The following is a 69664-nucleotide window of genomic DNA, read 5'->3' as shown; positions in this document are numbered from 1 at the left end:
CACAACTCTGCCTTCGCCATGCATGAGCTTGTATACTTTGTATATATGTTTAGCTTTCCATCACATTGATAAAAATTAATCTTGGCTGCAAACATCTTTTTTGCAAAATCCAATCTGGTCTTTCAATATTCTTACTGCTTATGGATGATTCTTAGAACTGCTCTTAGAACAGTGATTTTTTTTAAAATAGCACTCACAATGATTTATCAACTTCTGTTGTTTTCCTTGGCCAAACTGTTTGATCTCTTTATGTTTATATCATTTGCACAGGATAATAGGAGACAATCTAGAATTCTCAATATTGTAATATATGAATTTGAACAAATTGCCTATTGTTTTTTTTTTTTTTTTGCAGACTGCATCTAGTCATTTATTGTTAGGTAATATTAGAGATTTATTTTTATGTTGTTTTTGATTAAATGAAAAATTGTTCTGTCAGATAATATTATTTGCTATTTCATGTTCACTTTGATCCTGAATCCTGTAAAGTAATTTAACTCATTGGATATCTAACTCTTTTAAATATTGCATATTTTAATCACACATAGCTATAAAATTATTAGTCCACTTTATCATATATCATGGGGGTGATCTTAATAACCTTAACCTTGGCATGGTTAGTGATATCTCCCTGTTAATTTTATCACACATCAGTCTCTAAATTTTGCAGAAATTGGAGTGTAAAAACAAGATACAGTACAGTACAGCCAGTGACAAGCAGTTCTACAGGTGAAACAGCTTATGTGGGATGTAATAGAATAATGACCAGACTGATTGAAGCTAAGAGAAAGACTACAGTAATTTACACCACAGTACAGTACATCACTATTTACATTATGTAGTGAGCAGAAATGCACATCAGACTTTGGGGAAGATGGGCTACAACAGCTGATGACCTCATTTGATTCCACTTGTGTCAGCCAAGAACAGGAATCTGAGGCTTCAGTGGACACAGGCTTAATGTAACCTGGCAATTCATGATAGCAAAATGTTGCATAGTCCGTTTAATCTATGACAGCATGAATTCATGTTCTAACATGCCAACAGTTGTAATTGTTTAAGCAAGGACGATAATCTCAAAGGAGTATTTTATACACTTCTAAGTGGGAGCAACTGAATATGCTGAGTATGCTGTGTTTTGGTCCTAAAAGGAGGTGGTAATATGTTCATTAAGATAAGCCATGAAGGGGAGATCGTCTGACAGTCTAGATATTGCTGAAGGCAGTTATAAGTAATATAACACAAAGGTAGAAATGCAAGCCCAGACTGCAAAACCCAAACACCAGGTTGAGAGAACATTTGTGTTAAGCTTACCTCTAATTTACTTGAGCCACCCAGCTATAAAGGACATGTGCTTACCTACCAAGATTCACTGGTGTAAAGTGAGGAAGAACTGTTCCTGTTTTCAAACACCTGCTTTCTTGTTATTTGAAGAGGCCCTTTCTGGGTATCTTAATCATGTTCACAAAAGAGTTGCTGATGCAGTTTGTCAAATGTTAAAAAGTATGGACAAGGTTTAAGAATATAAAGAACAGGAATGTGATCATTTCAATACTTAAGCACAACCCAATCAGAAACTGCATTGCAAAATAAGCTAATTTTCACACATAAACAAACACATGCAAAAAGAAGAGATTTGGCATTGGCAAACAAAATGGAGAGATGGAATTTTGAAAATGTATGACTGTGTTGAGAAGAGCAAAGGAAAAGGCAGAAATTATCAAAAAAAAAGTTGAGGAAGGAGAAAAGAGCATTCGTGAAGAAATATGAAAAAAGAAATGGTCAGGCAAAGTAGCAAAAGAGAGCTAAATAAATGAGAAATATGGAGGGAAAAGGAAGAGAAGAAAAATAAGAGTGTGTACAAGAAAGGTGTGGTAGATGAGAGTGATAAGAGGGAGAAGAGAGAGTGAGGAGAGAGAGATCAAGAGGTAGGGTGAGTGAGAACATAAAGCAAATGGAAAGAAAGAGCAAGGGTAACACAGAGGGGGGAGGGAGACAGGAGGAAGAGATAAAGAAAAGAGCCACAAGAGAGTCAAACTGTAGAATAAGACCCTTCTATCTGCCTCCTATTCTGTATGAATAGAAACATTAAAGCAAATTTCAGACACAATGTTTATAATGTATGTGTAAAACAGCTATATACACAACCATAATCCCAAATTCACTGAATTAAACACACACTTTTTTGCCCTATCAAATTCATGGAGTATTAACCCTGTCACATGAAAAGCAAAGTTCCTGCTTCATAATTTTGAATAATATGTCATAAATTAAAAAAATGTGTTGTCCAGTTCTTTGTATTAGATTGTATCCTGGCTTTTATTACAGCCACATAAAGGATAAAATGATAAAATATTGGTTCACTCTATCTCTGATTTCAGTGAAATGCTACAGGTTTATATTGGTAGAATGAGTGCCACTCTAATTACATTCTGAGGGCCTATGCTGTGGTTGAGAGGCCTGTTAACACTAGGTGTCTCTATAGTGCCTGACTGCTCTAATCCCAATATGCAGGTCTCCATATAGGTTACAATGACCCACTATCCCCATCCATGTGACTTTCCTGTTCTTTGTATTTATCCTTCACTTTAACAAATTTCCAGAAATACTTTTTCGTATTTTTCTGAGTGCCATTCTTTTAAAGCAAACCTCTCTCTCTCTCTCTCTCTCTCTCTCTCTCTCTCTCTCTCTCTCTCTCTCTCTTCTTTTGTACCTTCTTGTTTCCATGGTTACCCCTTTTGCTGCACCGTACACTATCTCTCCGTCCGTTTCCCTTTTCGTCTCCCTCACTCTGTTCTTATCTTTTCTCATTTTGCTTTCATCTCTGCCTCCCTTCCTCCTGCTTTATCCTACACCCTCCTCACTCTGGCTTTTATCTCTTTTCACTTTCATCTGTCTTTCACCTTTCTCTCCCCTTCAAGCCTGCCATTCCATCATGCTGAGCTTTTTCTGTTTTTCACTCTCTCTCTATCCTCTGTGAAAGAAAAGAGAGAAAGTTTCATCTGTTGCTTTATTAATTCTGCATTTTTAATACTTTTCTGCCCACTGTTTACTACTTTTATTGCCGCTTATTTTATATAAAGAGTGGCCTTGCACACTGATTTTATGGCTGTTGGTTCTCAAACTTCCATGCTAACTCAGTGTATTTGAATAAGCTTATAGAATATCACCTCCAAAACAATACACATTTTGGATTTATTGTGATGAGCATGTAAGCATTTATTTTGCTCCACATGCTCTTGCTGCTCTTAATTTTCTAAGTGGCCCTCACCAGTGCCATTGCATGGAAGATCTTAATTTCAATCTTTAAGGGTTCTTCAGTTGTTCCATTGGACATTAAAGGTCATAGTATACACACAAACTAATTCAGATATTCCCTACCATCATACATACTGTATGTTTTAACACATGCTTTGGTAATACACCATAATGAGGCATACCAAAACTGGACAAAGGCATTCTGTAGTGAAACACATTTCTGTCATAAGTACTGTAGCCACAATGTGTGCAGTGCATAATTTAGGCATATTTATGTCTAAAATGCATATTTATTATAACACAAGCAGTGGTGTTGCCACTGTCCAAAACCTCTTCTCAAAGGGTGCTTAGAGTGACTAAAATGTGTTATTTGTTGATGTAGGTAAGCTTGTACAGAGAGGAGAAAGTCCCTGTAGCCGAGACTAGCTGCAAGTAGGAGGAAGTTTTGTAGTCTGACTGAAACCAACCTCTCTTTCTCTCCCCTTCTCCTTCCCCTTTCCATTTAAGTACTTCAACTATTGAGAAAAGAGAATAAAGAAAAACTGAATAGAGGAAGAGAAGAAACTGAGGTCCCAGTGAGAAGAGGGTTGGGTGAAAAACAATGCAAATAGGAATAATAAGCAGCAGGAAAGAGAGAAAGTAAGAGAATGGGGAAAAGGCAGCAAAGGAGATGCCAGAAAATAAAGTGAAAAAGAAAACAAGAAAAAAAAGAATATGAAAAAAATAGAGCATGAGCTCCCCTTTCTCAATAGGCAAAGTAGATGTTAGAAGCTAATTAAATGACTTTCTAATGATCACACACACACACACACACACACACACACACACACACACACACACACACACACACGTATATACATGTATATACGTGTGTGTGTGTGTGTGTGTGTGTGTGTGTGTGTGTGTGTGTGTGTGTGTGTGTGTGTGTGTGTGTGTGTGAGATCATTAGAAAGTCATTTAATTAGCCTAGATAGATAGACTCGACCATAAGAAAGAGACGGAAAAAATGGCCTGCATGGCAGAGTTCCAAGACGAAAGCCGCTGCTGAGCAAAAAGAACATAGAGGCTTGTATCAGTCTTGCCAGAAAACATCTTGATGATCCCCAAGACTTTTGGGAAAATGCTCTGTGGACTGACGAGACAAAAGTTGAACTTTTTGGAAGGTGTGTGTCCCATTACATCTGGTGTAAAAGTAACACAGCATTTCAGAAAAGAACATCATACCAACAGTAAAATATGGTGTTGGTAGTGTGATGGTCTGGGACTGTTTTGCTGCTTGAGCTGTTTTGTGATGAATGGAAACATGAATTCTGCTGTCTACCGAAAAATCCTGAAGGACAATGTCCATCTGTTCGTGACCTCAAGCTGAAGCTGAACGTTTATACATTTAAAAACTGCATGTTGTGTTTACTTGTGTTATCTTTGATCTTTGATTAATATTTAAATTTGTTTTTACGATCTGAAACATTACAGTGTGACAAATATGATTGTTTTTTAAACCAGGACAACACCTTTTCACACCATATATATATATATATATATATATATATATATATATATATATATATATATATATATATATATATATATATAATATTATTTATACTTATAATTCATTTTTTGCTTGAAAGTAAAAGAATGATATTATTGTTGGCTACAGTGCTGCTTGCTTGCAAAAAAAATAAAAAATAAAAAAATAAAAATAAAAAAGAAATTAACCAAAAACCAGTACAATTATAATAATAGTCATATCCCCTCAGACGAAAAAGGGGTGGCTTCCCTTCCAGAGAGAATACAGTATACCAGTATTACGGTGTACTATGATTAAAAAAAAAAGATAGATAGATACTTTATTAATCACAGAGGAAATTCAAGCATACAGCAGCAAACATACAGAGAAATAAGGTTCCAAAATAAACACAGTAACCTATATATATATAAGTTGGTATGTTTCCACTCTGCCATACATGACAGATTTTGTACAGTTTACATTTACATTTTAATTTACAGCATTTGGCAGACGCCCTTATCGAGAGTGACATACAAACGTGCTTAAGTCTCTATTATTGGATACATTAACTCTGGCTCACTAGGTCATATATTTAAGATACCATGAGTCTAAAACACTGTTCCAAGGAAGGAAGTGCTAGTTGAAGTGTTTCGTGAATAAGTAGGTCTTCAACCGTTGTTTGAAAATACCCCTAGGGGAAGTTGGTGACAGAACAGAAAAGAGTCTTATAGTATACTTACCTCTTACCTTGAGAGATGGTGGAACCAGTAGTGCTGGTAGCTCTGAGGGTGCTAGGTGCAGTGCAAGGAGTGATGAAGGCTTTGAGGTAAGCGGGAGCTGGTCAATTTTTGGCTTTGTAGGCAAGCGTCAGTGTTTTGAATCTGATGTGTGCAGCTAACTTTTTTAACAGAATTGTAAATGTGTACATACAATTTCTTCTATACTGCATATGGCATCCTGTTACACTGTGGAGATTATGTCACTAAAACAAATTCCTCGCATGTGTAAACATGCCTGACAATAAAGCTGATTCTGATTCTGATTCTAACGGAAGCCAGTGGAGGGATCGCAGCAGCGGGGTGATATGCGAGAACCTAGGCATGTGCAAGCTGCAAGCCGTGCAGCTGCATTTTGGATCATTTGCAGAGGACAAATTGTGGTCATTGGTAGGCCTCCCAGCAGTCCATCGCAGTAGTCCAGTCTTGAAATGTCAAGATATTGAACAAGCACCTGAGCAGCCTGTGTGTACAAAAATGGCCGAATACTTCAAATGTTGTAGATAAGGAACCAACATGAGTGTGTCACATTAGCAACATGAGAGGAAAAGGAAAGTTGATTGTCCATGGTTACCACAAGGTTGTGAGCTGTGACTGAAGGGGAGATAACTTCGTTTTCCAGGGATATTGCAAGATCATGAATCACCTGGGATGATCAGCAGTTCAGCTTTGCTAGGATTGAGCTTTAAATGATGAGCCATCATCCATGATGATATGTGTGCCAGACATGCTGAGATCCAATCAGAAGCTGTGGTATCTGAGGGTGGAAAGAGAATGGCCAAAGGGACAAAAGAGTTGCTCAGTCTTATAGTGGATCATGACAGAGACAGCAGTCTCCCAGCTGAACACACTTCTCTGCCTGGTGACCATACTACGCAGAGGCTGGTGGGTGTTGGTCAGGATGGAGAGCAGTCTGTTAAGTGTCCTTTTCTCTGCTACTGTCACCAGTGAGTCCAGCTCTGTTAAAAACCACAAATCCTGCCCTCCTCACCAGTCTGTCCAGTTGTGCTAGATCTCTCTTTTGTCAGCTGGGGAGCACAGCACAGCATATAAAAGGACACTAGTGCCCACAGACAGATGTGTAGTTTTTTACAAATGTTGAAGCATGCAAGCCTCTTAAGAAAGTATATACAGCTCTATCCTTGTGTACAAAGGTCCATAAAGACAAGGTGTGCCAAGGGTGGTGTGGAAAAACTCAAATGAGCTGCACATAGCCCTGACCATTATCAAAATTGAGATTATTCTGAACACTCACTGTATGCAAGGCCTTTTCTGACAACAGAGCCTGGGTTCACTAATATTTTTGTGGCTGAATTTTCAATTTCCTACATCCACATTACAAAACACACAAAGTTTAATAGTTGTTATCAACCAACTGGTGTTAGAAAAGTTCTTCATCCTTGGAAACAGAAGTGGCTCATCACCATAGATTTTGGCTGCGAGAAAACGTTGGGTACTGGAAAAATGAGACACTTTTTTCCCTCAGCATTTGTATAGAAAAGTTCAATAACCTATTCTCCCTCATAATTTTCACAATAGATCTTAAAACGAAAATGTGCTTTACATCATAATCAAACTGTTTGCCCCATTAACTGTCCTACTTCCAGTGGGTATCATTTGGTTATAAATGTGGGATTATAAATTTTCTTTTTTTTTCTTTTTTTTCCTTTTCTTTTTTTTTTCCTTTTTTCATTTTTCATCAGGAATACCTCAAACTGAGGTATTGTTTTATTTTGAATCTAATTTTTCATCTCTAAAAACATTTGTTGTGGATGTATTTTAATTAAGTTTGCTAGTATGAAAATGAGAGCAATGTGTTCAAGAGTATTGTCCACCTGCATTTCTTTCATCTTCCTGGATTTTGTCAGTGGAAATAGTTGAATTTGGACATTTGGACAGAAATGTTTTGGTTTTTTTTTACTCTAGATGTCTGTATTTTCATTATCAAATAATACAAAATAATAACAATATAAAATAAACAATAGAACTAAAAAGCATAAAATAATAATAATAATAATAATAATAATAATAATAATAATAATAATAATAATAATAATAAAAACGCAATAAATACAATAACACACACTAAAAAGAACTCCTAACAGGTAACTCTCATACTGCGTTGTATGCTGCACCATACAAATATGTTTTTAAATGTGATTTAAAAACAGCAAGTGAAGGAGCCTGCCTAATGTACAAAGGCAAATTATTCCAGAGTTTGGGGGCCGCTACTGCAAAGGCATGGGCACTTCTGCTCTTTAATCTTGCATTGGGGGATACTAAAAGCAGTTGCCCAGCAGACCTAAGTGCTCTGGATGGAGCATATGGCTTTAATAGCTCTGAAAGATACTTAGGACCAATATTATTTCATGATTTGAAAACTAAAAGTAAAATCTTGAAATCAATTCTAAAATGAACGAGCAACCAATGAAGGGAAGCCAATATAGGTGTAATGTGTTCTCGTTTGCGTGTCCCCGTTAATAAACGTGCAGCTGCATTTTGTACCCTTTGCAAGCGTGTTAGAGATGCCTCACCAATGCTTACATAGAGACTATTACAATAGTCCAGGCAGGATGATATAAAAGCATGATGACCCTCTCAAAATCAGTAAAAGATACAAATGACTTGACTTTAGATAGTTGCCTTAACTAAAAAAAACATGATTTAACTACCAAATTAATCTGTTTTTCTAGTTTAAAGTCACCGTCCACCTCGCCCTCATGCCCGTCCCGTGGTTCTAACCGAGGAGAGCAAAGCCATGTCAAGGTCATGGTTCGCCGGCCGTCTACGCACGGCCTGCTGATCCTGCGGCCTCCCACCGGAGCTCTACATGCCCCACTCCTTCCGCATCAGAGCTGCGACAACCACAGCCTCGGTCACCACGATACCCACCTTAAAAAGACGATGGTCCTCCGCAGCATACGAACGTTACGTCCATCCGGGAACCATGGACATATTAAACGACCAAAAAGCCATGGACCTCCTCTGATCACGTCTGCCTTCCTAATGTGTGTTCCCTTCCCTCTCTCTCTCCTCTCCTGCTTGCCTTCGCTCTCATTCACGCCCCCGACATGCTTACCAGCTCCCAGCCCCTGCCGTCCCTACCGTAGAGGCGGTTAATTAATAAATAAATAAATAAATAAATAAATAAATAAATAAATAAATAAGACTTTAGATGCACGTGCTTGGCTGGGCAGCCGCCGGAGCAAAGCTGCCATCCGTGGGTATAATAAATAAATAAATAAATAAATAAATAAATTAGGCAAACACTCCACCTGCCGTCTCCACTATAGCTTAGTGGGTATGCAACATGCGTTGTCATATCACGCGACAGGGGCGTATGTGTTATAGCAACAAGCTTGTCGCAATTATGCTGCAAAGCCAGCCCAAGGTGACGCATCCTCCATGTCTCCACTACCCCAACTCTCGTAGTCTATCACGCGGCAGGGCACCTAGTCTCCCTCTTCCCATGACCCACGCCTAGCTCCGACCCAGCCTCGCACATTACATGCTGCTTCGCTCAGCCGAGACGCCCCGATTGCGTTTTGCGGTCTTACGGCGCCACGCATCTGTTATGTCCCCTCTGGCTTATGGTTCGTTTCGGGGGTCTATTCATTCCCCAGCGCTGCCTCCCCGCCCCGTCCATGCAATCGCCACTGCTGCGATTCAACACCCTCCTCCATCCCCGACTCCTCCGGATAGAACGGCGCCAGCGCCGATCGAATCCTTCACTTATTCACTCTCTCCCCCCCTCCCTTCGTCTTCATTAAAAAAAAAACATAATAAGCTAGTTGCGCATCGCATAATCTTGGTTCTGATTCTGCCTGAAGGAGGGTCTATTCATTCCCCAGCGCTGTCTCCCAGCCCCGTCCATGCATGTGCCGTCCATGCATAGACCGGCATGCGGGAAAAAATTCTCCCAGAACAGAACCATCCCACCAACACTAACTGTATGCTCGCAATAACCTTCATTGACGAAGTGGTCCTGACTGAAATGCATTGTTTTAAGATTCTGAATGTTTAACTTTTGTAGACAAATCCTAAATCCTAAAGAATTTGCAGCTTTTTTGGCCATTAGATGTCACACATTATGAGAAGCTTAGGATTAATGATTGAATAAGTTTTGATTCACAGAAAATAAGGAACAGTTTAGTAAACTCCTAAAACTGTATGGCAAATGAATGATTACAAGCTCTCATTGCAGAATGCTAATGGAGATCAAAGGTCTTGAAACCATTCAAACAAGTATGAAAAATTTTAAGTATTCTCTTTCACAAATATGCATTCACTTTTATACAAATTTTGCCTACAGGAGAATTATCATGTCATCTTTCATTGACTCATTCCAATTCTATTGTATGGGGTCATTCACAAAGACTCCAATGATCTTCTCAGCTGTCCTCGCTATCTGCTGCTGGGTTATATAATCTGAGATCGGTGCAATTTCCAAACCAGACAGTGATGCAGCTGCTCAGGATGCTCTCAGTGGTCCCTCCGTAAAACATAGTCAGGATGCATGAAGAGAGATGTGCTTTCCTCAGACTTTGTAGGATGTAGAGACACTGCTAGGCTTTCTTGGTGTTGGAGCTGGTGTGGAGTGTCCAGGTGAAGTTCTCCACCAGATGAACACCAAGGAATTTGGTACTCTTGACAATCTCTACAGAAGGTCTGTCTTCGTTCAGCGGAGAGTGGCCATACTGTGCTCTCCTGAAGTCTTATCAACGTTCTGAGACAGGTTGTTGGCTCCACACCAGGCAGTAAGCTGTTGCAACTCCTCTCTATATGCTGACTCATCGTTCTTGCTGATGAGACCACAGCTTCTGGTTAAAATTAAATTCATCCATCCATCCATCCATCCATCCATCCATCCATCCATCCATCCATCCATCCATCCATTCATCTTCTTATCTGGGGCCGGATCGCAGGGGCAGCAGACTAAGCAGGGATGCCCAGACTTCCCTCTCTCCAGACACTCCCTCCAGCTCTTCCGGGGGAATACCAAGGTGTTCCCAGGACAGCCAAGAGACATAGTCCCTCCAGCGTGTCCTAGGTCATCCCCGGGGCCTCTTCCCGGTTGGACATGCCTGGAACACCTCCCCGGGGAGGCGTCCAGGAGGCATCCGAAACAGATGCCTGAGCCACCTCAGCTTACTCCTCTTGATGTGGAGGAGCAGCGGCTCTACTCTGAGTTCCTCCCGAGTGACTGAGCTCCTCACCCTATCTCTAAGGGAGCGCCCAGCCACCCTACAGAGGAAACTCATTTCGGCCACCTGTATCCGGGATCTTGTCCTTTCGGTCATGACCCAAAGCTCATGACCATAGGTGAGGGTAGGAACTTGCGGCTCAGCTCTTTCTTCACCACAACAGACCGGTATATCGACCGCATCACTGCAGAAGATACACCGATCCGCCTGTCAATCTCCCGCTCCATCCTTCCCTCACTTGTGAACAAGACCCCAAGATACTTAAACTCCTCCACTTGAGGCAGGAGCTCTCCGCCAACCTGAAGGGGACAAACCACTCTTTTCCAGCTGAGAACCATGGCCACAGACTTGGAGGTGCTGATTCTCATCCTTGCCGCTTCACACTCGGCTGCAAATCGTCCCAGTGCACACTGAAGTTCCTGATTTGAGGAAGCCAACAGGACAACATCATCTGCAAAAAGCAGAGATGAAATCCTGTGGTCCCCAAAATGGACTCCCTCCGACCCCCGACTGCGCCTAGAAATCCTGTCCATATAAATAATGAACAGGACCGGTGACAAAGGGCAGCCCTGTCGGAGTCCATCATGCACTGGGAACAAGTCTGACTTACTGCTGGCTATGCGAACCAAACTCCTGCTCCGGTCATATAGGGACCGGACAGCCCTTAGCAGAGGGCCCTGGACCCCATACTCCCAGAGCACCCCCCACAGGTCACCACGAGGGACACAGTCGAATGCCTTCTCCAAATACACAAAGCACATGTGGACTGGTTGGGCAAACTCCTATGAACCCTCCAGCAACCTAGCGAGGGTATAAAGATGGTCCAGTGTTCCACGACCAGGACGAAACCCGCATTGTTCCTCCTGAATCCGAGGTTCAACTATCGGCCGAATTCTCCTCTCCAGTACCCTGGCATAGACTTTTCCGGGGAGGCTGAGGAGTGTGATCCCCCTGTAGTGTGTGATCACCTTCTGGTCCCCCTTCTTAAACAAAGGGACCACCACCCCAGTCTGCCAGTCCAGAGGCACTGTCCCCAGCAGCCACGCGATGTTGCAGAGGCGTGTCAACCAAGACAGCCCCACAACATCCAGAGACTTGAGGTACTCGGGGCGGATCTCATCCACCCCCGGTGCCTTGCCACCGAGGAGCTTCTCAACTACCTCAGTGACCTCAGCTTGGGGGATCGACGAGTCCACAACCGAACCCTCAGCCTCTGCTTCCTCAGTGGAAGACATGTCAGTGGGGTTGAGGAGATCCTCGAAGTACTCCTTCCACCGTCCGAGAATGTCCCCAGTCGAAATCAGCAGATTCCCACTCCCACTGTAAAATGTGTGTGCAGGGCACTGCTTCCCCCTCCTGAGGCGCTGGACGGTTTGCCAGAATTTCTTCAAGGCCAACCGATAGTCCTTCTCCATAGCCTCACCGAACTCTTCCAAGACCCGAGTTTTCGCCTCTGCAACCACCCTGGCTGAAGCTCGCTTGGCCCTCCAGTACCTATCAGCTGCCTCCAGAGTCCCCCGAGCCAACCAGGCTCAATAGGACTCCTTCTTCAGCTTGACAGCATCCCTTACTTCCAGGGTCCACCACCTGGTACGGGGATTGCCGCCACGACAGGCACCGGAGACCTTACGACCACATCTCCAAGCAGCCGTTTCGACAATGGAAGTGGAGAACATGGTCCACTCTGACTCAATGTCTCCAACCTCCCTCGGGATCTAGCTGAAGCTCTGCCGGAGGTGGGAGTTGAAGATCTCTCTGACCGGAGACTCTGCCAAACGTTCCCAGGAGACCCTCACAGTACGTTTGGGTCTGCCAAGTCTGTCCAACTTCCTCCCCTGCCATCGGATCCAACTCACCACCAGGTGGTGATCAGTTGACAGCCCCGCCTCTCCCTTTACCCGAGTGTCCAAGACATACGGCCAGAGGTCAGATGAAACAACCACAAAGTCGATCATCGACCTCCGACCTAGGGTGTCCTGGTGTCATGTGTACTGATGGACACCCTTATGCTTTAACATGGTGTTCATTATGGACAAACTGTGACTAGCACAGAAGTCCAAAAACAGAGGAGGGGGAGCCGTTCCTCCCAATCACGCCCCTCCAGGTGTCACTGTCGATGCCCACGTGAGCGTTGAAGTCCCCCAGTAGAACGATGGAGTCCCTGGTCGGAGCACTTTCCAGCACCCCTCCCAGAGACGCCAAGAAGGTCGGGTACTCTACACTGCCATTTGGCCCATAAGCACAAATAACTGTGAGAGACCTATCCCCGACCTGAAGGCGCAGGGAAACGACCCTCTCGCAGTGTTGTAATGTAACAAAGTACAAATACTTTGTTACTGTACTTAAGTAGAAATTTCACGTATCTGTACTTTACTTTGCTATTTAAATTTATGTCAACTTTCACTTCTACTCCACTACATTTCCTATATAAAATGTATAATGTACATACGCACGCTCTACGGAGGAGCACAGGCGCACGCAGCATGCACGCGCAGTCAGAGCTGGAGGCATTTATCTATAACGTTTATCGGCTGAAAGCTGCAAAGACGGCAACCAAAAGCAGTGAAATTTCACTATTCTTATTACCAGAGTTGTAGCACAAACAAAATATTAATGCAAACAATCCATACAATACTAAATAAAAATAACATTTATTGATTTGGTCTTTGTCTTGTGAATATGTTTTATTAATGACTGTATTCATTGGACAGACTGTTCATAGAGAATGCACACATACATGAACTAATTTGATTCAAGACTGGCATCATTACCTCATGCATAAAATGTTGGTGTCCACTTTTGCCATTTAATAATACCATAACCTTTGGCTTACTATGTAGTCATATAATATATAATATAAAACTCTTCTTGTTTTAAATTCTCACTGAGGGCTAAAACCCCTAAAGATGAAATCCTAGAACTGCCCCTGCTCTTATGCCTACCGAAAGTCACTGAAATTTTACTTTTTACTTTTACTTCAAATACTTAAGTACATTTAATATCAGAAAATGACTTTTGATATTTAAGTACAGTAAATATCGGATACTTTAAGACTTTTACTTGAGTAATATTCTAAAAGGTGACTTTCAGTTCTACCAAAGTATTTTTCTAGTACGATACTTGTACTTTTACTCAAGTATTACTTTCTAATACTTTATACAACACTGCCCTCTCGTTCACTGGGGTGAACTCCAACACATGGTGACTGAGCTGGGGGGCTATGAGCAAGCCCACACCAGCCCACCTCCTCTCACCACGGGCAACTCCAGAGTAGTAGAGAGTCCAGCCTCTCTCGAGGAGTTGGGTTCCAGAGCCCAAGCTGTGCGTTGAGGTGAGCCCAACTATCTCTAGTCGGTATTTCTCAGCCTCCCGCACCAGCTCAGGCTCCTTCCCCCCCAGCGAGGTGACATACCATGTTCCTAGAGCCAGATTACGTGTCCGGGGATTGGGTTGCCGAGGCCCTTGCCTTCGACTGCCACCCAATCCACAATGCACCGGCCCCTTACGGTTGCTCCTGCAGGTGGTGGGCCCACGGGAGATCGGCCCCACGTCGCTCCTTCGGGCTGAGCCCGGCCGGCCCCATGGGGTAAGACCACCAGGCACTCGCATGCGAACCCCAACCCCAGGCCTGACTCCAGGGTGGTGCCCCGGTTGCGCCATACCGGGTGACGTCACGGACCTTGATTTTGAATTCATCATGAGGGGCTTTTTGAACCGCACTTTGTCTGGCCTGTCACCCAGGACATGTTTGCCTTGGGAGACCTTACCAGGGGCAGAAAGTCCCAGACAACATAGCTCCTAGGATCATTCAGGCATGCAAACCCCTCCATCACAATAAGTTGGCGGTTCAAGGAGGGAAAATTTAATTAATTCAATTCAAGTATATTTGTATAGCGCTTTTTACAATTAACATTGTCTCAAAGCGGCTTTACAAAAGATAAACACAGAACAAAGGTTAATATAAAGAATAATATAAAGATTAATAGAATACAAAATTGAACATTAATATTAGATATATTTAAATGTGTATGTATTTATACCCAATGAGCAAGTCTGAGGTGACTCAGGCAACAGTGGCAAGGAAGAAACCTTAAGAGGAACCAGACTCAAAGGGGAACCCATCCTCATATAGGTGACAGTGGAGGCTGTTTCCTGGTATAAACTCTGAATGGCCTTCGGGAAGAAGCTTCTCCTCATTCTCTCTGTATTTGCGTTCAAGGAGCGGAAGCATTTCCCTGAATGCAACAAAGAAAAGAGTCTATTGTTGGGATGGCTGAAATCCTTTGCAATCTTCCTGGCCCCGGATGTGACAGGACCAAGACAGGTCCTGTGTGATGTGAACACCAGGTACCAGAAACTGTTCACTCTCTCCACTGGAGTCCCGTTGATGTTAAGCGGTTGGTATGACCGCTTCTGCTTTGTGCTGAAGTTCACTATCAACTCCTTAGTCTTGCTGATGTTCAGGAGAAGATTGTCCTCCTGGCACCATATCTCCAGGTTTTTAGTCTCCTGTAGGTAAGCCGTCTCTTCGTTTTTGGAGATCAGGCCCACCACAGCAGTGTCATCACCACAGCAAACTTGATGATGGTGGTGGAGTTGGAAGTGGCCACACAGTCATATGTGTACAGTGAGTACAGCAGGTACTTGAAGTCTCTGACCAGTCTTTCAAAGCACTTCATCACTACTGCGGTCATTGCTACAGAGCGGTAATAATTCAGGCAGGCGGGCTGGGGTTTCTTTGGGACAGGAACAATGGTGGACTGTTTGAAGCATGACTGTTTAAAGGGACAACAGACTGTTCCAGTGAGAGGTTGAATATCTCAATGAACAATGGTGCTAGCTGGTCAGCGAAGGCTTTCAGAACCCGACCTGGTCCTGTTGTCTGGTCCTGCTGCATTCCTGGTGTTTAATCTCTTGAATGCCCACCTCACGTCATGCTCCGAGATGGTGAACGTGTTTACCTTTCCAACTCTCTAAGTGTGCTTAGCTGCAGCCTCGAAGCGAGCATAAAAGTTTACGTCTGCCAGGGAAGTGTCCGCATTCCCTATTCTAGAAGCTGGTGATCTATAGTCTGTGATGTTCCTTAGTCCCTGCCACAGGCTCCTAGAGGCGGGTGTAGCTGGTTAACCAGTATGATCTTGCTGGAATGAGCTTAATGGGAACAACCTTTATTTTTGCTTGTGTATGTTTCTATGTAACACATTAATATAAGATTAAAACACAATATATTGGAATATATTTAATTATAAGTGTGTTATTTCGTTTGCTCCCTCTTTTGAATAAAGAAATAACAAAGCTTAAAAAGCTTTGAATAACAAAGAATAAAAACATTTAACAATCATTTGTTAGGGATTAAAGTGTCTCCACAAATTAAATATAGCAATACCAACAAATGTTGACTTCTCGGGCTCCATGAGGTAAGCAGCATATAAATCATACAGAATGATGGTTTTTGAAAGATAATGTCATTGTCCAATAAATATTTTAAACAAATATATATATATATAGAAAGCCATGTAAATGATAGGAATATCCAGAATGTTTTTTCTCGAGAACTGCATATGCACTAAGAAATGTGATATGTAACAAATGGGTTTTGTTGTGGTCTTGCTGGGATTATACTAGCATCATAGACAACATATGTTGACCAGCACACCAGCATCCCAGACTGGTCGGCCCACACACCAGCATCCCAGGCTGGTCGGCCAGCACACCAGCATCCCAGGCTGTTCGGCCAGCACACCAGCATCCCAGGCTGGTCAGCCAGCACACCAGCAACCAGCACCTAATGCTGGACCAGCATACCACCATCCCAGGCTGGTCAGCCAGTAAAACCAGCAACCAGCACCTAATGTTGGACCAGCATACCACCATCCCAAGCTGGTCGGTCAGCACACCAGAATCCTAGGCTGGTCGGCCAGCACACCAGCAACCAGCACCTAATGCTGGACCAGCATACCACCATCCCAAGCTGGTCCCAGCATGCAAAACATACCTTATGCTGGACCAGCAATGCTGTTTTTTTTAGCAGGGATGTTGGAAATCTGACTCTAGTCTCTAGGCACACAGTGAGAAACACAGACTTGTGGTAAACTTTTGGCTTATACATGGAAAAACACAGGAATCCTGAAATCAAGTGTGGCAGACATCCTCCATCAAACACCTCAGGTTGCTATGCATCTTCCCTCCTATTGGTGTAGTGAGACTACGGCGCAAATGTGACTGAGACTCGGGCAGTGGGCGGCATTTCTGCTTTCCTCACGACTATGTAAGCTACGTTCAGGTAAGTGATTAGCACTTTACAGTCATATAATTGAAATATGCAGCATTATGTGTCAATATTGCATGTTATTAAGCGTTTAGTTATTAGTTTAATTGAGGAAGGGGTCAAATTAGCTAATATTTTCCTCAGTTTAACAATACAGTTTAATACAGTTTAGTGGCTAGGCTCCGCTGGCTTAGCGTTTTAAATTCCGATGTTTTTGGCTATAAATCAACAGTACTTAATTAAAGTTGCCCGCATATTCACAGATTGGAGTTTCCCAAGTCAATAACTCCTGAGCTAAACGCTGTTACTACACAAATAACACCTCTTTTCTATTGTAGTAATGTAGAGAGGCAGCTACAACCCAATTTTCCTCAAAATCAGATTTCCTCTGCGGTGGAAAAAATACATGTCTCTATGTGCGAACAAAGGGACCGTCTGCAAAGTGCAAAACCCGAAAAGTGAATACTAAAAACAGTCAACTTGGGAGAAATGTCTTTTTGTATCATTTTTATGTTTTTTTTTTATATGAAAATATTTCCCCCAAGTAAGTGTTGTAGTATAACTATCAGGACATCAGTGATGTGTGAGCTGAATTTGGTGACAGTCCAGTTTATTACGGTGGTTATTGACTGTTTTTTAGTATTCGCTTTTCGGGATTTGCACTTTGCAGACGGTCCCTTGGAATCTGTCTCATGCACTGAAAGTCATGCATGTCTTTTTTAAAGCAGAATACATCCAGTGTAAAATTTAACCAGTTGGTGAAAAGAATTCTAAAAACAAAACCTAAATAATTTGTCATAAGAAATTATGGTATTATTATGGCCCACATATTGAAAAATACAATTTGCAATTCCTTTCGAAAAGATACTGGAAAAAAATGTTTTTTGGTCAATCAGAGGTGGTTAATTATTGCAATTAAAATATTAAAGGAGGAAATTTATATTAAATGATTTTTTCCCCATTATCCTCGAGCTCTAACTTCCATATTGTATTGCTGCTAGCATTATTTAAATTCATCTTTATTGCAGAGACCGAGAGGGGGGTAGGAGGGAGCGAATGAAGAAACACGAGGCCCAACAAGACACTGCCGACCCTCATTAGGCACATCAAAACTCAATTTCTCAATTTAAGTTCTCCGTACAAGTTAATCTGATTTTTTTGGGGGTTTTTTTCTGTGATTTTTATTACTCTGAGTTGAATACATTCTTAAATGTATTCTTATGTTTACTCTTAAAGCTATAATTATTTAAAAACTTGTTTTGAAGTAAATTGTTTTGAGCACATTTGTTGTTGAGTGTTTCATTTACCTTTTATGTTAATAAGACTTTTACATACTGTCAGCTGATGTGTGACACATATGGGCCAATAGATTTTAACAGAACTCAACCATACTAAAATTGCATATAAGGCTCATATTTGGGCCACATTAAATTGTATTATTTGTCTCATGTTTGGTGGAGTTATGGCACTCCTTTGGTTCAGTTCTTTCAAAGAAGAGGTGTGCCATATTTGGGCCACATAAAATTACATTTGGCTCATGCTTGGTAAACTTATGGCACTGCTTTGGTTCAGTTTTGGCAAAGAAGAGGTGTGCCATATTTGGGCCACATAAATTACATTTGGCTCATGCTTGGTAAACTTATGGCACTGCTTTGGTTCAGTTTTGGCAAAGGAGATGTGGGCTGTATCTGGGCCGACAAACACAAACTAATCTGGGCCACAGCTCAGCTGTTTATCTGGCCCAAATCTGGGCCAAAGGAAATTTACTGACTGGGTAATATTTGCAAGTCTGATGTAATAGTGCACAATACTATGGGATGTACTATGTGTATGCCTGACTAAAGAGATAAGTTTTTAATCTACATTTAAACTGGGAAAGTGTGTCTGAGCCCGAACACTATCAGAAAGTCTATTCCAAAGTTTGAAACGCTCTACCGCCTTTAGTAGACTTAGATATTCTGGGAACTACCAGGAGTCCTGAGTTTTTTTTTCAGAGAGCATGAAGGATTGTAACATGTTAGAAGACTAGTTATATACATGGGAGCTAAACCATTAACAGCCTTGTACATAAGTAGCAGCAGTTTGTAATCAATTCTAAACTTAACAGGTAGCCAGTGTAGAGATGATAAAATTGGGGTTATATGGTCATACTTTCTTGTTCTAGTGAGAACTCTGGCAACTGCATTTTGGACTAACTGTAGCCTATTTAGCCCATTACAATAGTCCAGTCTAGAAGTCATGAATGCATGAACTAGCTTCTCACCATCAGATACAGACAGGATGTTTCTCAGCTTGGCAATATTTCTAAGGTGGAAGAAGGCTGTTTTTATAGTATGGGCGATAGGATTTTCAAAAGACAAGTTACTGTCTAATATAACACCCAGGTCTTTCACTGTCGAGCTACTAGTAACAGTACATCCCTCTAAATGGAAGTTTACTGGAAGTGTACTGGTTTTTGGACCAATAATTAATATTTCGGTCTTATCGGAGTGTAACAACAGAATATTACAGCTCATCCAACCTTGTATCTCTCTAAGGCACTGAGTTAATTTGGACAATTTAGCTATTTCATCTGGTTTTGATGAGATGTATAACTGTGTATCGTCAGCATAACTTTAATTTTATAATTAACTTTAACTTAAATTAAAGTTTAATTAAAATTTTCTAAAGATAAGTTGCTGTCTAATATAACACCCAGGTCTTTCACTGTCGAGCTACTAGTAACAGTACATCCCTCTAAATAAAAGTTGAATTGTGAGAGCTTCTGTGTATTGGCTTTTTGACCGATAAGTAGTATTTCTCTCTTATCAGAGTTTAAGAACAGAAAATTACAGCTCATCCAATCTTGATGTCAAAACCAAAATTAAATTTCAGAGGGACATTAAGGACTGCCACCTCCTTTGCTTTACTAAGACATTGTGCCAGCAGTTCCAGATCATGCCATACAGCTGGCTGATTTCTCCTTTTTCAATGCATGGGCAGAACAATGAAGTGAAGTCAAAGGGAGGTGGAATTTATCTAAGCTTGAGCATTTTTCATCAGACATGCTCCTGGACACCCAACCTGGTGCTCCTGAGCATCAAATGTCTCCCTTCTTAAGAAATTTATTTTGGGCATATTCAGTGTTATTTATATTCCAGTCCAAGCAGACAGGTATACTGAATTATGTAAACTACATGTGTCAGCATGTTACCTTGCTTGACTGAAGTCAAGGATGAACTCGCCATAGTCCTCCTGCCTAGCAAATCCCCCTCCTCAAGTCCCCTCTATCAGCTGACAGGACACAAAAAAAGGCCATGACCCAGTACATCCAGGAGTCCTCACACCCAAGATCATCCTTCAATAATCCCTTCTGGCCACAGTAGGGTTTTCCTTCATGGGAATATATGATGGGATCCTTTGTCCTTGTAATGACTACTATACAACCTGGTATTGGCCCATATGCCATCTCCAATAAGACCCAGGATCCCTTGCCTCTCATGTATACTGCTAACGAGCTCCTCCATGGGGCCACCATTTTTTTGAAGCTCGACCTTCACAACACCTTTCACATGGTGTGCGTCCAGTAATAGACTGACTGGCTGCTATGAAAATCTGGTCATGCCGCTCAGCCTTACTAATGCCCCTTCCATCTTCTAGGCTCTGATAAATTACATCATCCAAGACTTCTTCAACAATCCAATGTCCAGATTCAGTGACTATCCAAGAGTTGGAGAAGGTGCTCCATATTCTTTGCTCCGAGGGTCCCTCGTTGTCATCGTCTAGCCTGGAATGGGTGGAGTATGCCCCAAACGATCTGCCACAGGCTATTCTCCCTTTCAGGATGCCAATGGCAGCCAGCTGCCTCTGTTCTTCTATCAAAAGATGTAAGCATCAGTCCCCTATGCCCTCTGGTTAAATGATGTTGGCATGTTTGGAAAAATTCAATTCAATTCAAGTTTATTTGTATAGCGCTTTTTTTTCATTCATTCATTCATTCATTCATTCATTTTCTACCGCTTATCCAAACTATCCCCAAGTCACGGGGAGCCTGTGCCTATCTCAGGCATCATTGGGCATCAAGGAAGGATACACCCTGGGGTGACAACCCATTGCAGGGCAAGAATGCAAAATTCAAGATTAATATTAGATAGATTTAGTTCACAATGTGTATGTATTTATCGCCAATGAGCAAGTCTGAGGTGACTCAGGCAGCAGTGGCAAGGAAAAACTCCCTTAAATGATAAAGGAAGAAACCTTGAGAGGAACCAGACTCAAAGGAGAACCCATACTCATATGGGTGACAGTGAAGGGTGTGATTATAAATATACAGTCTAACAAATGTTGTATTGTTGCAAAAGATCACATGGAGTTCACATCTCCTCTATAGTATCACAGAGTCTGACTGGAGCTGGTACATCTCTAGATGCCTCAGGATTCTCAGAGTCATCTCAGTGGAGGTCCAAAATCTTCATCGCACAGAAGATGATCGGAGCTGGTACGATTTCTGGATGCCTTGGGATGGGTAGAAAGTCTGATATAATAGTGCACAATACTATGGGATGTATTATGTGTACACCTGACTAAAGAGATGAGTTTTTAATCTACATTTAAACTGGGAAAGTGTGTCTGAGCACTGAACTCTATCAGGAAGATTATTCCAAAGTTTGGGAGCTAAATATGAAAACGCTCTACCGCATCTACTAACTTTTCCACAGCAGATACAGACAGGATGTTTCTCAGCTTGGCAATATTTCTAAGGTGGAAGAAGGCTGTTTTTGTAGTATGGGCGATATGATTTTCAAAAGACAAGTTACTGTCTAATATAACACCCAGGTCTTTCACTGTCGAGCTACTAGTAACAGTACATCCCTCTAAATGGAAGTTGAATTGTGAGAGCTTCTGTGTACTGGTTTTTGGACCAATAATTAATATTTCTGTCTTATCGGAGTGTAACAACAGAAAATTACAGCTCATCCAATCTTGTATCTCTCTAAGGCACTGAGTTAATTTGGACAATTTAGCTATTTTATCTGGTTTTGATGAGATGTATAACTGTGTATCGTCAGCATAACAGAAATTAATCCCATGTCTTCTAATAATGTTCCCTAATGGAAGCATGTATATTGAGAAAAGCAGGGGTCCAAGGACTGACCCTTGAGGAAACCCATAATTAACTGGCAATAAACTGGAGGATTCACCATTTAATACTACAAAATGGTTTTGATCAGACAGTAGGATCTAAACCAACTTAAAGCCTGTCCATGAATACCTGTGTAATTTTGTAAGCGATCTAGAAGAATGTTGTGTTCTATAGTGTCGAATGCAGCACTAAGGTCAAGTAGAACTAATAGGGACATAGAGTCCGAAGCTAGGAACAAGTCATTTGTAACTTTAACAAGTGCAGTTTCTGTGCTATGATGGGGCTTGAAACCTGACTGAAACGCTTCAAATATATTGTTCTCCTGTAAAAAGGAGCTCAGTTGTGTTGTAACACACCTGTGTTGTACTCCTCTGCTGATCTAGGAGCTACGCCCTTTGCCTGAAGAGAGTAATTGCCATTCATCCATTTTCTACCACTTATCCGGGGCCGGGTCGCGGGGGCAGCAGTCTAAGCAGGGACACCCAGACTCCCCTCTCCCCAGACACTTCCTCCAGCTCTTTTGGGGGAATACCGAGGTGTTCCCAGGCCAGCCGAGAGACATAGTCCCTCCAGGGTGACCTAGGTCTTCCCCGGGGCCTCCTCCCAGTTGGACATGCCCAGAACACCTCCCCAGGGAGGCGTCCAGGAGGCATCTGAAACAGATGCCCAAGCCACCTCAGCTGACCCCTCTCGATGTGGAGGAGCAGCGGCTCTACTCTGAGCTCCTCCCGAGTGACCGAGCTCCTCACCCTATCTCTAAGGGAGCGCCCAGCCACCCTGCGGAGGAAACTCATTTCGGCCGCCTGTATCCGGGATCTCGTCCTTTCGGTCATGACCCAAAGCTCATGACCATAGGTGAGGGTAGGAACGTAGATCGACCGGTAAATAGAGAGCTTCGCCTTACGGCACAGCTCTCTCTTCACCACAACAGATCGGTATATCGACCGCATCACTGCAGAAGATACACCGATCCGCCTGTCGATCTCCCGCTCCATCCTTCCCTCACTCGTGAACAGGACCCCAAGATACTTAAACTCCTCCACTTGAGGCAGGAACTCTCCACCAACCTGAAGGGGGCAAGCCACCCTTTTCCGGCTGAGAACCATGGCCACAGACTTGGAGGTGCTGATTCTCATCCCCGCCGCTTCACACTCAGCTGCAAACTGTCCCAGTGCACGCTGAAGGTCCTGATTTGAAGAAGCCAACAGGACTCCCTCCGGCCCCCGACTGCGCCTAGAAATCCTGTCCATATAAATAATGAACAGGACTGGTGACAAAGGGCAGCCCTGTCAGAGTCCAACATGCACTGGGAACAAGTCTGACTTACTGCCGGCAATGCGAACCAAACTCCTGCTCCGGTCATATAGGGACCGGACAGCCCTTAGCAGAGGGCCACGGACCCCATACTCCCAGAGCACCCCCCACAGGTCACCACGAGGGACACAGTCGAATGCCTTCTCCAGATCCACAAAGCACATGTGGACTGGTTGGGCAAACTCCCATGAACCCTCCAGCAACCTGGTGAGGGTATAGAGATGGTCCAGTGTTCCACGACCAGGACGAAATCCACATTGTTCCTCCTGAATCCGAGGTTCGACTATCAGCCGAATTCTCCTCTCCAGTACCCTGGCATAGACTTTACCAGCGAGGCTGAGGAGTGTGATCCCCCTGTAGTTGGAACACACCCTCTGGTCCCCTTTCTTAAACAGAGGGACCACCACCCCAGTCTGCCAGTCCAGAGGCACTGTCCCCAACCGCCACGCGATGTTGCAGAGTCGTGTCAGCCAAGACAGCCCCACAACATCCAGAGACTTAAGGTACTCAGGGTGGATCTCATCCACCCCCGGTGCCTTGCCACCAAGGAGCTTCTCAACTACCTCAGTGACCTCAGATTGGGGGATCGACGAGACCACAACCGAGCCCTCCGCCTCTGCTTCCTCACTGGAAGACATGTTGGTAGGGTTGAGGAGATCCTCAAAGTACTCCTTCCACCGTCCGAGAATGTCACCAGTCGAAGTCAGCAGATTCCCACTCCCACTGTAAACAGTGTGCGCAGGGCACTGCTTCCCCCTCCTGAGACGCCGGACGGTTTGCCAGAATTTCTTCGAGGCCAACCGATAGTCCTTCTCCATGGCCTCACCAAACTCCTCCCAGGCCCTAGTTTTTGCCTCTGCAACCACCCTGGCTGAAGCTCGCTTGGCCCTCCGGTACCTATCAGCTGCCTCCGGAGTCCCCCGAGCCAACCAGGCTCGATAGGACTCCTTCTTCAGCTTGACAGCATCCCTTACTTCCGGTGTCCACCACCGGGTTCGGGGATTGCCACCACGACAGGCACCGGAGACCTTACGGCCCCAACCCCGGGCCTGGCTCCAGGGTGGGGCTCCGGTTGCGCCATACCGGGCGACGTCACGGACCTTGCTTTAATATTCTTCATAAGAGGTTTTTGAACCGCTCTTTGTCTGGCCTGTCACCTAGGACCTGTTTGCCTTGGGAGACCCTACCAGGGGCGGAAAGCCCCAGACAACATAGCTCCTAGGATCATTCAGGCACGCAAACCCCTCCACCACAATAAGGTGGCGGTTCAAGGAGGGGGAGAGTAATTGAATTAATTAATTAAAAATTATCTAAGAAATTACTTGAAAATACCTGTTTGGAGCATCAGTTTTACCCACACACAATGTCTGTATCCCATGCCACATGCCTTGCATTATATGATAAAATCTGAGAAGGAGAAATGAGCATGGATTCAGCATTGAAATTAAAATACCCCCAAAAAATTTTGTACTTATTTTGTGAATGCCTCTGAACTTATCAAAAAATAATAATGTAGTGTAGTGGAAATTTTTACTTTAGAGAAGAACACATGAATCTGTCCTTCTAGGCTTCTGTATTTCCCATGGCTGGTAGTTATTGTGACTAGAGATTTCAGTTGTTTCTTTCTAAAACTGCATTTAATCAGAGCTTTCCCATGAGACCTTTTCTGTTCCCGTGGGATTAGCTTGGTCAGAAGATGAACAGGCGATGCTTCTAAGCCAATGGTGGATGATGTTTTGGTTTTACATGTCCTGTTTATTTTATTCCTGTCTATAAAATGCTGGTGTTATCAATAATGGGGGCCCTTCCTCTCTGATTTTACACGTAGAGTGTTGGGTCCTTCTGCAAAGCTGAAAACAATAAACCGTGAAAACCTTTATACTCTTGCCCGTGCCTGTTGGTGTGATATTTTTATGCTTTAATTCTCTCGAACCTCAAAACTTCCAACAGGCTGGCGTTGTCGGCAGGATTCCGCGTTTGAGAGTCGACTTCGGGGATTCCCGGGGAGGCTTGCAGCGCTCGAGCCTTGAAGGCTGTTAACTTCACCTCGACCGCAAAATTGGCTATGAGCGTGAGAGGACTCGGGAGTTCACCGTGAGCCGCCTCAACGCTGGAATCAAAAGTACTTGGATGTGTGGAAGGTGAGAGAATCTATTTTTATTTGTGTTAAAGAACACTGATTAATCTGCTAAAGTTGTAAGGGTTTTATTTTGAAAACCATAGTTGAATTCATTAGTGTTGAATAGTGAATATTGTTGGTTGTCTCTGTGTAGAAAGTGCTGTAAAGACAGGATTTAAACCTGGATCTGTCGACAGGTCAGTGACCTGGATAGGCACCTAGTGCAAGGCCTAAAATACAAAAGTAAAGCACGGCACTAATCTGGGATTAGGTGCTAAAGGTGTCTTGTTTGCGAGGTTTTGAGAAAACCCGCCGCTAAGAGCTGACGAGCTCGGTGTAGACTCTCCGGAGAGCAAAGCAGGTTTGGGGAAAAGAGAAAAGGCCAAAACAAAAGATAACACACACACACATAGCACAGGCTTTCTGGTGCAGAGACTGTCAACAATAAACTAAGATAGTCATGGGCAACAGTATTTCTAAGAGCATGCTCTATAAAAACCCAGTGTGTGTCACTGGACCTAATGTGAATTATATGAGAAATAATTATGGTCCTGATTCTGTGTCACAATTGCTGCGGTGGGTGACGGAGTGTGGCTTCCCAGATGGCGGCAGTTTTAGCTTGAAGCAGTTAGATTTGCTGAAAGGTAACCTGACCCAAATGGAAAGAGATAATGTTGGGAAGAAGAAGAAGAGCAGGGTAGAAATAAACTGGACAGCTTTTCACTTGTGGAAGTTAGAGGCTGAAAAAAGGTTTCAAAAAGCACAATGTACTCCAAAGAGAGCATCTATACAATATGTACAGAATACACAAAGTACAATAAGTAACTCACAAAGTCTCCAGTGTCTTAAGTCTTTTTCAGATGATCCCGACCTGGATGGACCGCCTCCTCGACCACGTCTGGCAGCGGCTGCGTCATGTCAACAGGTGTGCGCAGATCCGGAGCCAGCTCGTGTGGAGCCGAAGGAGAGTCCACTGCCTCCACCGAAGGCAGTTAAGGCTGACCCACCCTCTCCACCGATCGCGGATCGTACACGCCAGAAAGACAAGCAAAAGGAGACTACGGATCTTGAACCTGTCAGAGAAGAGGCTTCGATTCCAGAGGTCAACGAGAAACTTCAGAGTGTGATTACAATGCCCATGGTGGAAGTAGCAGGGCCGGATGGAGACCCTATGTTAGTACGCCGTCCGTGGACACTAAAGGACATTGAGCATGCTCATGAGCACCTCCCTGACCCGAGAGAAGTGGGGGGGAAAAAGTTTGGTGTGGAGTTGGAACGTTTCTGCAAAGAATTTCGTCCCACCTCTCTTGAACTAAGGCGCCTGCTGGGAAGAAAACTAGCATCTGACATAACGCGGATTAAGTATGAATGGCCGGATGAAAATCTGTGCATGAGACATCCAGATCACGAGAGCGGGAGGAATGCGACGTACTATAACTTCGTAACGGAATTACGTGAAGCGTGTTATGAAGCTTTTCCAGTGAAGATGGATATGACAAAGATTGCGCTGTGCAAACAACAGGACAGCGAGACAGTTGCGCAATATCTTCATCGCCTCACGGAAGTACACAACGCGCACAGCGGCCTTACTGCCCCCGAGAATATGAGTGAGGGGGTAGTGACCGCATACGAGGCGCATTTGAGAAACAGTTTCATGAATGGACTGATTCCGGAAATATCTGACAAGGTGAAAAACCTATGCATCACGTGGGACACTGGAAAGCTGAGCCTTATCGAACAACATGCTCTGCATGCGGAAAAGCTGCTCACACAAGCCAAGCAAGATCAGGGAAAAAAGAGAGAAGAACAAACACACAAAGTTCAGCTGACGATGATGCAAGCCATGACGAGATCTCATACACAATGGAGAGGGACTTCCACATATCGAGGAAGAGGGCGATATCGAGGAAGGGGGAGAGGAAGAGGAAGAGCCAGAGGCGGAAAAGAAAAAGGGGGAGGGAGTGGATGTTTTGTTTGCGGAAGACAAGATCACTGGGCAAGGGAATGCCCTAAGAGACATGATGAGGAAACTGCATGACCATCAACATCTCAGGTCGAGGAGGTCAGTCCTGAAGGGATGGGTGAGTCAAAATCTTTGATGCTATGCAATGAGGAAATGCTTCAGCTAACTTCTGATTCCGACTTAAATTTTAAGGTTTTGAATGCTATTGATTTTCTTGAAAAGAAATATACTCCACAAGGCACATATGCAAAATACAGTTTAGATGCCTACAAGCACATGCCAGTGCACACATTGAATGTAGAAGGGAAAGACATTTTGTTTTTAGTAGATTCTGGTGCAGGAAACTCTGTGATCAAATTACATGAGTTGAGTGAGATGCCAGAAATGAGTGGTAGATCCCTGAATTCAGTTGGAGCGTCTGGGATTATCGTGAAAGAAAAATTTACAGCACCCTTAAGGTGTGTTGAGAATAACCAACAGTCATTCACATTTTCTTTTCTGCTTTCTGAATGCTGCCCGATTAATTTGATGGGCAGGGATTTGATCTGCAAATTGGGAATAAACCTAATTAGCACCCCAAACGGATTAAAAGTGTGTAGAAGTCAAATAGGTGAATTTCAGGGCGTTAAGTGGGACCCCAGACCTCTGTTGTATGTGTATGAGTGGGAACTCAGCACCTCTTCTGTGAATTCAGTGAATCAAGCACTCTTGGATAAGGCCTATGATGTTACTAACCCTACACGCACACAATACATGAACACACATGATCTGCACTGCACAGCACACACACACACACAGGGCCTGATGTAGTTTATGAACAAGAGTGGTTTGAAATGCAGCCAAAAGCTGATGTGTTGTTACTGACAAAGTTGTATTGGGATAATTACAGATGTACTGCAGAAGTGAATCTTTCTAGTATAAATGTGAAGCCGGGGAAGGCCCATCCGTTCACTATAGAGAATTCACACCCACATGTGTCTTTATCAAAAGGTGGTACATGATTTTGGTACATTGTGGAGAAACAGAGGTTTCCTGACCTCTTCAGGTAAAGCAATCACACACAATGGCCTGATTTCTGAACTCCTGGATGCAATCCTGTTGCCAAAATATATTGCCATATGTAAGTGTGAAGCACACACTGGGAAACATGACCCCATTTCACAGGGCAATGCGCAAGCAGATGCAGCAGCAAAATCAGCTGCGCAGAAACTGATTTTTTCGTCAGAGAACGACGAAACTTTGTGTATGTTGCAAATATGTACTCCCACAGCAGATCTCAAAGATCTTCAATCACAGTCTACAGCCCAAGAAAGAGCCACATGGAGGAAAGCAGGAGGTGTGGTAAGAGATGGGGTTTGGTACGGCCCTGATGACAAGCCATGTTTGCCAAAGAAATTGTTTCAATTCTATGCTAAATTGGCGCATGGCCAAGACCATGCGTCAAAAGGGGGGATGTATAACAGTGTCTCAGTGAGACAGTAACAGTGAGAAATGTATAGTGTGTGCAACAAACAACATTGGCCGAGGCGTTAAAGTCTCCCAGAGCGCCCATCCTCCGCCACAGCGACCATTTGAACACCTTCAGATGGACTTTATTGAACTGACACCCAGTGAAGGCAAAAAATACTGTTTGGTGATAGTGGATATGTTCTCTAAGTGGGTGGAAGCTTTCCCCACTTCCAAACAGGATGCAAGTGCAGTAGCTAAAGCACTCCTGTCTGAAATTATTCCTCGTTGGGGAATCCCTGACAAAATCAGTAGTGACAATGGGACTCCATTTGTAAACCAAGCACTTCGACGGGTGGGAGAGTACTTGGGTATAGATCTCAGACAACACTGTGCGTACCACCCTGCCAGCGGAGGGGCGGTGGAGCGAGAAAATGGTACGCTAAAGAATAAATTGGCCAAGTGCTGTGATGAAACAGGTCTATCATGGGTAAAGGCCCTTCCCATTGTGTTATTATACATGAGAACGAGAACTAGAGGGAGAGTGAATTTAAGCCCATTTGAGATACTGTTTGGCAGACCCCCAAATACAGGAATTGAGCCTGGACACACACCCAGATTAACCACAAGCCAATGTGAAGATGAAATGCTGTGTTATTGTGCAAACTTGTCCTCTGTTTTGTCTCAAATCCATAAGCAGGTGAAGGAAGCACTGCCTAAGGTGACGCAAACAGATCTGCACAGTCTCAAACCAGGTGACTGGGTGGTGGTGAAGGATTTCAGGAGGAAAAGCTGGAGAGCCAGGCGGTGGCTGGGACCATTTCAGGTACTTCTGACCACGCAGACTGCGGTGAAGGTTGCAGAGAGAGCAACGTGGATTCACGTTAGCCACTGTAAGCGGGTTCCTGAGCCAGAGGAAAAACCAACACCCGACAGCTGCAAAGAGGAATGAGAAGGGGCATCAGGGCACACGGTGACGTGCTAGTAACCTCTCCCGTGAGCTCCAACTGACTTTCCACGACGCGTATAGTGTCTGAGTCAGAAGAAAACCCTGATACAACGCAGCAGCCGACACCGAGAAGGAGCAGCATCATCTGAAGGAGTAACATCGACACACACACACACATATGAATGTAAACACAAATGTAAATGAAATTAATGAACTGAAAGAGGTAAATGTGAAAGACACTTACGACAGCAGATGACGACGGCATTACACATTTACGACAGCCAGACTCCCATACAAACACAAATATAAGACCTGACTTCTACAATCGATCAACATTGATGAGTAAAAGCTCCTGTTAAGATGAGGAGCCTGTTTGACTATCACCCAAGAGTTTTAGGGATCATTGGCATCCTTATGATCTGCCTGTTAATTAGAGGGAATGCAGAAAAGACTTCCACCTTTGGTAGAAGTCGCAGAGACGTGCATGAAAACACTTATTGGCAATTTGCCAACTACACTGCCAAAATGATCACAAATGAGTCTTGTTATGTGTGTATGATTCTCCCCACAGCTGCGAGTAAACACACAATGATCCCCATGAAAAGTAATGGTAGTGAATTGAAAGCCATAGCCCAATACTGTAGAAATTCTTACTGCATGTGGAAGCAGGATGCTTATAGAGTCCAGAATGGCACACATTTGAGTCTGGTGATAAATTCACCGGCCTCCCTGTGGTGTGAAGCTGGAGGTCCTGGGAGGACTGATTTAACTGGTACCACCATATGTCTACGAACTCTAATGCGTGTGACAAAACGAACATTCAAAGTAAACCAAACAAGAGTTAACACATTTGTTGCACAGCCTCCTCCTAAATTGAACTACACACACTGTTTTGTAGGTACAGGAAACATACCGTTAGGTAATATTGCCAGCCGTAGGTGCACTCATTTATATTACCCATATTCTGATGACGGAACCTGCCCACAGGCAGAGTGTTCCCTCATTCATCCATCTGACACCGGCACATTACTCAGGGCTGACGACTGGTACTGGGTCTGTGGTAAAAACGTGTATCTAGCCCTACCCCGTAACTGGGGAGGAGTATGTACTTTAGCAAGGTTTAGGTATCCAGGTGTGGTCATAGCTCACTCACACTCACCAATAAAGCGACCCAAGAGAGAGGTGTCTTATAATGACTTTCCTCCGCCAGAACATAGACTGAAACCTACACTGAGTAAATTCTTTGATTCCTTCTTCCCACAGTATGGGATGACTCAGGTTTGGAATCAACTAGAAGTCACACATTATCGGCTTGCCACTTATATTAACTCCACTAATCGGGCAACCGAAGGCATTAAACAGGAACTCGCGGCCCTTAGATTGACTGCTACACAAAATAGAATGGCCTTAGATATTCTATTAGCTAAAGAGGGAGGTGTATGTGCCCTGATTGGAGATCAATGTTGCACCTTCATTCCCTCGAACGATGACGACCAAGGGTCTATCTCAGATGCACTGCATGATATGCACAAAGTAGCAAACCAAATGAAACGAGACGAACACGGAGATAATAGTTGGGGACTTTGGTATACACTGTTCGGACAGTGGACTCCCTATCTATCAATGATAATCCCAGTGATTGTGGTATTACTCTTATTATGTTTGTTTGGCCCTTGCATATACAAATGCATTCATTACATCATAATGTCCAATCTAACGACCAAACAACTTGTGAAACTAGACGATATTGACGATGACCCTGAATGGAGTCCTCCGTTCAGCGATGACTATTTCACTGAATTTGCCCAGACTGATCCAGAAACAGACAAAGGTGAATACGGACAGTAGAGACTGTGACTTGTAGTGAGGTTACGACTTGATTAATGCTTAATGCTTTGCCTTTAACTGCATATTTCTTATATATACGGGGCCTGTCCCCACAAAAACAGCATATTATCCACTAAAGATCATGTATTTTATGAAGCATTCATGTGAACCCTACAGGGGTAATGATACGCTGATGTGAGATTTTACATGATTAGCTTAAGATTTAAGTGATTATATTCTAGCTGATTAACAATGTTGTAGATTAAGTAGTTGATTAACAATACTGGTATCGATCGATCATTTAGAGTTTAGATTTTGTTACAGATTAATGATTAGTAAAATTTTGTGTATTGTCCCAGGGACAAAAGGGGGGAATTGTAGTGGAAATTTTTACTTTAGAGAAGAACACATGAATCTGTCCTTCTAGGCTTCTGTATTTCCCATGGCTGGTAGTTATTGTGACTAGAGATTTCAGTTGTTTCTTTCTAAAACTGCATTTAATCAGAGCTTTCCCATGAGACCTTTTCTGTTCCCGTGGGATTAGCTTGGTCAGAAGATGAACAGGCGATGCTTCTAAGCCAATGGTGGATGATGTTTTGGTTTTACATGTCCTGTTTATTTTATTCCTGTCTATAAAATGCTGGTGTTATCAATAATGGGGGCCCTTCCTCTCTGATTTTACACGTAGAGTGTTGGGTCCTTCTGCAAAGCTGAAAACAATAAACCGTGAAAACCTTTATACTCTTGACCGTGCCTGTTGGTGTGATATTTTTATGCTTTAATTCTCTCGAACCTCAAAACTTCCACAACAGGCGTTAATAATACCAATGTATGGTCAAGAAAAGAAGGCAACCAAAACATTAATCCATTCATTTTCTACCACTTATCCAAACTACCTCGAGTCAACGGGGAGCCTGTGCCTATCTCAGGCGTCATCGGGCATCGAGGCAGGATACACCCTGGACGGAGTGCCAACCCATCGCAGGACAATTCATTAACATCACAGAAATCAAGCAGAAGATAAGTTGATCTGGATGACTATTTACAGGATGTATGTAATTATCTGTACAATTGTTTATTAATTGTATAAACATATAAACCAAGCAGACCATCTAAGTGATGAATCCCAGTTCAAATTATAATTATTAAGCTTTAATTATCATTTCTACCATATAAAGCTGTTGCGGAACACAGTGAAATGAGACAACATTTCTCCAGGACCATGGTGCTACATAAAACAAAGACAGAGCTAAGGACTTAGTAAATAGTCCTAGCCACATAAACTTTGCACAACCTGGTGCAAACAGTGCAGGACAATACAAACAAGACAGACAAGACAGTGCAGGAAAAAAGCAAACAAAAAATCACAAGACAATGCACAAAAGACAATACACAAAAGTCAATAAACAGAAACAGTGCCAAAAAGTGTAAATACTGTATTGTTCAACAATATTGCATGTGCAGAAATACTGGAAAACAGTACTATAGTAGCAGTTACCTGAGATATTGTACAAGATTGTGCAAAACAGAAAAAATGGCTGAAATCTGAGACAGCATGTGCAATGAGCAAAAAATGGATGGATATATATTGGAAGTGTGTGTATTTCATGTAGGTCTGTGCAGTCCATACAATTGATGTACATGTGTTGTGCTCAGAACAGTTCAGTTCAGTTATTAAGGAGTCTGATGTCTAGAGGAAACTGTTACACAATCTGGTCGTGAGAGCCTGAATGCTTCGGGTACCTTTTTCCAGACAGCAGGAGGGTGAAGAGTGTGTGTGAGGGGTGTGTGGGGTCATCCACAATGCTGTTGGCTTTGCAGATGCAGCATGTGGTGTTAATGTCCATGATAGAGGGAAGAGAGACTCCAATGATATTTTCAGCTGTCCTCACTATCCACTGCAGGATCTTGTGATCTGAGATGGTTCAGTTCCCAAACCAGACAGTGATGCAGCAGCTCAGAATGCTCTAAATTGTTCCTCTGTAAAGTCTGTTCTCTGTGTAGTGAGATCAAAGAGTAAATTCACTAAACGTTCTTGAAAAAGCTTTTCATAATTAAACCAAAATTGAAAAAATGCCAAATGAACAAACAGTTTCTAATGTTAGGGCTTCTGAAAATTGGATCCCTTATACCAAAACACTTATTATAAATGAAATGATTTACTGTAGGGAAAAAGCCTTGATGCATGCTGCCTTAATAAAACCAAATGATTACACTGGTCTAAATGAGTCTACCCCATCAGGATATATCATAAGCATGAGCTTCATCAGACTAGACATGGAGGTGGTGTTGCCACTATCATTAATTATTTTCTTACAGTTACTTGGTAAACAACATCCAGGTCTAACTCCTTTGAAGTTTTTTTCTTAATGTTACACTTTTAGACACAAAAAAAATACGTACTATCTCTTACTCTGGCCAATGTGTATAGATCCCCAGGGCCTATAGACATTTTGGGTAATTTTGATGACATGTTGACAATGCAAGCAATGCTTTAGGACTCATTTGGGTTTAAACAAAACATCATTAGACCAACACATTGTCTTAACAATAATATTTATTTATATAACATAGAGCAGATGTCTCTGATATAGTTATCACATCTCAAACTGATGATATCACAGACCATTACCTCATACTGATGCCACAGCCGATCATCTGGTTTGCATATTAGATTTGGTTCAGGTTTTATGTCCTTGTTATCTCATCAAAACTTGATGAAATATCTACAATGTCTAGGTTAATTTTAATGACCTGAAATTTTCTATCGTTACATTTATTAATAAGATATTACTTATCGGTCAAAAATTCACTAATTCAACTTCCATTTAAATGGATATACTGCCAGTACTAGCTCAGTAAAATACCTGGTTGTTATATTAGACATTATATTATATTAGTAACTTGTCTTTGAAAATCATTTCAGGAATATTACAAAAACAGCCTTCTTCCATCTTAGAAATATTGCTAAGCTAAGAAACATCCTATCTTTATCTGATGCTGAGAAGCTAGTTCACGCATTCATGGCCTCCAGACAGGGCTATTATAATGCATTACTAGGTGGTTGTACTGCATCTTTAATAAATAGGCTACAGTAAGTCCAAAATGCAGCTTACCAAGACAAGACAATATGAATATATAAGCCCAATTTTAACATCTCTACACTGGCTACATATTAAGTTTACAATTGATTACAAAATGCTGCTATTTACTGTCAGTGACATGGGGATAAAACGGACCAAAATGCAGGATAGCGTAAAAATCAACAGGGTTTAAAAACATGAAACAAGGACACAGACTAGGACACACGACAAATAACAACAGAGGATTCCGCGATGCTTAAGGCAACACAGCTTGACTAAATACTAACAACAATTAATGTCAATGTCAACTTTATTTGTATAGCGCTACTATTCAAACAACACATGTTGACCAATGTGCTTTACAACATCCAAGTATAAAAAAGAAATAATACAATATTTCAACAAGAGAGATATGCCATGGAAAACAAGTATGTCTTAAGTTGTATTTTAAAAACGTGTACAGAATCAGCATCCCTGATGTACATGGGTAAGCTATTCCAAAGTCTAGGTGCTACTGCCGCAAATGCACAATCCCCTTTCCGGCCTAACTTGGTCCTTGGAATTTGAAGTAAATTTTGAGTTGTTGATCTCAATGCTCTTTCCGTTTGCTGTTCAGTTAACAAATCTGATAAGTAAGATGGTGCAAGGCCATGCAATTTATATACTAGTAAAAGTAACTTAAAATCAATCCTGTACTGTACAGGAAGCTAATGCATGCAGGGAGACCAGGGATGGAGTGATGTGTTCATGTTTTTTAATATTCATTAATAATCTTGCAGCAGCATTTTGAACATTCTGCAGCCGAATAACACATGAGGAACAGGTGTGCAGAGGTGGGGAGGAAAAGACATGGGCGGGGCAGACACGTGAACACAGAACATCAACAAAAGCACATGGCCAAAGTCCGGGCTGAGTCCTGATAGTCCCCTTCGAGGCTTGGCTCCCGATGTGCCAATCCGTCTTAATGACAGTCCTGACGGGGACCAGGAGGGGTGAGCAAGGCACACAGTGAGTCAGGTGGGGGGAGAAAGGCACATGGTGAAGCAGGTGGGGGGAGCAAGGCACATGGCGAGGCAGGTGGGGGAAGCAAGGCACACAGCGGCGCAGCTAGCGAGGGCCGAGCGCCATCCACAGCCGAGCAGGAGGGATGCGTCCCGCGTCTCGGAAACCACAAAAGGGAAGGGATGGTGGGACAAAAAAAATCCTCCTCCACAGAGCAAAAAATCAAAAAAAATATTGATGTGGGCAAATCATGGGCCTGCAAAGCCCCCCGCAAGCAGGAAGTGAGGCGGCACCCCCCACAGAAACCAGAAGCGGTGCGGCGTCCCTCACCGGAAAAGTGAGAAAGTGGAAGAAATAACTTGATGCAGATCTTGACTCTTTTCAGAATTCTACCAAGACTTCCTTCTACAAGGAAATGGTTGAAGCTTCTGCAGAAAACCCCCGTAAACATCTTTTTTTCTCTACTCAACCCCCCGGCTCCACCTGCTTCATCCTTTCTGACTGATGAAGACTTTGCTTCTTTTTACCACAAGAAGATCAAAAAAAGTTGCAAGACCTTTACTTCTGCCCCGACTGCACTTACGTCTCACAGTCAGGATTCCCCTACTCCTACATTGTCACATTTCTCAACCATAGTAGCAGAAGAGATTTTACAACTCATCTGATCGTGCAATCCTACAACCTGCCCATTGGATCCAGTCCCCTTCCACTATGCTCCAGACTGTCCCGCAAGACCTTCTGCCCTTCATCACCAAGATCATCAATGGAACCCTGACATCTGGTTATATAACAACTACCTTCAAGAGAGCAAGGGTTATTCCCATCCTGAAGAAACCTGCTCTGAATCCATCAGTCATCAGTAACTACAGGCCGCTATCTCTTCTCTCTCTCTTTTTTACAGTCTTGAATGCATTGTCTATAAATCAACTCAATGTCTATCTCTCATATAACTACCTCCAAAATCCTAACCAGTCTGGCTTTCCAGCAGCACATTCAAACAGATAACAGCCCTTTTGTATGTCTGAGATTCTACATGCTGCCATATCACTGATCATCTGTCCTCATCCTCCTCAACCATTCAGCAGTGTTTGATATGGTCAACCACAAGACTCTCTTGTCCACCGTCAGGAGTCTTGTAATTTGCGGGCCAGCGTGGGAATAGATTGCTTCCTACCTGGAAGGTCACTCATATCAGTTAACATGGAGGGGAGTGACATCTGCTCCATGCAGACTCTCCAGTGGTGTCCAACAGGGCTCAGTACTCGGTCCTCTTTTTTTCTCCCTGTATACTTACTCTCTTGGTAAAATTATTTCCTCACACAGGTTTTCTTACCACTGCTATGCTGATGATACACAATGTATCTTCTCTTTTCCCCTTAGATACCACAGCTTCTGTTCGGATCTCAGCATAACTGGCAGACATATCATTGTGGATGGCAGCTCATCGGTTGAAGCTCAATCCTAGCAAAACTGAACTGCTGATCATCACAGGTATTCATCTGCAGGTCATGATCTTGCAATATCCCTGCATAACAATCTGATCTCCCCTTCAGTCACAGCTCGCAACCTTGGGGTATCTATGGACACTCAACTGTCCTTTTCCTTGCATGTTGCTAATGTGACATGTTCATGTGGTTTCCTTCTATACAACATTAAAAGGATTCAGAAATTTTTGTCCACACATGCTGCTCAGGTACTTGTTCAGACTCAAGACTGGACTACTGCAACTCACTGCTGGCAGGTCTATCTATGAACACAATTCATCCTATGCAAATGATCCAAAACGCAGCCACATGACATCTTTTTAACCTGGGGCGTTCTACCATATGATGCTAGAAGGTGGTAGCCGGTCATAGCTGCACGCATCACATTCAAAACACTGATGTTTGCCTATGAAGCCAAAAATGGACCAGCTCCTTCTTACCACAAAGCCCTCATCACTCCTCTCACTGCACCTCGCACCCTCAGAGCTACCAGCACTGCTCGACTATTCCCATAATCTCTCAGGATAAGATGTAGGTACACAACAAGACTCTTTTCTGTTCTGGCACCGCGGTGGTGGAATGAATTTCCCCAATGGGTCCGTACAGCTGGGTTAGGGTTAGATGAGAATTTCTTCCTCATTATAGATTTCTGGTTGTTTCTTTTAAATTTACACTCAGTACCTTTGGCAGATATGTGATTCCATACATAAACCATTTAGTGACACTAGGGACTTGTGCTGGCTGCGCAAATTTAGACTTTAGTCTTCAAGTCCAAACTTTTTAGTCATTAATTTAATAATTGTTCTTCTAGAAGTAATTTTCTCATGAAAGCTGTTTAAAATAGATTCTCTACCATCTCATTGACTGCTCATGTTTCTCAGGCTTAAATGTAACAATGTAACAATAAATGTAGAATTATAACACACGTTTCAGATGCTGAAGATGTACTTTCACAGTATACTCAGGCACTCTACTAAATATTTACTGCTTGCTATTGCAATGCAAACATCACTCTTAGAATTTTTTTTATATTTTGTGCAAATGCACCAGTCACTTTGTGCAGCATTGGTCTGCCTATTCTCCACTGCATCTACATATGCTTTGCACTTTATTTAAATCTCATTGCTAATATTTTGCACCTTGGGACTGAGAGAAATACATTTTCGATTCTTTTTTGTGTATATACTGTACATGTGAAAGAGTTGACAATAAAGAAAAACTTGAACTTGAACTTGAACTTGAACAAATGTTCATGTGTGTATGATTACTTTTCTTGCCATTCATTTATATATCATGACATAAAAATTTATACACACTACACACCTCATACACACTCATTAAGAATTTAGCAGCAGGACCCAACAGGCATTGAGTGTAATCACAAAACAACTGCAGCCATGTCATGCATAAAATGATCAGCTCATTAAAGAGATTTTTTAAAGGTATTTTAGCACACTTAACCCTCAAAATAAGTGGAATAACAAATACCACAGCACAGATATGTGGTACATTAAGACACAATGAGGAGAATTGCATTATGGGTATTCTAATTATGTCATATGCACATGAATGGACAACCATAAAGCTAAAATTGTATATAATAGTAATTATTTAAAAACTCCTGTTAAATGCAATCATTATGGTTACTGGCTTTGCTCAAATTAGTTGTTTCAACAAATGTACACACGAACATGTACTGAATAACATGCAGCTGCAGTGTCAACCTTGCATCTAGAACATGCAAGCACCGCTCACATTTTCTTCAATATTATTATTATTATTATTATTATTATTATTATTATTATTATTATTATTATTATTATATCTGTTTTTTTCAATTATCTCCTTCTACTGTATTCAAGATTTCCACCTTTCAAAAAACACCTAAATATCTGATTAGCATTAGTTTGGCATTATGGCCATTCCTCTCATCAGCAAGCCTGCAGACAATGTAACTAGAAACATGTGCGGTTCCTGAAATTCTGAAGCCAGCCAATATATCACCAACAACTATGCCACAGTTATAGTCACAGTGATTACACCTTTTCTCCATTCTGATAAATTGTAGGTGTACAGGTGTAAATTGTAAGTGTTATTTCTAAATCCAAAACCCCTGATCTGTAATTTTAAAATAGAATGTAGACTAGACTACATAGAATATGTAATATAGACCTGCAGGTGGCAGCCAGACTGTAACTAAATCTCAATATGTTTTTGATTGTATGAACTAAGGAACTCTCTGTAGCCATTTTTTTTTTTTTTTTAAATCTAGGTGTAGTAACCAAAAGGGATCTAAATTGAAAATTGGTTAAGAATAGTGAAGGAAGAAATGAAAGCAAAAAACTTCACAGTTCTTGAGATATGGCCTCTATGCTAAATGAAACCATGAGTGGGTGAGTGCATAACACCTAAGTTTTGCATCTCGGCCATGTATGATTCTGGCAGGTACACTTCAAAGGCAATGTGTTGTAAATATGTTATTTCTGATACATTTTCAATATTAATTTAGTTCTATATTTTGGACTTCATCATTGGATGAGCAAATGTTGCATCAGCAAAAGAATGGTAATAGGTAACTAGTTTAATATCAATTCATCTGATCAAAACTCTGTAACCCCAGTATTTCTGCTAAAATAAAAAATAAAAAAAAAAGTAAATTAAACATTGTCATAGATAAATCCACCAGACCTCAAGAAGAATATGTCAGTACTGACACAATGAGATGATGTGACTACACCTCTGTTATCAATTCTGATATTAACAGAAAAAGAGTACAAGCAAAAGTCATACACTGCTACAAGGAGCTTTATTTCAAATGGCCTTAGTTTAGTTTACTGTCACTGGTCCAGAGAAGAACTCAAGACAAGCAGGTATGCTTCACACTTTTTGTGAAGAGCTTTTTTTTACCTGAGAAAAGCAAACTGTTTTCTGAGCCCCTGTTAACAAGAACAAAGTAGAGCACGTATTTGAGCTTCTGACTGAATCAGGAATACAGCAAAACTTTAATTCGACACTATTGTAGTTCAGAGGGTTTTGTACAGAGGAAATTGGAGGTAGGCAGTGGGTTTTATTTTATTTTATTTTTTTACTTTTCAGCTTTACTATTTGGTTCTGTGTGTCCAAATCTCTCTCTCAATTCTCTCACTTACATCTCTGCTGCCACTCACTGCAAAGGGAGAACAATCATTACTACAATTAAGCACAGGTGTGTAATCCTTACCACTTGATCCAATTCACTCTTCATTCCCAAACTGGTGCTTGACCACACCCTGCTTCCAAAGCAAATTAAAAGGCACCATTAAATTAAAATAAAATGCCAACACATCTCCCTGGTGTCACTAAGGAATTGATTAACCATTTTCAGGAAGCGTTTATGCTGTGCTTATACTGCCACCATTAGGCCAATTATAGTCTTCTCCCTCACCTGAGTAGGGAAAGTTTGTCAAACTGACTAATTTTCATGTCTGTAGAATATGTGGTTTAGTCAATAATAATAATAATAATAATAATAATAATAATAATAATAATTTTTCTCTTAAGTAGTTTTAGAAGTATTTCAGCTCAGTTAGCCATAAGGTATATGGAAGAATTACACATAAACTTAGCTATGCCCCCTACAGGTGCCTTTCAGCAGTGTTTGATATGGTCAACCACAAGACTCTCTTGTCCACCATCAGGAGTCTTCGTGCCTCTGAATCTAGCATTGTATATTCCTTTCAAATGTTGTGTAGATACCTATATTGCATCATTTGTTCTTGACTGATTGATTTTTAACAATTATTAATGGACATACATTGCTGAGCAATTTGACACATGGCTGTCTTACAAAAGTATATTCCCCATCCACCTTAATTTACATTAGATTTTTTCAGTGAAATAAATTAATGGCAATGCTCTATGGCCAATTTGACTTTCATAGTGATTGATAATTTTTAATCCTATTAAAAGCCTGAAATATGTTGAGTGACGGTGTAAGTAACCAGGTTATTGTTAACAATACACCTACAATAACAAATAAATACACATTTATTTCAGTCAGGCTTATTGGGATCTTAATTTCAGATAAGGAGTTTCATTAACTTAAGTTCACTCCCAGTTGAAGAGGTGATAAGATATTCAAGCAGTGTATTCAAGTGAATAGAAATAATCATAATTAACGTCCTTTGAATGATTTAGACTCTATCCCATTAGAAATGACTGACATGCAATGGCCATATTGTTCATAAATCTCAACATGCCTTTGACTAATAGGTAAAAAAACACAAACTTTTAGCAAAAAACCTTACTACTTACTACCTTGGTATTATTACTAATAATACTAAATATAGTGATCGACAGGCGGATCGGTGTATCTTCTGCAGTGATGCGGTCGATATACCGGTCTGTTGTGGTGAAGAAAGAGCTGAGCCGCAAGGCGAAGCTCTCTATTTACCAGTCGATCTATGTTCCTACCCTCACCTATGGTCATGAGCTTTCGGTCATGACCTAAAGGACAAGATCCCGGATACAGGTGGCCAAAATGAGCTTCCTCCACAGGGTGGCTGGGCGCTCCCTTAGAGATAGGGTGAGGAGCTCGGTCACTCAGGAGGATGCCTCCCTGGGGAGGTGTTCCGGGCATGTCCAACTGGGAGGCGGCCCCGGGGAAGACCTAGGACACGCTGGAGGGACTATGTCTCTCGGCTGGCCTGGGAACGCCAGTGTCTGGGGAGAGGGAAGTCTGGGTGTCCCTGCTTAAACTGCTTCCCCCGCAACCCGGCCCCGGATAAGCGGTAGAAAATGGATGAATGGATGGACTAAATATAGCTATAACCCCTCTAAGAAGCTTAAATGCAGAAAAAAGTTAGCAAGTTTGTAAGCACTTAAATTGGAAATTGAATAAGACACTGACACAATGTTTTGTAATGATAGACAAATCTGACTATTTTCAAAATATTTCAAGAGTCAAGAAGTTTTTGTTGTCATGTCAACAATATAAAGCTGTTGAAGTACACAATGAAATGATACATTTCTCCAGGACAATGGTGTTATGTAAAACAAAGACAGAGCTAAGGACTTGGTAAGTATTCCTAGCCACATAAAGTGTATCTGTGCAACCTGGTGCAAACAGTGCACAATAAAAGACAAAAAAGTGTAAACAAAAAATACAAGACATTACACAAAGACAATACACAAAAGACAATACACAAGAGTGTCAACTAGTGTAAATACTGTATGTTCAATCAATATTATGTGTGCAGAAATACTGAAATGAACACATAAGTATTATTGCAGAAGTTATATGAGGTAATGTAGAGTATTGTGCAAAACAGCACTCGACTGAAATGTGAGACAGCATGTGCAAATCAGCATGTAAACAGTTTGATATTATGGTGCTGTAGACATTTAAGATGGAAGAGTGTGTATTTGGTATGCATCATTGTAGTCCATACAGATGATTGTGCATGTGTGTGTGTGTGTGTGTGTGTGTGTGTGTGTGTGTATTTTGCACGGTACAGTTCAGTTCAGTTATTGAGGATTTTGATGGCTTGTGAACAGAAACTGTTACACAGTCTGGTCCTGAGGGCCCAAATACTTCGGTACATTTTTCCAGACGGCAGGAAGGTGGAGTGTGTGTGAGGAGGAAGAGAGACTCCAATGTTCTTCTCAACTGTCCTGAGCTGCAGGGACTTGTGATCCAGTATGGTGCAGTTCCCAAACCAGACACTGATGCAGCTGCTCGGAATGCTCTTAATGGTCCCTCTATAGAATGTAGTCAGGATGGGGGGAGGAAGCTTTTTGAGATCTTGACGATCTGTGTCGCTCTGTGCTCTCCTGAAGTCAACAACAATCTGTTTAGTTTTATAAACATTCAGAGACACGATAACTCTACACCAGACAGTTAGCTGTTGCACCTCCTCTCTGTATGCTGACTCGTTGTTCTTGCTGATGAGACCCACCACGGTTGTGTCATTGTCGAATTTGATGATATGGTTTGTCAGCAAGGTGAACAGCAGTGGACTGAGCATGCAGCCCTGAGGGGCTCCAGTACTCAGTGTGGTGGTGCTGGAGATGCTGTTCCCAATCCAGACTGACTGAGGTCTCCCAGTCAGGAAATCCAGGATCCATTTGCAGAGGGCAGTGTTCAGTCCAGGCATGCTCAGCTTCCCAATCAGGTGCTGAGGGATGATTGTGTTGAATGCTGAACTAAAGTCTATGAACAGCATTTGTACATAAGTGTCGTTATTGTCCAGGTGGGTGAGGGTTAAATGAAGGGCTTTGGCAATGGCATTGTCTGTGGAGCAGATTGGATGATACGCAAACTGTCCAGTGAGGGAGGTAACTGGGTTTTGATGTGCCTCATGATGAGCTTCTTGAAGCACATCATTACAATGGGTGTGAGTGTGACAGGACAATAGTCACTGAGTGAGGACACTGTAGAATTCTTTGGGATGGGGACAATGGAGGTTGTCTTGAGGCACATAGGAACAACAGCACTGGTGTATAGGGAAATGTCGAAGATGTCAATGAAGACATACGCTAGCTGTTCTGTGCATTCCAGGAATAGAAGTATAGAAGCCTTTATTATTGCCACATATACATTACAGCACAGTGGAATTCTTTTCTTCACATACCCTGACTGAGGAGGTTGGGGTCAGAGTGCAGGGGCAGCTATGATACAGTGCCCCTGGAGCAGGGAGGGTTGAGGGCCTTGCTCAAGGGCCCAGCAGTGGCAGCTTGGCTGTGATGGCCCTTGAACCCCGATCCTCCAATCAACAACTCAGAGCCTTAACCAGCCACCACTGCCCCCATGTTGTCTGGTCCAGCAGCCTTCTGCATAGAGTTCTCCTCATGTCAGCCATGGAGAGAAAGAGTACCTGATTGCTGGGGGGAGGGATGGTCTTCCTTGCCGCTACATCTCAAAATGAGCTTAGAAGTCGTTCTGGGTATCTCTGAGGGAGGCATCACTATCACAGGCAGGTGAAGCTCTCTTGTAGTTCATGATTGCCTGTATGCCCTGCCACATGTGCCGGGTGTCACTGCTGTACTGAAAGTGTCTGTGGATTGTAAGGGCATGTGCTCGCTTTGCTTCTCTGATGGCTTGGGACTTATTGGGCCTTGCTGTTCTTAGGGCTGCCTGTTCTGAAAGCTAGGTCTCTAGTCTTCAGCAGTGCATGCACTTTAGCAGTCATCCATGGCTTCTGGTTGGAGTGTGTGGTGATGGATGTGGAGACGGTCACGTCATCAATGCAGGTTGTAGCTGGTCACTATATGAGGAGTTGCCATTGGTTGCAGCCTCCCTGAAGATGTTCCAGTCAGTGACCTCAAAGCAGTCCTACAGAGCAGAGGTGGCTCCTGCTGGCAAGGCTTTTACCTGCTTTAGAACCGGTTTAGAGTGTCTGAGGAGTGGTCTGTATACTGGAATAACAGAGATGTGGTCCGATTAGCCGAGTTGGGACTGGGGATCCACATGATACGGAATGTTTGTGTAAACAAGTTTCAGCATGTTTTCCCATCTCATTCCACATACTGGAAATTAGGGAGCGCTTACTTGAGATTTGCATGATTGAAATCTCCAGCAATAATAATCAGGTCAGGTTTGGTGTTAAGGAAATGGGCAGGTTTGGTGTTAAGGAAAGAAACCTAGACAGATGGTGGTTCTAATCAGATAGAAATGGCTGTAGTTTTAACTACAGCCATTTCTATCTGATTAGAACCACCATTATTCTGCAGTTATTCTGCAGTTTACCAGTCATCTGGAAAACTGCAGAATAACATAAATGATCAGTGCGACAGGTAGGAGGGTACAAGGTGTGGTAAGGTAAGAGGTAAGACCGGGCCACCAGGCGCTCACATCGAGCCCCAACCCCGGGCCTGGCTCCAGGGTGGGGCCTCGGTTGCGCCGTACCGGGAGACGTCACGGACCTTGTTATATTTTTCCTCATGAGGGTTTTGAACCACTCTCTGTCTGACGTGAAGTGAAGTGACATACGGCTAAGTACGGTGACCAATACTCTGAATTTGTTCTGTGCATTTGACCCATCCAAAGTGCACACACACAGCAGTGAACACACACACACCATGAACACACACCCAGAGCAGTGGGCCTGTCGCCCAGGACCTGTTTGCCTTGGGAGATCCTACCAGGGGCAGAAAGCCTCAGACAACATAGCTCCTAGGATCATTCAGGCACGCAAACCCCTCCACTATAATAAGGTGTCGGTTCAAGGAGAGGACTTGGAAAGATTATTCAGCAAATCCCACATAAACCTGAGATTCATCCTTGCTTTGTTCATTGCTTTTTGAACAGCATCCCTTTGGTCTTTGGTCCTTGTTCATTTTCCTCTTCTTTAGAATGTTGTGGTTGTGAATCAATGATTGTGGTTGAAGACTTGGGTAGTTTTGGAAAAGGATATCTACACAACACATTTCCTTTATTGCATGATTTCAAATGCTTCCTGTAGTGAAGTTAAACTTGACAATTTTATGACGCTCACGTCCGGCAACTGACAGGTTATGTAATGGTTGATAAAGTCACACACATCCTTGTCAAAATCATTTGACTACACCAATCGGTTGAGCATGTGAAAAAAGCAGGTAAGTCATCCACTAGTTTCTGGGACATTTAATATGGTGACAACAAAATTGGCTTGGCCTGATTTATCAATTATATTCTGTCCAGTGGGCAGCTCTAAAGGGAACCACATCGCTTCCAGTTTGGGTATTTTGAAAAATCTGACAGGCTTGTTCCCCTGAGCCGGTGCAATACTGACGATTCCCTTACCGTACGATAATACATCCTGTCCAATGTCAGGTGGCTGCATTAATTTGCCCAAAGATCTGCCTGTTGTTAAGCAACACATGGAGGCTGCTCAGAAACACCAGCAACGGGCTTATACATGCTCAGCTCAGCCCCAGAGCGCTCTCCAGGGAATCGAGTCCTAATACTCATTCCCAATGTTGCCTGCAAGCTCCTTGCACAGTGTAAGGGCCCATACTTGGTCCTTGAGAGGGTGGATACAGTCAACTACCACCTGCTGGGTAAGTGTGCAGACACTCAACTTTATCACATAAATCTGTTGAAAAAGTGGATAGATCCTAAGGTTGCTGTGTTTGAGCTTGCTGTGAACCTGACAGAGTCTACCAGGCATACCTTGGCCTTATGGGGGACTGATTTCTCTCCCTCCCAACAACAAGATTTAATGCCACTGGTGAACCAATACGTGGACATCTTCTCCTCTACCCCTGACAGAACACATCTGGTCCATCATGAGATCAAGATGCCCCCTGGGGTTGTGGTAAATCATCAGATGTTTAGGGTTTCAGAGGCCTGCTGAAGACAGCATCATCGAGGAGTCTGCTAGTCCCTGGTCCAGCCCCATTGTGATTGGGCCTGTGCTTGTGCAATAACTTCTGGAGGCTCAACCAGGGGCCTGTTTCAGAAAGGAGGTTAAGTGAAAACTCTGAGCATGTTAACCCTGAAATGAGGGAAACTCTGGGTTTTCCGTTTCAGAAAGGGAGGTATGTTAAACCCGAGAAAGCAGGTTAAGTTAAGGCCGTTTCTGAGAGAGAGCTAACTTATACTGTCAGTTACCATAGTAACAGTTGCCATGGTAACAGTTATCATAGCAACAGATACCATAGCAACAGTTACCATAGCAACAGTTACCATAGCAACTTACTCTGAACCGGTCGGGATTTCAGGTTTTCTTCAGTAAACCCAGAGTTTGTTTCGGTTTCCTACCCTTTTTAAAGAGGAAGCGATGTTTAAACACCTCATTCATTGCACACATTTCAGTTACACAAAGAGCAGGGGAATAAGAATATATTTATAGATATAAACTTAGAATCTATAGGCTTCTTCACATAAGAATTAATGATGTGTTTGATGTGTAAACACATAATATTAACATTACCTCAAGCCTCTTTTCCACTAATTCTTTCTGTTTCGACCGCCAAAGCACCGGCTCTGAACCAGGAAAAGTGGTTCTTAAGTAGCACCAAAATGTTGCTGGTCTAGACTTAAGAACCGCTTGGGGCTACTGTTAGTGCATTTGATAACGTACCTTAAGTATATTAATGTTTAATACACTTTTACTTTACCACAATAAGATACATTATGAGCACACATGATAGTAGGTAGCCAAATGCTAAGGCTAACTTTTTTCTGTGTTAATGATAAAATAACGTTATATACTTTCTCAATTACAACCTCCGTTTATACAGATTACATGGAGCTGCACGTACATGTTGGATTCGCCGCGTTTGGATGCCAATGTATGTTCGCAAAGCCATGAGCATTAACAGTAAAGCAACATCCGCCATTGTTGATGTTGTGTTTGTGTTTGCCGCTGCTGCACTAAAGTTGCTGGGACACGCGACATGTATAAAGTGATGTCACACTCGGCGCTGTGATGGCTCTCTAGCCGGTGGAAAGGCAAACCGGTTCTTAGAAGGTTCACCAATGGAACCAACTTTGAACCAGCACCAGCGCTATCATCCTGAAAAGATCTATTTATGTCTGTCCAGCAGGTGGCAGTAACGTAATGTCTTGGCACTGTTAAAAGCCTGTGATGTGTCCTAAATAAAGCAACCATTAAGAATGATTTCTCTGAGTATTTACTGGTCGGTATCTCAAGATACTACAATTACACTTCCAGTTATTTCTTAATTATATAAATTTATTTTGAATAATTCTATATTAAATGCAAATTCAATTCTACAAAAAAGGGAACATGTTCTTACTGTCAGACAGAAACTTTGTATCTTTGTACAGTTAATTTAGTAATTTTTGTTTTGTTTTATTTTTAAAAAATCAATGCGGTCATCCTTATCCTGAATCCTTTACCTCTAATGGTGAGTTTTTACAAACATTTAAGCAATGAAAAGTGTTTAAGAGAGCTTATGACTAAACCTTGGAACTACATTGGCTCCTCAAACTGTTAGTCAAACCTCATAACTCTGCCCCGCCTCTATTGGAATAAAGGATTATGTCTACTTTTAATATGCCATCTGAAGCAATGAAGTGTGTCTGTGCAATTAATTTTAAAGCTTAGTGGTTTGCCGTCTGCCATGAGATGTTTTATAAATCAAAACTGTGCCGTGACAAAAACATTTGGGAAACAGTAACACTGATCTATTTCAGTTATTGTTATGGATCTTCTACATCTGAATATGAATGATTCAGTTCCCAAACTGCTGGAAATGTGGGACATGTTCTAACGCTTCACCACCATAACTGATATATCCTGGAAAAAACGTCTGAGGAGAGACTCCTGTCATACACCAGACCAGGTGAGTGTCTTATGCTAAATGCTGAAAAACACAACATGACAGAATTACAGACAAAATTAAACACATTGCTTATGAACAACAGAAGCATAAATACACACATTAGATGTGACATTTTATAGCACACAGTGAATATTACACAATATCATTATCAGTAAAGAGACAGTAAGTCAGTAACTCACTATAGTGTCTCCAGTTTACAGTGTGGATCCTTCAGTAGATCAGAGAGCAGCTTCACTCCTGATTTTCCTGGATTATTAAAGTACAGATTCAGTTCTCTCAAGTGTGATGAGGAGTTTGACCTCAGAGCTGAAGCCAGAGCAGCACAACCTTTATCTGTAATACTGCAGCAATGCATCCTACAAGAAAGAAAACCTTCTCACAATTAACACAATCAGTTTGAGTATTGAAAACATGAACTACACGAAATCTTTATATACAGTACATTTACTCTCCATCTCACACACACAACAATGACAATATATCAGATCACTACAATTACAGTTACCAGAGAGGAGAACTGGATGTTGTAGTGTTTAATAAAACTGTGTGTGTGTGTGTGTGTGTGTGTGTGTGTGTGTGTGTGTGTGTGTGTGTGTGTGTGTGTGTGTGTGTGAGAGAGAGAGAGAGAGAGAGAGAGAGAGAGAGTGTGTGTGTGTGTGTGTGTGTGTGTGAGTGTGAGTGAGTCTGTGTCTGCGTGCGTGTGTGTGTGTGAGTGTGTGTGTGAGTCTGTGTCTGCGTGCGTGTGTGTGTGTCTGCATGTGTGTGTGTGTGAGTGTGTGTGCATGAGTGTGAGTGTGTGTGTGTGTGGGTGCATGACTGTGAGTGCGTGTGTGTGTGAGTCTGTGTGTGAGTCAGTGTCTGCATGCGTGTGTGTGTCTGCGTGTGTGTGTGGGTATGTGTGAGAGTGTGTGTGTGTGAGTGTGTGTGTACCTCAGTATCTCCAGTGTACAGTGTGGATTCTTCAGTCCATCAGAGAGCAGCTTCACTCCTGAATCCTGCAGTGTATTGTGACTCAGGAGCAGTTCTCTCAGACTGGAGGAGTTTGAGCTGAGAACTGAGGACAGAACTCTACAGCTTTCCTCTGTCAGATTACAGTTCCACAGACTGGAAGAGAAATGATGAAGTGTGTGATTTATTTCTCTGATATTGAATTGAGGTGTTTCCATCAGTGAGAAATGAATGTAAAAGTGAGAAATGACAAGTAAGAATGCACATCACAGAGAAAAGGATCGTGCGATTTCTCGCCACATCACATTCTCTAGTGCTGAAAACACATGACCAATAGAGTTCAGTCGTGTGTAATTCTCTGTCATGTATACTGAAGCCAGGAACATGCTTGGTTTCTTTAATTCCCTCAACTTTCACATTATATACTTTAGTCATATATAAATCTTTGTGAACTCCTGTGCAGATGTGTTATTCTGTACATCTAAAACCATGACCATTATATATATATATATATATATATATATATATATATATATATATATATATATATATATATATATATATATATATATTCAGTAAATAGTCTGTGTACGTTTTACTCATTTGTTGTCCTATTTACGGCCGTAGTGAGTTATCACAGAGGATACAGAGATCCAGACCTCTGTCATTTTTAATTATTAGATGGTCAATAATAAACTCCCAAAAACAAAAACTGTTGAAAGCTGGGATGAGATCCCTCAGGAGACCATCTGCCACCTCATCAGGAGCATGCCCAGGTGTTGTAAGGGAGGTCATACAGGCACGTGGAGGCCACACACACTACTGAGCCTGATTTTGACTTGTTTTAAGGACATTACATGAAAGTTGGATCAGTCTGTAGTGTGTAGTGTGTGACTCCAAATCCAGGACATTTCTGTATCTGTACAGTCTGTTGCACTTTACATGATACATATATAAAACATATATATAATACTTATACTTATATATATTATTTATATTCATACTTATACATACATATATGTATGGGTATATATATGTCTAGTAGTACACTGTGTGTACTGACTATGTATGAGCACATTGCATTCCTTCCACATTTTCCGCATTTGCACATTTCAAATGGTACTGAGCATTTTGCACATTTTTTTAACCTGTTTGTAAATTGTTCTATTTATGTTTCTTACTACTGTATGTAAATGGTTCTGCAATTTCTGGAGCTCGCTCCCAAGAATTTCACTCACCATGGCACATGTGCCGTGGTGATGTGACAATAAAGGTGACTTGACTTGACTTGACTTGACTTGACTATATAGTCTATTGTAAAGATTTCTGTTTAAAAGGTTCTATAGAAATAAAGATATGATGATTAGAATAATTCCACAATATTTAAAGGTCTGTGTGTGTGTGTGTGTGTGTGTGTGTGTGTGTGTGTGTGTGTGTGTGTGTGTGTGTGTGTGTGTACCTCAGTATCTCCAGTTTACAATGTGGATCCTTCAGTCCATCAGAGAGCAGCTTCACTCCTGAATCCTGCAGTTTATTGTTAGTCAGGTCCAGAACTCTCAGACTGGAGGAGTTTGAGCTGAGAACTGAGGACAGAACTCTACAGCTTTCCTCTGTCAGATTACACCCATACAGACTGGAAGAGAAATTACGAAATATCAGAACACTGATCTCAAACACACAAACACAGCCATAAACACAGCTAAAGTTGAAGATGTAACAGAAATGTCAGTGTGTTTGTGTCACACACAAAAATCAGAGGACAGGACACCACATCATCACATTTACAGGAGCAGGGACATCTTTCTGCACTCCACAATCTCTCAGCTACAATTTATTATAAGACCATTAGGTCATGTACATAACACACACATGTGAGAGCGAGCAGCCTACAAACACTACACTCTGATCTGTGTTCAAGTTTCTACAACCAACTGCAGATATGCACCAACAGTGCATTTTATTACAGAAAATAAAGAATTATACAGCTTGTACACTACCAGTTAATAACATGACAATACCAGTTGTAGTTTACACTCAGTTATATGTTGGATTTCACAGGGACCCTAAAACTGTTGGTGTGTGTTGTTGTCTGTGCTCGTACAGGTACAAATCTGTCACCTCCAGATCTCTGATTTTACACACACACTGGTTCAGGTGTTTGGTGTGGACCTGAGTACAGGTGGTGTGTTCACATACATCCAAACACATCCAAACTAAAGAGAAAGATTATATAAACGATTCTTGATTATGATTTACATTTTTTAGGAAATATAGATGTGTAAAAATCATTTAACTTCAATTTAACTGTCATTATTGTCTTCTCTTCTGGAACACACTTTAGCCCCAGTATTAAAAAATAATGTGTCAGATACAACCACAATACACCTTCCAAGTCAGTGCTTTTACCCAGGACTAGACAAAAGAAGTTAGCACCTAATTCACCTCTGTAACTCAGTTATAAAACTCAACTTAAGCTGAATACAAGACCATATTCAATACAATAAAGAAAATCCACCTCCACTCTTTCCAGTATGGTACAATTCAGTATTTTGTTCCCAGTCCAATAAGAGCTCAAGTGGTATCAGACCTCTGAGTCTGTAAACCTTTAGCCCAATGTGTAATATTTTATCAGTACTTAATGATGAACAGAGAACAAAACCAGTCTGTTATTAACATTGTACAACAAAAATATAGATTAACTACAGCTGCTTATAAATACAAATACAGTTCACAGCTTAAAATCTCCAAAATCCACAGAAAGGTTCGAAAGAACGAAACCTGACGTCTCTTCAGTAACGGTGATAAACCTGACCGACCGTCAAGTGCAACCGTCTTTGTGTTCACCGTCTGTTTTTACCACATCCACCATCTGATGCAGTGAACCAGACAAAAAACTGTGTCTATAATTCAACTACAACAGATTAACAACAATCATGATCCAAGAACAAGAATGTGATCGGTCATTAACAGTTTGGTGTCTTTGTCGAGCTCCAAGAAGAACAAAACAGGACTTTTTAATAACAGCGGCCACACACTCACCTTATTCACCCTTTCTCTTTTTACCTGCTTGTACACTTGATAAGCAAAGAACAAAATGAACCCCATCAAAATAAAAGTCTTCTTATAAAAAGTAACATTTAAAATCCATCCTCTACAAACAGTTCAGTGTTAAAGAAAGAAAATCTTCATCACTCATCTGACTTAGCTGCCTAGCTTGTTTCTAACAAAATAAGAAGATAAAGCTGAACATTTTCCCACTTCGTCTGTCCAATGTGTCGAGGTTCAAAATGATGATTGATGTTTTATTTACCACGAGCTCAGTCCTTGGTAAATTTTAGCAGTAGTGCAGACTGAAGGAGACTTTTGTTTTTCATTCATATTGGGGTCAATTTTTAAAAAGCATTCATGTTTTATTTTTATTAGAAAGAACAATTGATGAAAAAAGCCATGACAGAGTGAATCTCCCCACAACACTGTGTGTCACATACAACAAAGGATGAGGGACTTAAACATAAAGAGATACTTGAAGGACATTTGAGTGTTTTAATATTTACTTTTTATATTTTCTATCCATATTGATCCCATTTTATCAGTCTGATGTTTTTCTCAACTGTGAGAGTTTTGTTAAATGTCACTTTCAAAATAAACAGAAAAGAAAAAGTCTTTTACTGGTGTTTAGTTCAGAAACATCTTTAGTTCTTAAATGCATGTAGTTATTTTGTATAGATGTTTTTACATCAATTTTAGAGAACACTAAATGTTTCATGATTCATATACTGTATAAAAGCTATAAAATGACTCATATGTGTCAGACCCTGGACACGGAAGGAATGGAGACAGACCCGTTCACAGGATAGCTTCAAATGAAAGGGGTTTAATGCATAAGGAAAACAAACATAATCCACCCTACACGGGGAACTAACGTATTAATTACTACAAGTAACTATATTAACGAATACGTGCTCCCATCGTCAACGCGGCTCACATAAATGCACAAAAGGACAATCACACACAATGGGGAACAGGTGTGATGACCAGGAGGAGCAGACGAAGGCGGGGCAGTCACGTGACAAAAACAACAACAAATGCACATGGGCAAAAGTCCGTGCTGATCCTTGACAGGTCCGCGCTGATCCCTGACACTATGATGTTATAAGATTCTGTCCATGTGGCCCAGCCCTCAGTTCAGATATAACATGCTGGTGTAAAAAGTGAAACAATCTTCTATAAACGTACCAGAGGTTTGTTTAAAGATTATTAGAGTAACTATTAACATACATTAATCCAAACAGTGCAGTTCAGTGTTACATTAAAATAATAAACCATGCAGTAATACATTTATAAATTAAAATACACACTCAGCTGTTCTGGAGGCTTTGTCCACTGGCAGCAGCCTCAGAAGACATTCATGTGATCGATCATATTTATACAAATTAAACACATCCAGCTCCTGTTCTGAGGTCAGTAACACAAACACTAGAGCTGACCACTGAGCTGGAGAGATTCTGGTTCCACTGAGATGACTGTAAACCCCTCTGTTCAGGTAAGTTTGTACTTCCTGCACTAGAGAATGATCATTCCGTTCATTCAGACAGTGGAAAAGATTTCTCAGGAGATGGATCCTCCCTGATCTTCTCCTTGATTTACTCCACTGTTTCCTGTTTGCTGTGAAATCTTCTTCCTGTCTGTGGCATTAAGCCTCGTAAGAGAGTCTGATTGGACTCCAGTGAGAGACCCAGAAGGAAGCGGAGGAACAAGTCCAGGTGTCCATTCTCAGTCTGTAAGGCCTTGTCTACTGAACTCCTGAGGAGATCAGACATGTTTGGATTTTTAAAGAAATTAAAAAACACTCTGCTGTTGTCTTTTAAAAAAGGTCCTGTGCTTTGCTCCACAAGCACATTTGTCTTTCTAAAAATGAAGCAGAAAAATACATATAAAGCAGCCAGAAACTCCTGAACACTCAGACGTACAAAGCTGAACACCTTCCCCAGGTGAAGACCAGACTCCTCCCTGAAGATCTGGGTACACACTCCTGAGTACACTGACACATATCTGACATCAATGCCACACTCTCTCAGGTCTTCCTCATAGAAGATCAGGTTTCCTTTCTATAGCTGGTGGAAAGACAGTTTTCCCAGTGCCATGATACTCTCTATGGCCTGCTGAGGATCAGGGTCACATTTCTGATGGTACTTCTGGTCCCTGTGTTTGATCTGAAAGATCAGCAAGTGTGTGAACATTTGAGTCAGAGTCTTGGGGATCTCTCCACCCTCTCCTTCACCCAACATTCACTCTAGAACAGTGGCTGAGATCCAGCAGAAGACCGGGATGTGGCACATGATGTAGAGGCTTCTTGAAGACTTCAGGTGTGTGATGATTTTATTGGCCAGGCTCTGATCACTGATCCTCTTCCTAAAGTACTCCTCTTTCTGACGATCACTGAAGCCTTGTACCTCTGTTACCTGGTCTACACACTCAGGAGGGATCTGATTGGCTGCTCCTGGTCTTCTGGTTATCCAGAGGAGAGCAGAAGGAAGCAGATTCTCCTTGATGAGATTCGTCAGCAGCACATCCACTGAGGCTGACGCTGTCACATCACACAATCTCTCGTTCTTCTGGAAATTTAGAGGAAGTCGACACTCATCCAGAAAATCAAAGATCAACACCACTTTGTAGGAGTCACAGTCTATTGATTCTAGTTTTCTTTTTTCTGGGGAAAAATGATGAAGAAGATTCATGAGACTGAGATTTTGCTGCTTCATCAGATTTAGCTCTCTAAAGGGAAGTGGAAACATGAGGGTGACGTCCTGATTTTCTTTTCCTTCAGCCCAGTCCAGAATGAACTTCTGCACAGAGACTGTTTTTCCAATTCCAGCAACTCCTTTAGTCAGCACAGTTCTGATGGACTTGTCTTTAAAGAGGTCATTACATTTGATGGGTGTCTCCTGTGTTGCTGGTCTCCTGGACACTATCTCAATCTGTCTCATGTTCAGTATTGACATCTCCACTCAAACCCTCTGTGATGTAGAGCTCTGTGTAGATCTCATTCAGAAGTGTTGAGCTTCCAGGCTATGAGATTCCTTCATTAATTCTTTCAAACTTATCTATCAGCTTGGACTTCAACTTTGGGTGATACACAGAGGTGAGTTTTAATAAACAAAGTAATAACATGTTTTAATGCAAAATCACTGAGCTCCATATAAAATGTAAATTTATTTCAGTTCCTGCTGTTCGTTCCTGATTGATGTACTAAATATTACTGTTAATATAAGGATCAGGACCATTGTACAGAGTAACCACAAGCTGGACCAGGAAAAGAACAGAAAAGCAGCAGATTTACATGATACTAAAATTACATTTAAAACTAAAAGTGTTCATATCTAAAACTATTTCCTCTCTCTAAAGTGAACCTGATGGAATAAAGTCATGACTCAGAGCTCTTACTGTTGTGCAGTGTGTTAGCGAGATCTGTGTGGTTCATGTTCTTCAGGACGTGCAGTGTGATCTTCAGCGCTCCCTCTCTGACACTGTGCAGTTCCCTTTCGGAACTCAAGCTGCGACAAAACGCTATGGGAACGCCCCTGCGTGACCGTGCTCTGAACCACGTGTGTAATCTGACCAATAGGCGTTGGGACGTGACGTCATCGGCGAGATGAATGGCTGCGAGATGGACAAGACAATAGCTTCTGCTCGTTCAGGTAAGCGCTGTTTTCTGATACTGTGTTTTTCTGATCGAGTGATGGCTGGCAGACAAAAATTCCGAAAGTGTGTTTTTCCGTGTCCCCATTTTATTACCGAGAAGGATTTGCACGATCGATGCGTTGTTTGCTTGGGAGTGGAGCATGCACAATCGGCTTTCGAGGGACTCGATTGCTCGCATTGCAGCCGCATGGCTATGCGCACGCTTCGCTCCCGGAGAGCGCTCTTCGAGAAGAGCACTCTCCCTCGCGGCTCCGGTCCCACTCTTGCCGAGGCAAAGCGGCGCCGGCGCTCGTGGGGCTCGCAGGTCGATTTAGCAGCGGGATTGGAGGCGGATGAGTCCTCTCCACTCACGTCTGCTGAATCGAGCTCCGGCTCTCGTGGAGAAGCAGGCCCGATGGCTGCTTCTTCTCCCGGCGCGAGCAGCGCGGCATTACATGTCTCTCCCTCCGAGGAAGGAGAGCTGATGGATGCTAGCGAGCCCGTGGGCTCCTAACAGCCTGTGCTGTATGAGGAGCTCCTCGAGGTCGTGACACGAGCCGTAGCCAAGCTGGATTTAGATTGGCCGGTGGAGCAGCAGAAGCAGCGCACACCCAGTAAGCTGGATGAGCGTTTCCTGCACCCTGTGTCACTTCCTCAGCGCCGGAGCCTGCCATTTTTTCCCGATCTGCACGCCGAGGTGTCCAGATCCTGGAAAACCCCGTACTCTATGCGCACTTCTCCTAGTCACTCCTCGCTTTAAGCGAATGTGGTTGGGGCTAAGGCGTGTGGCTACGGGGCGATGCCGCGTGTGGAAGAGACGCTGGCTAGACATCTCTCCCCTAGCGTAGCATCATCGCTAAAGGCTCCGGTGTTCCCTACTAAGCCGCTACGTGCTATGTCAGCCTTAGTAGGGAAGGCTTACGCGGCAGCAGGTCAGGCCACGGGCTGCCTCCACACCATGGGTGTGTTGCAGGCATACCAGGCTTACCTGCTACGTGATTTGGATGAGGGACTTAGCTCCGGGACCGCTGATATTGAGGAGTTGCGTCGCACTGCCGACTTGACTCTTCGGGCCACGAAGCACACGTCGTTCGGCGGTCCATTGCGGCCCTGGTGGCCACAGAAAGGCATCTGTGGCTCACCTTGTCCGACCTCCTGGACAAGGATCGAGCTGTGCTACTGGACGCACCGATGGCTCCTCCTGGACTGTTTGGCGACGCTGTAATGGCGGTCGTACACAAGTTCCAGGAGTCTAAAAAGCAGTCGGCTGCTCGGCGATCTCGTGGGGCTGTTCGGCAGCAGCCCAGTCTGGTCCTTCCCGGCACCGCGAAACCAAGAGACAGAGCGTGGCCACCCGATCTCTGCGGGCGGGGCCTAAGGGCCCGAGGTGACGCTCTAGGCCCAGGAAGGAGCAGGGTGACCTGAGGGTCACCCTCACCTCCGACAAATGGGCAGTGGTGCGTAGATCCTGACGGTCTACGGTTGGGGGGGATGGGGCACACCTCACGTGACGGTGCCCATCCCTCTGTCGGAACTCAGAGCCGGTCTCCAAGTCAACACATCGCAGGGTGATCTCCACACTTAGACTTTTTGGTTACTAACAACTGTTTTAGTTAAACTTAACTGTTAACTCTATAATTACTACAAAAATACTGAGAAAACTCCTCAGACCTGGATGAGAATGACTTCTTTATTGTGGTCAATCAGCCAACAAATTATAAGAGAAATTGCCGAATTAAAAGTAACAAAGTTGCCAAATTAAAAGTAACAAAGTTGCCAAATTAAAAGTAACAAATGAAAACCCCCAAAAAAGAGCATGTCATGCAAAATCAATCAAGAAAAACAAGAACTCTCGCGACGTCCTTGCAAAAATAAAAACACCCACCTTGACCCGCGGACACGGGCACACGCCCGCGCGCACGCGCGCCCCCACGCGCACACACACCTTCGCCCCCGAAGAGCCAAAAAAAAAACCTCAGATATCTTCTCAATATATACCCTGGCGCTCCTAGGTGTCAACGGCCGCAGTACGTGGCTCCGGCCGTTCGGGTTATGGAGGCTGGTCTGTTAGCCCTGCCACAAGATGTGCTTCAGGGCGCGGCTTCCCTCCAGCGGTTCCCACCCGAAGGTTCGTTGTGGAGGGGGAGGGTCCGCCGCCTCTCGCAAGGCGCCATCAGCTGCCGGGCTTGGCCCCAGCTGCTCTGAGTGGGTCAGAGGCCAGCCCCGAGGAGCTGGTTCCCCTGAGGAACTTTCTGACAGCTTGGGAGGAGCTGCCAGGAGTCTCCCGGTGGGTCCTGCGAACAATTGAGGACGGCTACACTGTTCAGTTCGTGTCCTCTCCTCCCCGTTTCAACAGGATGTGTCCCACCCTGGTGGGACCCGAGCAGGCTCTGGTCCTGGAACAAGAAGTGCACACACTCCTGAGGAAAGGAGCCATCGAGGTGGTCCCCCCCTCGGTTTCAGAGTCAGGCTTTTACAGCCCGTACTTCATCGTTCCGAAGAAGGATGGCGGCTTGCGTCCCATTCTAGATCTACGCTCCTTGAACCGCTCTCTCAGGAGGCTCAGGTTCAGGATGCTCACCATCAGGGAGGTCATGACTCAGATCAGGTCAGGGGACTGGTTCGTCACAATAGATCTGGAAGACGCGTACTTTCATGTTTCCAGCCTTCCTGCACACAGGAGGTTCCTGAGGTTTGCTTTCGGTGGCGAAGCTTACCAATATCAGGTCCTCCCGTTCGGCCTAGCACCCTCGCCCCGCACCTTCACGAAATGCGTCGACACAGCACTGACCCCGTTGCGGCTCCAAGGCATCCGCATTTTGAATTACCTCGACGACTGGTTGATTCTGGCTCAGTCAGAGCGCCAGGCATTGTGTCATCGAGATGTCGTCCTCGCCTGCATGAAGGTGCTTGGGTTTCGGCTAAATGCCAGCAAAAGCGTGCTCTCTCCAGCACAGAGAACCACCTTTTTGGGCATGATATGGGACTCGGCAAGGATGCAGGCATGGTTGTCACCTGCTCAGGTCGAAGTCATCCTCACCTCAGTCAGGAGAGTGCGGGAAGGCCAGCCACTCACTGTGAAGCAGTTCCAGAGACTATGTGCCACGTCTCTCGTGGCACATAAATTGCCTGGAGATGATGGCGGTGTTTTTGGGGTTAAAACACTTCCTCCTGGACCTGCGAGATCGCCATGTATTGGTCTGCATGGACAATACTGCGGAGGGGGGCATCTGATCTTGCTCTTCGTACAAGCTATCACGAGCGGTCCTCTTGTGGTCTCGGGACAGACTCCTCTCTTTGAGGGCCATTTATATCCCGGGGACGATTGAATGTCAGAGCAGATGCCCTGTCGAGGCAGGGGCCGAGGCCTGGGGAATGGTGTCTCCACCCCGAGGTGGTGGAGTTCATATGGCGGAGGTTCTACAGAGCCCAGGTGGATCTGTTTGCGACCCGGGAGACCTTGCACTGTCCCCTCTGGTTCTCTCTCTCTCACCCAGCCCCGTTAGATCTGGATGCCATGGTACAGTCGTGGCCGAGGCTATACCTGTACGCCTTTCCTCCGATTGCACTGCTCCCTGGAGTTCTGGAGAGAGTTCGCCAGGGTGGAGTCCGTCTCCTCCTGGTAGCACTTCGCTGACCTTTGTCAGGTTCTATGACCTTGACCTCAGAGCCACCCTGGGCTCCTCTGTCCTATGTGCAGGTGCCAAGGCCCTCACTCTCTACACAGGGTCTGGTCAGTGTGGCATGATTGGACACTCGTTCCCATAGCGTTTCGACGCAGCTCGAGTTCCGAAAGGGAACGTCTCTAGGTTACGACCGTAACCCTAGGTCCCTGAGGAACAAGACGCTGCGTCTCCGTGCCACACTCCCTGCATCCTTGTGGCGCTTACCTTCTCTCTCAGGAGCTAGCATCTTGTCCATCCCGCAGCCTTTTGTAGCTTCCTGTTTATGCGACGTCACCCGCCGATGACGTCACTTCCCAATGCCTATTGGTCAGATTACACACGTGGTTCAGAACGCGGTCACGCAGAGGGCGCTCCCATAGCGTTTCGACGCAGCGTCTCGTTCCTCAGGGAACTAGGGTTACGGTCGTAACCTAGAGACGATCCTCCTCATCCTCCATCTCGCTCTCAGTGCATGCTGGGTAATCTGGACTCAGGAGCTTCCTAAACCTCTTCAGCTCATTCTTTATCAGAGTGATGACTTTGTGTTCCAGCTCCTGGTTAGAAGCACACAGGAACAGATCTAAATATTTTTATTATTTAAAAAAGAAGTCTCTTTTTTTTTTATTACATTTAAAAATTAGAACTTAACTTCTGATATAACTGATTACCCATAATGCTGCTGCACATCAAGACATTACAAGGGATCACAAAACACACCTCGAATATGGAGTCCAGATGATTTTTGCTGATGTTTGATTTCTTCTTCTGTGGTCTGTGAACAAATAAAACACATCATTTGATATGGACGTATTGGACGTATATGGATGTATTCATAGCTGCACAAATCACACATTAATAAATACAGAAACAGATATTTAACACTATCCTGACACAATACACTGATTTCAGGATTTCCTAACTGACACTAACATGTTTAGAAACAAATGTTTGAATAAATAAATAAAATCTTTATATTGTCATTAATGTCCCAGGTGTAAATGTTCTTCTGTAGCACAACAGACCCTCCAGCTCAGGGACTGCTCACTGAACTGAACTCTTAAAACACTTTTCCTCACTGCCAGTCCGAGACCTGCAGCACTGCACAGTTTAGTGTTTTACTGCTTCAGCACCTGATAAAGCTCATGAAAGGCTCCATAATGAGACCAGTGAGTTTGATCAGGTGGAACACTGCTGTAAAACACCTCACTATACTGACCTCACATCAGTAGATCTGTTGCTGTTTCTGAAGTTTAATGGAAGTCCCATTGACCAGTCACTCTTCATGGACACACAGCTGGGTTCTGGTGAGTCTGATCTCTTTCTCCTTATCATTCTAGAATTACAACAGAAATACCAGCAATAATTAGTACTTTGCTGTCTCAGCAATGTTAAACAATGTGTTCATCATTAAACACCAATAATTCCATCTTTTTAATATAGATCCAGTCTGTACACTTATTCAAACAGGAGACAGGCCTCATAAGTCAGGAATTACACTGATATCAGGAGTCCCAATTAGAGGGTGACACGAAGGTGGATTTTCAAACCTGGGGAAGACGCTTTCTCTAATAGTATTGCTGGTTGGCATACATTACTTCCACCAACTGTCACAGGTGTGTGGAGCGTTATTCATTTAACCAGCCATACCAAAGCAAACAGATTATATTTTTTATTTATCTAAAAAGGTATATACAAACGGGTGCCCACTGTTCTGCGTGTGTGTTCATGGTGTGTGTGCGTTCACTGCTGTGTGTGTGCACTTTGGATGGGTTAAATGCAGAGAACGAATTCTGAGTATGGGTCACCGTACTTAGCCGTATGTCACGTCACTTTTAAACTGTTTGGATCAGATCAGTGTTATATTCACTGCTATTAAACACCTTAAAGCAAAGTTGAGTTTCTCTGTTAACTAGTGAGTGTTTAGAGATACAGATGTGTTCCCATGAGACGGTGTGTATTTATTGCTGATGAATGTAAAAGTAAGTCACCTCTCGTCTTTCTTTAAGTCCTGTTTTCCAGACCCACTCATGTTGGAGGTCATGTCTCCTTCTCCAGATTACAGCAGGACACACGTTTACTTCACTCCAACATCGGTGTGTTAAATTAAACCCTGAATCAGCACAGAGTTCACTTACAGGAAATAGTCACCCATATCCAGTTATAAAACAACCTGTGTACATTAAAACTTCAGTACAAAGCCACAAAACTCTTCTGCATCTAGTGTCACTTCACTGTGTTTAAAGTGAAAAAGTGACGTGACATACAGCTAAGTATGGTGACCCATACTCAGAATTTGTTCTCTGCATTTGACCCATCCAAAGTGCACACACACAGCAGTGAACACACACACACCTGGAGCAGTGGGCAGCCATTTATGCTGCGGCGCCCGGGGAGCAGTTGGGGGGTTCAGTGCCTTGCTCAAGGGCACCTCAGTCGTGGCCGGCCCGAGACCTGAACCCATACCTTAGGATTACGAGTCAGACTCTCTAACCATTAGGCCATGACTTGCCCCAATATATATATTAGAGCTTTAGATACTCACTGTGTTTTTACTCGTGAAAAATGTTAGTTTTCACTCATCACAAAATGGAGCTGCTGTCTTTCAATTTCAGTAAAGATTATACTGCAGAGGTGGGAAGGGCAGAGACACAGACACACACACACACACACACACACACAAACACGGCATTCTCCAAATTCCAGGGGTTTCGTTACCACGACGTAAAGTGGTCGTGTTTCTGGATGTCTTGGAAAAATACCCTTTTTCAAAAAAAGAGCATACCTACGAAGGACAAAACAGCCATACAGGTAGATTTAATTTAGAAAACAAAATAACACACACACACACACACACACACACACACACACACACACACACACACACACACACTTTCTCGCGCTCTGTTACAAGATGTGGTGCTGGTTTGTTTGTATATCATTGATGGATTGACTGCTCAAAATAAATCAGTAAAAATACATGAGTTTAGAAAATTTGTGAGATAGATTGTGTTTAAATCATGGGATGATCCAGGTATTATTAAAGGAAAATATGAACATTTAAAATATTACAAAATATTACACAGTGCATGAAAACCATATAATACAGTTAACAATGTATAATGTGAGTTAAATGCATCCTTTGGTTCTATTCAAGAATAAGACGGTAAAAAATAGATAATGGTTTATTCTAATAGTTCCACCCCTTGTTTCAGAAGTACAATCTTGTTTATGTTTATGTTTAAGTTTATGGTTGATCTTTAAAAATATCTATTTTGAGAATACAAAACAATTGCAAAAATCCCCTTAAACTAATTTTTTTTAAAAAGCACTTACTTCATTAACAACTTCTCATCCATGATCGCACAGTATTCTTCTGTAGACAATTCACTTACGTTAAATGAATGAAACAAAGTTGTGTTGCTTCTGCAGTACCGCACTTGCGCAGATGATCAGCAGATGGCGCACATGCGCAGATAGAACGCACATGGTTAAATTTTCTCTTCTGATTAACACCATTTTGAAAGTTGAGGTAAGGTTCATGAGGTGGTACTTATGTTTCCTTAATGATGTTACACTGTTGGCTTGTTACAGTACATTTGTTCCAGGACTGACCATGTTACACTTTTTTCATTATTGATCTCGGTTTAAATAAATGCTTTATTTTTTCCCCAATTTAAAGGAGGCACAGACTGCAAGAGAGACTTTTCACCCACCTAATTTCATTTATAGGCAATGTTTTTTTTTTTTTTTTTGTATTTTACAGTGTGCGTTTAATAATAAGAAAACAGAAAGCAGTTTTAAATATACAGATTTTGAACAAATGAGTTTTTGTTGGACATTTGTAAAAGGTATGTTCTTGAATACATTAAGTGCATTTACAGTGTATTTGTTTTACTTAAAATAATAAGAGAAAACTGTGAGACAGTACTTTACTGTGAGTTTTGCACATATTAATAAGATTTTTCACATATTATTCTTGTTAAAAATGTGTAGAATTAAACCCTTCAGTATGTTTAAGTTGCAATAGGAGAAAACAGTGAGACAGTGTTCAAAGTGTACAGATGTTGTACAAATCTGTTAAAAATGGGTAAAATGTAAAAAATGTTTACAATCTTACTGTTTACCCGATTGTATCTGATGAGCTACGATGTGACGGGAAAAAACAGAAACGGTTTACAACAACAAAAAACCGGGAACAATCCTTTTCAGCCAGGCCCTCTGCTCTCATTTGGCTGTCCCTTGAAGTACACTAAATACTACAGACTTATGGATTTATTTTGTTTGTAGATTCCAAAGCTCTTAATAAGGAAATTAAAAACTGACCCATGCTTTTTTCGCTTAAAGGTGAAGACCCAACTTTATGCATGTTTTGTAAGATTCCCTTATCTGTCAAATATATTTTATTAGATTGTCCTGGACTTAACACAAGCAAATGCACTTTTATCAAGTTACTTCACTTAAGGACATATTTAATGAGATTATACAATTTAAATGTTTAAATGAACATGTATTGTCACACCATTGCAGTGTTGCATGCATTAGGCTATAAGACAAGTAGTGATTGTTCATTTGAAGTTTACTCAAGTGGAAGAATGTAAGTAATAAACCTACGAGCACTATGCATTATATTTTGAAAAAGTAGATTATCTTAATATCAAAACCTCAATTTTTATCTGGAGTCAATGATAAATACATGTCTGACCGTTGGAACGAAAAAAAAATAGAAAATCACATTAATGATGAATTATGGTGATTTTATTTCCATTATTTCTTTGCCTACTTTGACGCTGATGCATTAAAGAGGAGGGGGTCCCCTGTTCAACATGGCGGCTCTATTGACGCATACGTTCCAATGAACTGCCGTAGCCAAGGCGACATCTAGTGTATATGTCTATGGAGGAATGCCCTAATAAATCAAACCCCATTCCGCGTTTTTCCTACAGCATTGACGAGGCTCCTGCTTCCTGAAATCCATTCCACTTGGCTCATTAGAATCCATATATATGAAACTCCATTCCGTGTTTTCACGACTCGCGCCTGCTACACTCCCGCGGCGCCACACAGCAATGTAAATAAACTAGCTTAGCATATCTAATGGTCTGGGGCCTGTTTCAGAAAGGAGGTTAAGTGAAAACTCTGAGTATGTTAACCCTGAAATGAGGGAAACTCTGGGTTTTCTGTTTCAGAAAGGGAGGTATGTTAAACCCGAGAAAGCAGGTTAAGTCAAGCCTGAAAGAGAGGTAACATACTCAGAGTCAGTTACCATAGTAACAGTTACCATAGTAACAGTTTTTTTCGGTAAACCCAGAGTTTATTTCGGTCTCCTTTCCTTTTTTAAAGAGGAAGCGATATTTAAACACCTTATTCATTGCACACATTTCAGTTAAACTTAGAATCTATAGGCTTCTCCACATAAAAATGAAGAAATGTGAATGAGTAGATTGTTTGATGTGTAAACACATAATAATATTACCTCTGTGGGCCTCTCTGTGGCAGCAGAAACGGTTTCTTCATCATCCCCATCATCCTGTAAAGATCTATTTATGTCTGTCCAGCAGGTGGCAGTAACGTAATGTCTTGGCACTGTTAAAAGCCTGTGATGTGTCCTACAGTAAATAAAGCGAATGATTTCTCTGAGTATTTATTGGTCGGTATCTCAAGATACTACAATTACACTTCCAGTTATTTCTTAATTATTTAAATATATATTGAACAATTCTATATTAAATGCAAAAAATAAATTAAATTCTACAAAAAAGGGAACATTTTCTTGGTGTCAGACAGAAACTTTGTATATTTGTACAGGTTATTTAGTCACTTTTGTTTTGTTTTATTTTTTAAAAATGAATGCGGTCATCCTTATCCTGAATCCTTTACCTCTAATGGTGGGTTTTTACAAACATTTAAGCAATGAAAAGTCTTTGAGAAATTATGACTAAACCTTGGAACTACATTGGCTCCTCAGGGTTGGGGGTTCGATCCTCGCCTCCGCCTTGTGTTTGTGAAGTTTGCATGTTCTCCCTGTGCCTCAGGTGTTTCCTTTGGGTACTCCGGTTTCCTTCCCTGGTCCAAAGACATGCATGGTAGGTTGATTGGCATCTCTGGAAAATTGTCCGTAGTGTGTGAGTGAATGAGAGTGTGTATGTGTCCTGCGATGGGTTGGCACTCTGTCCAGGGTGGATCCTGCCTTGATGCCCGATGACGCCTGAGATTAGACAGGCTCCCCGTGACCCGAGAAATTCGGATAAGCGGTAGAAAATGAACGAATGAATGAGTCTTTGTCAGATATTTGCTGTGTAGTTGTACTGGGGGGGACGATTGTCATGCATATACTTTTTGTGAAATGTATCTTTACTCCTGATCTTCTACAGTATGTATTTAGTAACACCATTGCCCTTTTAACATTGTTTATGTCTTCCACTACAACTGTGGTACTGCATACTGATAAATCGGTTCACTTCTTTCACAATGTTCTACTGTTATAACTTTGATCACATGTTAAGATCCCAGAATAAAATATTTTGATGCAGTTTCTAAAATTCTCCCCAAAACCAAAATCTCTCAGAACATTCTGCATATATGTGTGTTCAACCCTATCAAAGGCCTTTTCAAAATCAATACTTATAAGGTATCCACACTTCTTCTTTTCTTTCATATATGTTATCACATCCCTCAAATGGCGGCTCAGAGTTTATTTTACATTACTGTTTAACAGCACTGGGTTGTTATTTGAGTTAAAAGAGACCAGCATTGATAAAAACATCTCAGGTCATATCCTATATTTCATGTTTTATTTTCTATATAACATATATCCTGTTTTATTTTTTATTTAGTTTTTTAATATACTTCATTACTAAGTGATTATATTCTAAGTTTTTATTTATTTATTTTATGCATTCTTAGTTCTTGCACAAACAGTTTATGTAATCTTGTTTTAACAAAATAAGGGGGTCAAAATAAATGTTCCCTTTCTCTCAACATGTAGAGAGCGACAGAAAGTGACATGGCAGTAGGTGGAAGAGAGAAGCTCTCCCTTACTTTGTTTTATTTCATTTTTGTTTAGTTTGTGGAGTTTTGGTTTGTGTGATTTGTGTTTTTCCCTTTTTTGTGTGAAACCACCTAACAGCAGCATAAAGCTCTATAAAGGGTGGTTGAGTTTTGATTTAATTTTTTTAAATCTTATTATCTGGTGGTAACTTAGAAATTACTGTAAAGATTAAAATTGTTTATGACTCTGGACTGGAAAATTGACAAAAAGCTGGACATGGAAGGGAGCAAGATTTAAGGAAAAGATTTGCAAAAAGAAAATACCTAAAGGAGACATCGGTGATTATAAAAGTGGAGAAATGTGAAGTGAGATCTGAGCATGTAATCAAACTATTTCAGAAAAAAATTGGGAGCAGAAAGGTTTTGGCTGTAAGGCACTGACAAGGAAGAGAATATGAGCTCAAATTGGAACAGGAAGAATTGTGATTTGGTTGATGGACTTACAATAATGGGAGGGAACTGTGAAACAAGGAAGCTGCAAAATAGAGATCACATCATCTCCTTGCTGGTCTACCCTGAGGACAAAGAAATACTAGACAGATTGGAAAGATGAGGGATTTCTCCCATATCTAAATCAAAAGATGGAGTTTTCGAGGTACAGACATAGAAGACAAAACAAGATTTGTAAACACTCGAAGCACGAAGCTGAAAACTGGGATGGGATGGTTTTTAAATCTGATACAGAGAGTAAAGAACTAAAGGATCCAATTAGTGAAAACAACGTGATAAGACGTGTGGAGAGAGAAACAGAGGAAGAAACTAATTTTCGAGAAAGAATATAGTGAAAAACTCTGTATGCAGGACAAGAATTGACTTTATTTTATTTATAAGAAATGAAGAAAACTTTATAGACAAAATCAGAAATGAAGAAACACGTTTCAGAATCATAAGTTTTTGTTTTTTACTCTGGATTGTAAAATATATTAAAGTGTGAAGTTGTAGCTGAGAGGATAAAAGGATGTGATCGGTCACAGTTATTGTTATGGATCAGATGTAGAGGATCCATAACAATAACTGTGACCGATCACATCCTTTTATCCTCTCAGCTACAACTTCACACTTTAATATATTTTAGTGTGGAAATGTGGGACGTGTTCTAACGCTTCACCACCATAACTGATTTATCCTGAAAAAAAGGTCTGAGGAGAGACTCCTGTCATACACCAGACCTGCTGAGTTTATTATGCTTAATGCTGAAAAACACAACAGGACAGAATTACAGACAAATTTAAACACATTGCTTATGAACAACAGAAGCATAAATACACACATTAGATGTGACATTTTACAGCACACAGTGAATATTACTCAATATCATACAGTAAAGAGACAGTAAGTCAGTAACTCACATTATTGTCTCCAGTTTAAAGTGTGGATCCTTCAGTAGATCAGAGAGCAGCTTCACTCCTGATTCTCCTGGATTATTAAAGTACAGATCCAGTTCTCTCAGGTGTGATGAGCAGTTTGACCTCAGGGCTGAAGCCAGAGTAGCACAACCTTCATCTGTAAAACTGCAGTCACACATCCTACAAGAAAGAAAACCTCAGTTTTAGTATTGAAAACATGAACTACACAAAATCTTTATATACAGTACATTTACTCTCCATCTCACACACACAACAATGACAATATATCAGATCACTACAATTACAGTTACCAGAGAGGAGAACTGGATGTTGTAGTGTTTGTTAAAACTGTGTGTGTGTGTGAGAGAGAGTGTGTGTGTGTGTGTGTATGCGTGTGTGAGAGAGAGTGTGTGTACTGTGTGTGTGAGTGTGTGTGTCTGTGTGTGTGTGAGAGTGTGTGTATGCGTGTGTGAGAGAGAGTGTGTGTACTGTGTGTGTGAGTGTGTGTGTCTGTGTGTGTGTGAGAGTGTGTGTCTGTGCGTGTGTGAGAGTGTGTGTGTGTGTGTGTGTGTGTGTGAGAGAGAGACAGAGAGAGAGTGTGTGTGTGTGTGTGCGCTTCAGTTTCTCCAGTGTACAGTGTGGATCCTTCAGTCCATCAGAGAGCAGCTTCACTGCTGAATCCTGAAGTTTATTGACACTCAGGTCCAGTTCTCTCAGACAGGAGAAGTTTCAGCTGAGAACTTCCTCTGTCAGATTACACCCATACAGACTGGAAGAGAAATAATGAAATATCACAAATCAGAGGACAGGACACCACATCAGCACATTTCCAGAAGCAGAGACGTCTTTCTGCACTTCACAATCTCTCAGCTAAAATTTATTATAACACCATTAGGTCATGTACATAACACACACGAGGGACGTGGGAGCGAGCAGCCTACAAACACTACACTCTGATCTGTGTTCTACAAAGTTTCTACAACCAACACTGCAGATACAGTGCATTTTATTACAGAAAATAAATAATTCTAGAAATTATTCCCAGTTATTGACCCAAATATTTATTAATGGAAATCATGGAAATTGTCAGGGGTTCCTAAGCTTTTGCATACGACTTTAATTACAACCCACCAATACTGAGACCATCATCAACTGAATCATTTGTAGAAGCAATTCATTTTGTAACATTACTGATGATCTGAATCCATTGTGAGTTTGTCATAATAAATCCGATATCACAGTAAAATAGCCTCGTGTTATGTTCTATAAATATTATTGGAATAATTATCATTATAATCAACAACAAGGTTGTTCACACTGAACATCACGTTGTGACACCTGTAACAGTTGTTTCACAGTTGTGACATGTTTTCAGATGGTC

At 42.2% G+C, this 69664-nt stretch overlaps 2 protein-coding genes and 1 long non-coding RNA gene across 5 annotated transcripts in view; 1 reads left to right on the top strand and 2 right to left on the bottom strand.

The window, feature by feature from the left end:
* The window catches only part of znf710a (zinc finger protein 710a), a 17150-nt gene extending 11412 nt beyond the window's left edge, over positions 1–5738 (bottom strand). Inside the window, exon 1 of one of the 2 annotated variants that reach the window (XM_027174800.2) lies at positions 5509–5738. The gene's annotated coding sequence lies outside the window, so the exon portion shown is untranslated. The remainder of the gene's footprint in view (positions 1–5508) is intronic. The other variant, XM_027174801.2, reaches the window with a different exon arrangement.
* Positions 5739–25861: 20123 nt separating this feature from the next.
* Positions 25862–31061, top strand: LOC125146152. The gene is made up of 2 exons (XM_047822033.1): positions 25862–26744; positions 29681–31061. The coding sequence occupies exons 1-2, from the start codon at positions 26032–26034 to the stop codon at positions 29682–29684; spliced, it is 717 nt and encodes a 238-aa protein (XP_047677989.1). The 5' UTR covers positions 25862–26031; the 3' UTR covers positions 29685–31061.
* A 17042-nt stretch (positions 31062–48103) lies between these two features.
* On the bottom strand, positions 48104–51018 carry LOC113660873. 2 transcript variants are annotated; one of them, XR_007144623.1, is made up of 3 exons: positions 51004–51018; positions 48776–48952; positions 48104–48617 (listed from the first exon to the last, which is right to left on the bottom strand). It is a non-coding gene; the product is annotated as an uncharacterized LOC113660873 (long non-coding RNA). The 2 variants fall into 2 exon arrangements; XR_003444934.2 differs by lacking the exon at positions 51004–51018 and adding an exon at positions 49527–49567.
* Between the last annotated feature and the right edge of the window lie 18646 nt (positions 51019–69664).

This window comes from Tachysurus fulvidraco, chromosome 13 (assembly GCF_022655615.1).
Source record: "Tachysurus fulvidraco isolate hzauxx_2018 chromosome 13, HZAU_PFXX_2.0, whole genome shotgun sequence".
Taxonomy (NCBI): Eukaryota; Metazoa; Chordata; class Actinopteri; order Siluriformes; family Bagridae; genus Tachysurus; species Tachysurus fulvidraco.
The sequence above is the reverse complement of the archived record's forward strand: the minus strand, read 5'-3'. Positions and strand labels throughout refer to the sequence as shown.

What these genes read in the sequence shown, in the direction of transcription:
- LOC125146152 (XM_047822033.1), top strand. Translation starts at nt 26,032, where the DNA reads ATGGGCAACAGTATTTCTAAGAGCATGCTCTATAAAAACCCAGTGTGT.